Source organism: Rhinoraja longicauda, chromosome 18, assembly GCF_053455715.1.
Source record: "Rhinoraja longicauda isolate Sanriku21f chromosome 18, sRhiLon1.1, whole genome shotgun sequence".
In the NCBI taxonomy this organism is placed as follows: Eukaryota; Metazoa; Chordata; class Chondrichthyes; order Rajiformes; family Arhynchobatidae; genus Rhinoraja; species Rhinoraja longicauda.
Window position 1 is genome coordinate 28,983,458 of NC_135970.1, and position 60,948 is coordinate 29,044,405.

At 46.6% G+C, this 60,948-nt stretch overlaps 2 protein-coding genes across 2 annotated transcripts; both read left to right on the forward strand.

Annotated features, from left to right (window-relative positions):
- Positions 1-37,658: 37,658 nt before the first annotated feature.
- On the forward strand, positions 37,659-48,106 carry LOC144602363 (ferritin light chain). The gene is made up of 3 exons (XM_078415409.1): positions 37,659-37,862; positions 43,602-43,748; positions 45,073-48,106. Exons 1-3 carry the CDS (start codon positions 37,695-37,697, stop codon positions 45,367-45,369), a joined length of 612 nt encoding a protein of 203 aa, XP_078271535.1. The 5' UTR covers positions 37,659-37,694; the 3' UTR covers positions 45,370-48,106.
- A 5,161-nt stretch (positions 48,107-53,267) lies between these two features.
- myod1 (myogenic differentiation 1) lies at positions 53,268-57,042 on the forward strand. The gene is made up of 3 exons (XM_078414819.1): positions 53,268-53,777; positions 54,982-55,057; positions 56,801-57,042. The coding sequence occupies exons 1-3, from the start codon at positions 53,268-53,270 to the stop codon at positions 57,040-57,042; spliced, it is 828 nt and encodes a 275-aa protein (XP_078270945.1).
- The last annotated feature ends 3,906 nt before the right edge of the window (positions 57,043-60,948 follow it).

Sequence of the window (60,948 nt, forward strand, 5' to 3'; positions counted from 1 at the left end):
GGTTCGATCCTGACCACGGGCGCCATCTGTACGTTCTCCCCATGACCTGCGTGGGTTTTCCCCGAGATCTTCGGTTTCCTCCCACATTCCAAAGACGTACAGGTATGTAGGTTAATTGGCTGGGCAAATGTAAAAATTGTCCCTAGTGGGTGTAGGATAGTGTTAGTGTACGGGGATCGCCGGGTGGCGCGGACTCGGTGGGCCGAAGGGCCTGTTTCTGCGCTGTATCTCTAAATCTAAATCTAAAAATACCTTTGAAGTGTTATTTTTGGTAATAGTTTAAGCAAAACAGAAGACAATTTAGTTTAATTTAGAGATAAAGCATTGAAACAGGCCCTTTGGCCCATCAAAGCTAAGCCGACCATCGGTCACCCGTTCACACTGGTTCTATATGATCCCACTTTCCCATCCATTCCCTGCACTGTAGGGGCCATTTACAGAGGCCAATTGACCAGTGCAGGAAAGAACTGCAGATGCTGGTTTAAATTGAAGGTAGACACAAAATTCTGGAGTAACTCAGCGGGTCAGGCAGAATCTCTGTACCAGCAGAAACCCATTCCTTCTCTCCAGAGATGCTGCCTGTCCCTGCTGAGTTACTCCAGCGTTTTGTGTCAACCTACAAACCAGCACGTCTTTGGGAAGTGGGAAGAAAGCGGAGCACCCGGAGGCAACCTACAGGGAGAACGTGCAAGCTCCACACAGACAGCAGCCAAGGTCAGGGTTGAACCCGGGTTTCTGGGTGCTGTGAGATAGTGGCTCTACCAGGTGCACTGCCCAGCAAGTGAACTCCAAAAGCAGTGGAGGCATTCATCAAATAGTTGGTTTTAAAGTGATGTTGGCTGAGGATTATAGATTAACCAGGGCACCTGGGAAAACTTTGCTAACTCAGAAATAAGGCGAGAGGGGAAATCTTTAAAGGAGATATATGGAGCAAGTTTTTATTTGCACCGAGGGTGGAGGGTGCCTTGAAAACGCTGCAGGGATGGTATGTGCAGGAAAGAATTGCAGATGCTGGTTTAAATCAAAGGTAGACACAAAATGCTTCAGTGTGAAGAAGGGTCTCGACCCAAAACGTCACCCATTCCTTCTCTCCAGAGATGCTGCCTGACCCGCTGAGTTACTCCAGCATTTTGTGTCTACCTGCCAGGGATGGTGGCGGATGGAAATAACAATAGCGGCATTGAAGAGACTTGTGGATGGGCACATGGATATGCAGTTTTGAATGGATAATGTGCAGGCAGATAACAGTTGGTCTTGGCGTCATGTTCAACACTGACATTGTGGGCTGAGGGGCCTGTTGCTGTGCCGTACTGTTCTAAGTTCTATGTTCTATGTTCCAAAAGATGCAGCAAGTATGAAAGACGCTTACTCAAGTTGTCAGAGTTTCTGTTGTTAAATCTGGTCCAAAGCAGCTTTGAGTTCTTGCTTATTACTCTCTTTGCAAATTGCTGATAGTGTCGCTTCAGCAGAGTGCCGAGTAACTTAAGAAAAACAGCTTGGAACTTGGAAGTCCAAAGTGATTCTGCAATGTAATGCCAGCCCACTGATATCCGGTGTCAATGTGACACGTTAACCATCTGACAAATAAATCACCAAAACTGCTAAAACAACAGAGTGCAGACCACTCCTGCAAGCTGTAACCTTTCCACACCACAGCCAAATTAGCAGACTAATCACAGACTAATCTGCAATTTTCACTAAGGTACCTGCAGAGCAAGAATAGTCAATATATTTCATTTTATTGAATGAAAGACGCAGCGTGGAAACAAGCCCTTCGGCCCACCGAGTCCACACCGACCATCGATCTCCCGTTCACAATAGTTCTATGTCATCCAACTTTCGCATCCACTCCCTACACATTAGGGGCAATTTACAGAGGGTAATTAACCTACAAACCCGCACGTCTTTGGAATATGGGAAGAATATTGTTTTTGCATGACTGCTATGCTGCTACACTGTTCCGTGTTGGTACAAATGATAATTAAACATACTTTAAACCAGAGCACCCAGACATCAGGTGCTGTCTGTGTGGAGTTTGTACGTTCTCCCTGTGACCGCGTGGGTTTCCTCCAGGTGCTCCGGTTTCCTCTCACATTCCAAAGACGTGCAGGTTTGTCGGATTATAGTCCCACCGTGTCGCTGTAACGCACCTACCCACGTTCTCCAGGGATACTGCCTGACCTGCCATGGTTCTCCAGCACTTCTGTGGCTTTTTTTGTAAAAAGCTGGAATAAAACCCATCTGCCTCTGCGTTTGGGTGGCCTTGCCTCGTTCCCTGTGTTTGTGTTGTTTTAGGGCTCTTCTTTAAAGTAAGTGTTTACACGGGAGGTGTGGATGCAGAGCACAGCCCAGCGCTCAGTGGGTCACTTTGGGTTTCTGTCACGATGGAATGCGAGTCTCTGATGTACGAGCAGGGTTTAGTTATTCAGGTTCGCCTGGTAGTGGTGGGCTGGGTTACCCATGCCAAACACAGCTCCTGTACTGGGACACATGCTCCACTGCTGTGCCTCTGGTGATCAATAAGTGTTCAGTTTCTTCTGCCCGGCTCATAGAATTACACAAGATCTGCACTTTGACAGTATTTAAGATGACAAGTCTAATCTGGTCACTATTTTATTACTGCATTCTTGCAGCCTGACAATCCAATTTGTTCAGTTCAATAAAACATCCAGTGGTATAATTTACACTCCAGTTATTTTAGTCTAAAATATCAATTAGCAGGTTCCCCGTATCCACACAACTTCCACACTCTCTGTGGGTTTTTTTTTTTGCTTGCCCCTCTTGGTAAGGAATGTAGGCACCTCCTTGGTAAGGAATGTAGGCTGGGATGTGGCGCATCTTTGGAACATTGAAAAGGAAGGCCACAAAACCCGTGACCTGCGTGGGTTTTCTCCGAAATCTTCGGTTTCCTCCCATACTCCAAAGACGTACAGGTATGTAGGTTAATTGGCTGGGTAAATGTAAAAATTGTCCCTAGTGGGTGTAGGATATTGTTAATGTACTGGGATCACTGGGCGGCACGGACTTGGAGGGCTGAAAAGGCCTGTTTCCGGCTGTATATATATGATGATATGATATGAATTCAAATGTCGTAAATGTTCACACTAAATGGAGTGGGAATTTAAATCCAAATTTGCAGAAAAGTCCACACATTAAGCCGGTTTAAAGAACAGAACTGATTAGACAGGATATTAAGCATCGTCAACACTGTCTGATTCACCTCTACCCCATTGCGGACATTGGAACTGACACATCTACAATGCTGGGAACTGTAATGCTTGCACAGGTGGCACAGCGGTAGAGTTCCTGCCTTACAGCGCTTGCAGCACCGGAGACCCGGGTTCGATCCTGACTACGGATGCTGTCTGTACGGAGTTTGTACGTTCTCCCCGTGACCACGTGGGTTTTCTCCGAAATCTTTGGTTTCTCTGAGATCTTCGGTTTCCTCCCACACTCCAAAGACATACAGGTTTGGACGTTAATCGGCTTGGTGCATGTGCAAATTGTCCCTAGTGTGTGTAGGGTAGTGTTAATGTACGGGGATCGCTGAGCAGGGCGCGGACTCGTTGTGTCGAAGGGCTTGTTTCCGCTCTGTATCTCTGCACCTTTGCTCTACCGATTGTACTTGAATTTGACTTGATTGGGTTCATGTATAATACTATCTGATCTATTTGAATGGCATCCTTTGCACTGTACCTCAGTACACGTGACAATAATAAACCTAAATTTAGTTTTGAGATTTAGTTCAGTTTAGAGATACAGCGTGGAACAGGCCCTTCAGTCCAATGAGTTCATGCCTCGAAGTGGATAGCATGCAAAACAAAGCTTTTCACTGTATCTCAGTGACAATAATTAACCTAAACCGCAATATTTCTTTTCCTACCATAATCTATAAACAGGTTAGATAGATGATACTATAACCAACGCTGTAAATATGTAACATGAAATACAAATGCTGTGGTGGCCCACAGCTAGGTTGTACACCCATAAAGAACCTACAGTGGCATGGTGGTAGAGCAGCTGCCTCACAGCATCAGAGGTCCGGGTTCGATTATGACCTCGGGCGCTCTCTGTGTGAAGTTTGCACATTCTTCATATGACCAAGTGGGTTTCCTACGGGTGCTCCGGTTTCCTCCCACATCCCAAAGACATGCGGGTTTGTAGGTTAATTGGCCTTCTGTAAATTGCTCCTAGTGTGTTGGAAGTGGATTTTAGATTTAGATTTAGATTTAGAGATACAGCAGCAGAAACAGGCCCTTCGGCCCACCGGGTCCGCGCCGCCCAGCGATCCCCGCACACTAACACTATCCTACACCCACTAGGGACAATTTTTTTTTTTTTACATTTGCCCAGCTAATTAACCTACATACCTGTACGTCTTTGGAGTGTGGGAGGAAACCGAAGATCTCAGAGAAAACCCACGCAGGTCACGGGGAGAACGTACAAACTGCGTACAGACGGCGCCCGTAGTCAGGATCGAATCTGAGTCTCCGGCGCTGCATTCGCTGTAAGGCAGCAACTCTACCGCTGCGCCACCGTGCCGCACGGTGACCCAGCGGTAGAGTAAGCGGTAAACTTTCTGGATGAGAAAGTGAGATAACATAGAAGTAGTGTGAAAGTGATCGATGGTCGGCGTGGACTCGGTGGGCTGAAGGGCCTGCTTCCGTGCTATATCTCGAAACTAAACTTCTATTTCTTATTAACCTGGTCTTTGACATTTCTACCCTGGGTAACATTTTCTGACTGTCTACGTTATCTACCCTCTCATAATCTCACATATTTCCATCAGCTCTCTCCTCAATCTTTGGCATTCCAGAGAAAACAATCCAAGTTTGGAAGAAAGTGATTTTTGGTGAAGCCGACAGCATAGGCAAATCTCAGTGCTCGTTCTCCCTGTGACCCATGCGGTCTCAAGGAGAACGTGCAAACTCCACAAACAGACAGCAGCCAAGGTCAGGTTCGAACCTGGGTCTCTAGTGCTGTGAGGCAGCAACTCTGCCAGCTGGGTGAGAGGCAAGCATCTAGTAATGGTGGCTAAGCTGCCGTGTGCACATTGACACGCTCGTAAGTTCGTAAGTTCTAGGAACAGAATTTGTCCATTTGGCCCATCGAGTCTACTCCGCCATTCAATCATGGCCGATCAATCTTTCCCTCTCAACCCCATTTGTTTTAGTTCAGTTTAGAGACACAGCGTGGATACAGGTCCTTTGGCCCACCGAGTCCGCACCGACCAGCGATACCCACACATTAACACTATCCTACACGTACTAGGGACAATTTACACTTATACCAAGCCAATTAACATACAATTAACATACAAACCTGTACGTCTTTGGAGTGTGGGAGTAAACCGAAGATCTCGGAGAAAACTAGTGCGGACACGGGGAGAATGTACAAACTCCATACTGACAGCACCCGTAGTCGCGATTGGACTCAGGTCTCTGGCGCTGCAAGCACTGTAAGGCAGCAACTCTACCGCTGCGCCACCGTGCCACCCATTCTCCAGCCTTCTCCCCATAACCTCTGACACCCGGACTAATGAAGAACCTGTCAATCCACAACTTTAAAACATCCACTGACATGGCCTCCACAGCCATCTGTGGCAACGAACTTAATAGATTCACCACCCTCTGACTAAAGAAATTCCTCCTCATCTCCTTTCTAAAGGTACATCCTTTTATTATGAGGCTAAGGCCTCTGGTCCTCGTCTCTCCCACTTGTGGAAACATCCTCTCCACATCCACTCTATCCAGGCCTTTCACTATCCGGTAAGTTCAATGACGTCCCCCCTCATTTTTCATACTTTGCCACGAGAACAATACAAAACCAATCCTAACAAAATGGATAAATAATAAATAGCCAAGTGATCGAGAAACATCAACACATACTCAGGCATTTACTCATGGGCAGCTCAGGGGTATTGGCAGAAGCCAGAGGGATGGATGCCAATCTTTTGGTCCTAGGATCTGACTATCCTGCACGTCATGGGAAATGTGAGGAAAAACATTTTCAGTCAGAGAGTTGTGAATCTGTGGAATTCTCTGCCTCAGAAGGCAGTGGAGGCCAATTCTCTGAATGCATTCAAGAGAGAGCTAGATAGAGCTCTTAAGGATAGCGGAGTCAGGGGGTATGGGGAGAAGGCAGGAACGGGGTACTGATTGAGAATGATCAGCCATGATCACATTGAATGGCGGTGCTGGCTCGAAGGGCCGAATGGCCTCCTCCTGCACCTATTGTCCATTGTCTATTGTCTATTGTTGAGAAGAGGGAGAGAAAACGTAAACTTTTCAACAATTTGCCCCAGAGTTTGCCCCAGTGGTGTGGTGGGATGAACTGGGAGATTAAGTGTGCAGGAAGTTGAATCTGGTAACGTGTGGAACGAAGCATTCAATGTTCAAGCCACACCGTGAAGAACGGTTTCAATCTCACGTCGGTTCTGCTCAGGAGTTGGTTTTGAAATACTATAGCCAATATCACTTAAGTGCCCAAGACTGAAATGTGAGGAAACTGCTAAATTATACAATTAAGCAACGTGCAATGACAGCTATGTCACAGGCTGTTCAGTATTCACTATTGGTTGCTTTTAAATGATTAGTTATTTGGTGGATAACTTGTATAACTGGAGGTTTCAACCAACAGAGGATGCACAGCGACTGTTGCAACATTCCTGATCTGTCACTGGGCCTGGGCTAGATACAGGAATGAAATCCAAGTAGCCAACAGGCCTTTGATAAATGGTCTCCCCGCGATGAACTGGATGGATGGAAAATCGCAGAGAGCCTGCACGGTGTAAAATGGGGAAGAGAAAAATGTCACGCTTTGAGAGTTTTATCAAGGGGAGAGAGAAAAATAACCGAGATATAAAGGGCTGAAAATGGATTTTGCACAATGCTACAGAGACTTTCGAAAGTTTCCCACACTCGAACTGCTTTTCCCGTCCCTTCCCCCCCACCCACCCACCCCCAACCCAGCCAATGCCATTAGACTCTCCAGATTTTAGAGTGTTTTTGGTTTCTCAGCCATTAGTTATAAAACCAGCAGTATTTATCTGCAGCAGCATTCCAGTTGAAAGTAAAACACAAACTATAATAATTTCCAAAATGGGACAAAAAGTGCCAAAGTAACACAGCAGGTCAGGCAGCATCTTTAAACTTTCCCCCTCTCACCTTAAATCTGTGCCTTCCAGTGTTGGACATTTCCACCCTGCGGAAAAAGGATCTGACTGTCTACCTTATCAATCCCTCTCAAAATTTTATATACTTCTATTACGTCTCCCCTCAACCTCCGACGCTCCTGAGAAAACAATCCAAGTCGATCCAACCTCTCCCTGTGGCTAAAACCCTCCAATCTGGGCAGCATTCTGGTAAACCTCCTCTGAATGAAAAGACCAAAAGTGTGCCATGAGGATCGAAGAGGTGCAAATTGTGAAGCTGGAGGAAGGAATAGAGGTGGAAGGGAATAGAGGGAAAGGGGAGTGGAGAACTGAGTGTGAATTTAGTTGAACATTTGGGGTACAGGGAAGGGGAGTGGGGAAGGGAGCAGGATGATGGATGGGGAGAGGGGGTGGGGGGGGGGGATATTTGTAGGTTAGTCATCTAGAATCGGAGAATTCAATGCTCATATCATTGGGTTGTAAACTACCTAAGTGGAATTTGAGGTGCAGTTCCTCGAGTTTGCCTGTGGCCTCATTCTGGTAATGGAGGAGACTCCAGGACAGAAAGGACAGCACGGGAACGGGGAGAGGAGTTAAAATGGTTGGCGACCGGTATATCCAGCAGGCCTTTCACATTGGTGGACCAGCACACACACACAGTCCCAAATCAATTGCTTTCTTCTTGATTATCATTGAAAGGCCTTCAGTTGTTTAACAGTCTTCCCTCTCCACTTGCCAGGCTTTAGAGATACAGTGTGGAAACAGGGCCTTCAGCCCACTGAGTCACCAGCGATCACCCTGTGCACTAACACTATCCTCCACACCAAGGACAATTTTACAACTTACCAAATCCAATTAACCTACAAACCAGCTCAGCTTTGGGATGTGGGAGGAAACCGGAGGAAACCCACATGGTCACTGGGAGAACGTGCAAACTCCATACAGTGAGCACCCATAGCCAGGATCAAAATGAATAGTCAGGGTCTCTGGTGCTGTGAGGCAGCAACTCTACCGCTGCGCCACTGAACTGGCATGCAAGGAGCAGTCGCTACAAGTTGTTAGGAACCTGCAAGACATCCCAGCTCACAAAGAGCATCCTCTCACCTCCAGCAGAGGGAGCATCTACTGTTGAGAAAGGCAGGCATATTGTAGAACATCCACCAAAGCAAATGCTGGGATGATGAACACGGGAGACACACATTCACAGCGTCAGAGACCTAGATTCGATCCTGATTACGGAAGTTATTTTTACGGAGTTTGTATGTTCTCCCTGTGACCACGTGGGTTTCCTCAGGGTGCTCCGGTTTCCTGCCACATTCCAAAGAGGTGCAAGTCTGTAGGTTAATTGGTTTCTATAAATTGCCCCGAGTGTGTAGGATGCAAAAGTGGGATAACATACAACTAGTGTGAACAAGTGACCAATGGCCTGACTGGACACGATGGGCTGAAGGGCCTATTTACACGCTTTCTCTCTAAACTATCTAAAGGCATCGTGCTGAATTGATAAATAGCCCACTTTGAGTTGCATTCAAAGAACCATTACAAGGAAAATAACAGGGAACAAAAGATTGACCGGATTTCATTCTTGTTATCGCCGACCACTGTTCAGGAAGTAACTGGGTTGATAATCACATGGCTGCACTAGATGGTAAGTCCTTCGTTCCATTGTGCTTTTCTGGATTATACTCAAGACATGCTTACTAAGATTTCAAGGCGAATGAACAGCATGGCCTGCAGGTGAGCAGAATTCTACGGCAAGCTGGTCCTTGCATAACACTCACCACCAGGGGGCATGGGGAGAAGGCAGGAACAGGGTACTGATTGAGAATGATCAGCCATGATCACATTGAATGGCGGTACTGGCTCGAAGGGCCGAATGGCCTCCTCCTGCACCTATTGTCTATTATCTATTGTAATTCACAGCACCATCAACTCTTTATGTTAAATCCCCAAAAAAGGTACAGCGCGCACTTGAGCGTACACGGTGGCGCAGTGGTAGAGTTGCTGCCGTACAGCGCCAGAGACCCGGGTTTGATCCTGACCACGGGTGCTGTCTGTATGGAGTCTGTATGTTTTCCTTGTGACCACCTGGGTTTTCTCCGGGAGCTCCAGTTTCCTCCCACACTCCAAAGACGTACAGCGTTTGCAGGTTAAATGGCGTCGGTAAAATTGTAAATTCTCCCCAGTGTGTGGGCAAGTGTTAGTGTGCGGGGATCGCTGGACGGCACGGACTCAGTGGGCCAAAGGGCCCGTTTCCCCACAGTATGTATCGATAAATCGATCAACATAAATCGATGAACCGAGCTGAAATGTCAAAATAGCTTTCCAGCAGAGTAAATTTTCTGATATTGTGCAAAGCGGCCATCAAAACAGCTGCATGTTTTGGAAATGATATAGACACGCTGATCGCTATACCAGATGTGCTTGTCGACGTGTAGCCACTTCTCAACATTATAATTAAAAAGGGGTCCTTGATGAATGAAAAGATAGTTAATTTGGCTTACATCCAATAATCCTTTTTTCCCCTCGTTTCAATAAAAAATTTAAACAGTTTTAAAATAAAACACCGTGGGGTCCGGTTTCATTGTTTTGGGATTATGACATCAAATGCTTTTAATGCTTCTTGAAACTCAATTAACACACTTGCCCATTGAAATGGGGAAGGAGGCCCACATACTTTGTCAATTGGAAACAAGCTTCTAATTTCCTAACACAAATTGGACTGGCTGGGATTATTTAGGTTCTCCCAGCGTTGGAAAGATTCCCATTTGGTTGTTTCGTGCCAACAAAATGAAAAATGTACTTCAAAGCGCAACAGGACCGAATGTGCTTTTATCAGTCGTTCCAAAAAAAAAGTTAACTTATATATGATATGTAGAAGGCTTTACTGTACATAACGGATTCATTACAGACCATGACAAGCCACTGTGGTCTCACAGTATTACCTATTGCAAAAGAATGCACTAATATGCAGCTACAGTTTAGTTTTAGTTGAGTTTAGTTTAGAGATACAGCGCGGAAACAGGCCCTTCGGCCCACTGAGTCCGTGCTGACCAGCGATCACCCCGTACACTAGCAACTATACTACACACATAGAAACATAGAAACATAGAAAATAGGTGCAGGAGTAGGCCATTCGGCCCTTCGAGCCTGCACCGCCATTCAATATGTTCATGGCTGATCATCCAGCTCAGTAGCCTGTACCTGCCTTCTCTCCATACCCCCTGATCCCTTTAGCAAAAAGGGCCACATCTAACTCCCTCTTAAATATAGCCAATGAACTGGCCTCAACTACCTTCTGTGGCAGAGAATTCCACAGACTCACCACTCTCTGTGTGAAGAAATGTTTTCTCATCTCGGTCCTAAAAGACTTCCCCCTTATCCTTAAGCTGTGACCCCTGGTTCTGGACTCCCCCAACATCGGGAACAATCTTCCCGCATCTAGCCTCTCCAACCCCTTAAGAATTTTATATGTTTCTATAAGATCCCCCCTCAGTCTTCTAAATTCCAGCGAGTACAAGCCCAGTCTATCCAGTCTTTCCTCATATGAAAGTCCCGCCATCCCAAGGGATCAATCTGGTGACACTGGGGACAATTTTACAATTTTCGCCAAAGCCAATTAACCTACCAACCTGCATGTCTTTGGAGTGTGCGAGGAAACCGGAGCACCCAGAGAAAACCCACGCAATCACGGGGAGAACGTACAAACTCCGAACGAACAGCACCCAAGCGCAGCTTTGAACCCGGATCTCTGGTGCTGTAAGGTCGCCACTCTACCATCGCACCATCATGCCACCCTGAATATTATATTCAAGTTTTCAAAACTCAATGATTAAATAATTGAACTGAACGGGGAACATTTTAACTTCTGTGTGAAACATGCACAAAATTAGTGCAGCCATCTACCAAATATCTTCCTCGGATTTTCCTTCTCTTCACCTTCACACTGTTTCAAATGTGACTGTTCCCAATATTCCTAATTTAACATCATTGACAAAATTGGCCCGCTGTGATCTTAATAAACGGAAGCAGGTCTTTCGGCCCAACTCGTCTATGATGCCCTTCCTAAGCAAGTCCCATTTGTCTGTCTTTGGCCCATATATCCTTCTAAAGCTTTCCGATCCATGTACCCGTTCAAGTGCCTTTCACATGTTGTTAATGCTTCCCTTTTTCAACTCAACTCATTCATGCCAACCAAGATGCGCTATCTAAGCTTGTTATTCATGCGTTTACTCTGCCAATGGTATTGTTAGGATGCCGTGGGTTATCTTTTGAATTGCTTCTTTTGCGGGTGTCCATTTTGGGGGTCTGAGTTAAATTCCATATCTTCTCACTGCATTTGTATAATCACTTACAGATAATCACAGTTACGAGTGGCATGGTTACACAATTGGTAGAGCTTCTGCCTCACAGCGCCAGAGACACGGATCCAATCCTGACCTCTGGCACTGTCTGGGTGTGGAGTTTGCACGTTCTGCATGGGTTTCCTTAGGGTGCCCTGCTTTTCCTCCCACATTGCAGATACCTGCCGATTTGTAGGAAAATAACTGCAGATGCTGGTGCAAATCGGCAGGTATTTATTCACAAAATGCTGGAGTAACTCAGCAGGTCAGGCAGCATCTCAGGAGAGAAGGAATGGGTGATGTTTCGGGTCGAGACCCTTCTTCAGACTGATGTCAGGGGGGTGGGACAAAGGAAGGATATAGGTGGAGACAGGAAGATAGAGGGAGAACTGGGAAGGGGGAGGGGAAGAGAGGGACAGAGGAACTATCTAAAGTTGGAGAAGTCAATGTTCATACCGCTGAGCTGCAAGCTGCCCAAGCAAAATATGAGGTGCTGTTCCTCCAATTTCCGGTGGGCCTCACTATGGCACTGGAGGAGGCCAATGACAGAAAGGTCAGACTGGGAGTGGGAGGGGAGTTGAAATGCTCAGCCACCGGGAGATCAGATTGGTTAAGGTGGACTGAGCAAAGGTGTTGAGTGAAACGATCGCCGAGCCTACGTTTGGTTTCGCCGATGTAAACTAGTTGACATCTGGAGCAGCGGATACAATAGATGAGGTTGGAGGAGGTGCAGGTGAACTTCTGTCTCACCTGGAAAGACTGTTTGCGTCCTTGGATGGAGTTGAGAGGGGAGGTAAAGGGACAGGTGTTGCATCTCCTGCGGTTGCAGGGGAAAGTGCCCGGGGATGGGGTGAAAAAGACATTTCCCTACCGTTTCTGGACCTCACCATCTCCATCACAGGAGACAGACTAGTGACTGACATCTACTATAAACCCACTGACTCGCACAACTATCTGGACTACACTTCCCACCCTACTCCCAATTCCTCCGTTTACGCCGCATCTGCGCCCGGGATGAGGTGTTTCACACTAGGACATCAGAGATGTCCTCATTCTTCAGGAAATGGGACTTCCCCTCTTCCATTATAGATGAGTCTCTTCTATATCCCACAGCTCCGCTCTTGCTCCCCCTCCCCCCATTCGTAACAAGGACAGAATCCCCCTCATCCTCACCTTCCACCCCATCAGCCAGCATATCCAACAAATCATTCACCAACATTTCCGTCACCTACAACGGGACCCCACTACTGGCCACAGCTTCCCATCCCCTCCCCTTTCTGCGCTCCGCAGAGACCGTTCCCTCTGTAACTCCCTGGTCCACTCGTCCCTTCCTACCCAAACCATCCCATCCCCGGGCACTTTCCCCTGCAACCACAGGAGATGCAACACCTGTCCCTTTACCTCCCCCTTCAACTCCATCCGAGGACCCAAACAGTCTTTCCTTTGACCCGCCCCCCTGACATCAGTCTGAAGAAGAAACATCACCCATTCCTTCTCTCCTGAGATGCTGCCTGACCTGCTGAGTTACTCCTGCATTTTGTGGATAAATACCTGCCGATTTGTAGGTTAATAGCACTTTGTGTTTAGTTTATTTTAGAGGTACAGCATGGAAACAGGCCCGTTGGCCCACCGAATCCATGCTGATCATTGATAGGCCGTTCGCACTAGCTCTATGCTATCCCACTTTCTCATCCACTCCCTACGCACTCAAGGCAATTTCCAGAAGGTCATTTAACCGACAAACCCACAAGTCATTGGGATGTGAGAGGAAACTGGAGCACCTGGAGGCAACCCACATGGTCACAGGGAGAATGTGCAAACTCCACACACATGCACAGACGGGCACCCAAGGGCAGTTGAACCCGGGTCTGTGGTGCTGTGAGGCAGTGGCTATACCAGCTGCACCTGTGTGTCTTGCTATATATTTTTGACAGTCTGCAGAAGGGGAATGTTGCTGTATTTTAGCAGGGCGCCGTAGATTTGGATGCCATTAAGAATGAGCATCTTCTCGAGAGGAGGAAGGAACAGCCCGGTTATAAAACCCCCAGCACATAAATGTCATTCGGAGCAATTTAAACCATGAACAGGGTAAACGTATGACTGAGGCTGAGAGCTTAACATTGCATTCAAAAGCTTAGAGTATCCAATTGCTGCTTTAAGCATGAGGGGTGCAGACAGGAAATGCTTTGGGGTTTTGAATATCTATTCCGTTAACAGGTATTCACTGAAATGGAGTCAGCTGTAATCCCTGTAAAAAATTAAATACAATAAAACACTGCACATGTGGCATAAGTCGAATGGTCATGGTCTACCATGTAATTTGCATCAACTCGAGAGGCTAATCATAACTCACACACCACTGTCACAGCGAGCTGTTCCAGACTGCCCGACCCGCACAGTTATTAATCAGATTTCATCGCCAGCCATCATAGAGGAGATTACGGTGGAAAAATGTTACAGATAATAGCTATATCTTGAGTAAAATAAAGGAAATGGGGATAAGGTCACAAGGAATGGAATCACGCGTTTAGAATTTTCCGTTTTAGGGTGCTAAATGAGCACCAGATTTGCACTTTACAATATAATCCATTTGTGCATTGCAAGGCATGAGGGAAGTCTATTGTTCAATGTACCACAGCGGTGGAGTCGCTGCATTACAGCGCCAGAGACCCGGGTTCGATCCAGACGACGGGTGCTGTCAGTACGGAGTTTGTACCTTCTCCCCGTCACCCCAAGTGCTACAATTTCCTCCCACGCTCCAAAGACGTACAGGTTTGTAGGTTAATTGGCTTTGGTGAAAATAGTAAAATTGTCCCTGGTGTGTGGGATAGTGCACGTGTACGAGGATCGCTGGTCGGCGTGGACCCGGTGGGCCGAAGGGCCCATTTCCGTGCTGCATCTCTAAACTAAACTAAACCAAATGAAAACCCTCTCAGTTTCAGTGCTGTACCTTGTCATCCAGTTTCAGAAGACAACTCCTCCTACTACAAGAGGGTTGTCATTTTCCCATTTCAGGCACCATCCATTATGCGTCCTGCAATGAACAACACCACCTTTTAGTTGGTGACACACGGAACTGCAGATGCTGGTTTACAAAAAAAAAAGGCACAAGTGCTGGAGTAACTCAACAGGTCATGCAGCATATCAGGAGAACATCGATGGGTGATGTTTCGGGTCAGGATCCTTCTTCAGTCCAACCTGAATACCACCTTTTCACGTTTTCCAAAGGTGCTGACTGACCCACTGAGTTACTCCACCACTTTGTGACGGTCTTTTAGGTTTAGGTTTATTATTATTGTCACTTGTACTAAAGCACAGTGAACAGCTTTTTTTGCATGCTATCCAGTCAAATCAAGATAATACTATACTTGAATACAATCAAGCCAAATTCAAGTGCGACAGGTGAAGCAAAGAGAAAGATACAGACTGCAGAATATAATTCTCAGCATTGTAGCATAAGAGTTCCAGAGAAAAATCCAATGCCCGCAATGAGGTAGGTTGCAGAATCTGGACTGTACCCTAGCTTATGGGAGAACCATTCAGAAGCCTGATAACAGAGAGGTCGAAGCTGTTCCTGAATCTGGTGGTGTGCACGTTGAAGCTTCTGTATCTTCTGCCCGATGAGAGCGGGGAGAGGAAGGAATGACCGGGGTGGGACAAGTCTTTGATTATGCTGGCTGCTTTTCGAGGCAGTGTGAAGTGTGGATGAACTCAGTGGTGGGGAGTCGTGTCCGTGCGATGCACTGGACGACATCACTCTGCAACTTCATGTCGTCTCGAGCAGAGCTGTTCCCAAACCAAGCTGCCGTGCAACCCGACATTATGCTTCCCACAGTGGATGGAGAGAATCTGGTAAGAGTCGTTGTAGATGCGCCAAATAGTCTCCTGAGGAAGTGAAGGTGTTGGGATGCTTTTTTTGGTTGTAGCTTTCATGTGGTTGGTCTGGGACAGATTGTTGGTGACCTTGACGCGTGAAAACCTGAAGCTCTCGACCTTCAGCACCAATTATGCTGATTGGGGCAGGTACACTGTGCTTCCAAAAGTCAATAACTAGTTCCTTCGACTTGGTGACATTAACATAACAAGGCAGCGTTACGTGATAGCAGTTGTCTTAAACTAAATTTACATTCCTCAGGGTTATCAGATTTGCACCATATCACTGAGAGTAGGATGTGATCGTGAATGCGTTTGCTGTATTGGAGAATATCAACTTACGTTCCCCTCTTGTATTTCCAATGTCATAAGGAATAGTAGTATTAGGCCATTCGGCCCATCAAGTCTACTCTGCCATTCAATCATGGCTGATCTTTCTCTCCCAACTAACCCCATTCTCCTGCCTTCTCCCCATAACCTCTGACACCAGTACTAATCAATAATCTATCTATCTCTGCCATTAAAATATCCACTGATTTGGCCTCCATAGACTTCTATGGCAAAGAATTCCAGATTCACCACCCTCTGACTAAAGAAATTTCTCCTCATCTCCTTTCTAAAAGAACGTCCTTTAATTCTTGTCCAAGACTCTCCCACTAGTGGAAACATCCTCTGCACATCCACTCTATCCAAGCCCTTCACTATTCTGTATGTTTCAATGAGGTTCCCCGTCATTGTTGATGTGCTTATTCAATCCCCACACTGGGGAACATTCCCTGCACAATCCCACTTACCTGCTGAAATATATTTCACCTTGAAGGGAGAAGGGCACCTTGAAGAAAACGCAAAGGTGGAACTGGCTGAACATTTACCACGGGAGGGTCAGGATTCGTAAAGATAGGCCAGCAAACCCTTGTGGCTGGAGCGCATGGGCAGCACAGTGCTGCCTTACAGCACCAGAGACTCGGATTCAATCCTGACTACAAGGGCCGGCTGTACAGAGTTTATATATTCTCCCTGTGACTGCGTGGGTTTCCTCTGGTTTTCTCCCACTCTCCAAAGATGTACAGGTTTGTAGGCTAATTGCCTTTGGCGAAAATAGTAAAAATTGTCCCTGGTGTGTAAGATAGAGCTCGTGTATGAAGGGCCTGTTTCCCCACTAAAATCTCTAAACTAAACTAAAAAAAACTAAAGAATTGCAGTGGATGCAGCCCAGTCTTTCGTTTTTTTTCATTTTTGTTTTGATTATAATAATAATAATAATAATAAACATTTATTTTATATAGCGCTTTTCCAAGTGCTCAAAGACGCTTTACAAAACAGTCATGACATAAAAACAAACAGACGAACTGTCCTGACGGTTCATATATCATATATTTATGCCTATTTCATTTACAGAACTGTTACGCTGCTGCAAGTAAGGATTTAATTGTTCCGTTGTCGGTACATATGACAATTAAACGCTGCCTCGGCGAGGCCACCAGGATAATCAAGAGCCAGTCTCACCACTTCTCCCATCTCCCATCAGGCAAAAAGTACAGAACTGTGAAAACGCACACCTCCAGATTCAGGGACAGTTTCTTCCCAGCTGTTATCAGGCAACTGAACCGTCCTCTCACCAACTAGAGAGTGGTCCTGACCCCTCATTTAGCTCATTGGAGACCCTCGGACGATCTTTAATCGGACTTTCCTGGGCTTTATCTTGTACTAAACGTTATTCCCTTTATTGTGTATCTGTACAATGTGGACGACTCGATTGTAATCATGTACAGTCCATCCGCTGACTGGATAGCACGCAATGTGAAAGCTTTTCACTGTACCTCAGTACACATGACAATAATAAACTAAACTCTCTTGATTTATAGAACATAGAACAATACCATACCATACCATACCATACACATACAGCCGGAAACAGGCCTTTTCGGCCCACCAAGTCCGTGCCGCCCAGCGATCCCCGTACATTAACACTATCCTACACCCACTAGGGACAATTTTTACATTTACCCAGCCAATTAACCTACATACCTGCACGTCTTTGGAGTGTGGGAGCAAACCGAAGATCTCGGAGAAAACCCACGCAGGTCACGGGGAGAACGTACAAACTCCTTACAGTGCAGCACCCGTAGTCAGGATCGAACCTGAGTCTCCGGCGCTGCATTCGCTGTAAAGCAGCAACTCTACCGCTGCGCTACGTGTCGAGTATAAAGCTAAGATAAACTAATCTCACCTGCCACACGAGCCATAAACTCTCATTCCCTGCACATCCATGTGCCTACCTAAATGCCTATTAAATGCCATTACGGTATCTGTTTTCACCACCACCCCCAGCACTGTGTTCCAGGCACCCTCTCTCACCCTCTGTGTAAAAAACATACCCTGCACATCTCCTTGAAACTTTGTTCTTCTCCTCTTAAACCTATGCCCTCTAGTCATTGACATCTCCACCCTGGGCAGAAAGTTCTGACTGTCTACCCTATCTCTGCCTATAAACATTTTAGGTACCTCCATCAGGTCTCCCCTCAACCTCCGACACTCCAGAGAAAATAATACAAGTTTATCCAACCTTTCCTTGTAGCTGATACCCTCTAATCCGGGCATCATTCTGGTAAACCTCCTGCACCCTCTCCAAAACCTCCAGATACTTCCTGCAATGGGGAGAACGGAACTGCACACAAGACTCCAAACGTGGCCTGAGCAAGTCTGATAAGGCTGCATCATGACATTGTGATTCATATATTCAGTGCTCTGACCTATACGGTCTGCATACCATATGCCTTCTTTATCACTCTATCTCTTGATATTATAAAAGAGCTGGAAAGCATGAATGGATCAGTGGAAAGCATGTTGATGGATATGCATATGTAAAGTAATTGGTTATATTCAGAAAGTATAGGCCGAAAGAAGAATATTTATAACCCAAAAAGACACAAGGTGCTGGAGCAACTCAACAGGTCAGGCAGCATCTCTGAAGAACATGGATAGGTGACGTTTTGGGTTAAGACCCTTCTTCAGACCCGACCCGAAAAACATCACCAATCCATGTTCGCCGGAGATGCTGCCTGACCCGCTGAGTTACTCCAGCACTTGGCGTCTTTTATTTTATAAACCAGCATCTGCAGTTCCTTGCTTCCCTATATTTATACCTCGTGTCGTGATTTTGCTGATTTTTTAAAAAGCTGCAGTTCTCACACATTCCATTGCTCATTTATGTTTACAACAACTGTGCCTAATCAATTTTGGAGAATTTGACCCTTTTACAGAATGCAACTTAGTAAGACCAACATAAAATTAGGAGTAGGTGCTGGCTCTAATAGAAGATTGATTGTTTCATTCCCCTTTGGTGCTGGGAATTATTCTCACCTCTTCTTTATTACTGCCTGTAATAACGTGAAGAATTCTTTCCAATGATCCATGGGTTTTTGTTATCACATGTACAGACATACAGTGAAATTCTTTTATTGAATACAATTCAATAGAGTATTGCCGTACCTAAGCACAATCCCCGATGAGTACAAAGTCTGGAGAACTAGTCCACTGAGACCGCATGCAAGAGTGGCCAGGTTTTGGCACAACTTTCAAAGTCTTGTCCGGTCCACGCTCTTGTTCTCCTGGAGGGCTGCTCGATCCAGGCGAGCCCCAGGCTGCTGCAGGGCCTCCAGCCATTGCCTCCGTCCACATCGTCCAGCGAACTGTCGCCCCTCTCCTTGCCCGTCTACCTTCAGCTTTTGTGTGCTGGAGGGCACCTCCTGCAAGCTTGAGGGGGCAGAAGGCGAGACCCCAGTTCACTCTCTTACCCTCTTAGTGCTAGTTTTAGATACAGCACGGAAACAGGCCTGTCGGCCCACCGGGTCTGCGCCGACCAGCGATCCCCGCATATTAACACTATCCTACGCACACTAGGGACAATTTTTACATGTACCAACCAATTAACCTACAAAACCTGTACGTCTTTGGAGTGTGGGAGGAAACCGAGAATCTTGGAGAAAACCCACGCAGGTCACGGGGAAAAGGTACAAACTCCGTGCAGACAGCACCCGTAGTCAGGATCGAACCCGGGTCTCCAGCGCTGCAAGCGCTGTAAGGCAGCAGCTCTACCGCTGTGTCACGGTGCCGCCATTGTTCTTGAGTCCGTTGTCGGCGGCTCCCTCCATCCTCCTCTATGGTTCTCTGCTCTTGGGGGGACGAGCAGGGGCTGAGGACATGTCGAATGATAAAAGGAAGCAAATACGAGGTGTACCATTTGTAGGAAATGGCTCTTTCACACAATACGGACGCCCGGAGGAAACTCACATGGTCACAGCGAGAACGTGCAAACTCCACACAGAGACCACCCGTAGTCAGGATCGAACCCGGGTCTCTGGCGCTGTTTGGCAGCGCATCTACCAGCTGTGCCATTTTGCCACCCCCATGTGTTTCTGTTCACTTAAATTTTAAAAATAGAAGTTTAAACAATGTGCAAGCTCCATACAGACAGCACCCAAGGTCAGGATGGAGCCTGGGTCTCAGGCGCTGTGAGGCAGCAGCTCTCAATACTTCACAAATGCTTTATTTATCCAATATGCAACTGCACATTCAGTGACATTCATTTTGCATATATTACACATGCGGGCACCACCATTACTCAAAGTCCAAAGTCAGTTACCAGCGAAAGTAAGTTGTATTGTTCAATACAAAATGATTGTTTTTTTCAAAAAGGAAGCTAGTACTTGATATTATTATAAATGTACCGGTCACTGTGGTCTATCAAGCGATATCTGTTTCAGACGAATGACCCTTGTGGTCTTCTACCTCTGAGCCAAAAGGTATGGGATATGTGTCTGGTTGCCTGCAGTGCTGGTCTGGTGAGTGGAGACCAGAGCTGTGTGTCTTTGTTCTGGGATGCCATCCAGCCAGGGTGAAGGCCCAGACCATGTGGGTGAAACACGAGCTCCCTAATGAACTCATCACATTGCATTTACAATGGTGTCTACGTCAATGCCACACTAACCCTTCCGTTGGCAACACAAAGAGGTGCCCTCCTGGGGTACTTTGAGTCAATATTAAATTATTAATTGGGGACAGAAGATTCCACAGCTTGTTTTTTTTGGATAACTTAATTTGTTTCCCCAAATATGTTGTCAACTCAAAGGAATACATTGTGCCTCTGACATGAACAGTACATACAGTCATACATGCAGAAACAGGCCCCCTAGGCCCAACTTGCCCACACCGACCAACATATCCCATCTACACTGCTCCCAAGACCGCAAGAAATTGCAGAGAATTGTGGACGCAGCCCAGACCACCACACAAGCCAACCTCCCTCCCAGTGACTCAATCTATACATCACGCAGCCTCAGCAAGGCCACCAGTATAATCAAGGACCAGTTTCACCCCGGCCACTCCCTCTTCTCCACTCTTCCATCAGGCAAGAGGTACAGAAGTGTGAAAACGCACCCCTTGTGATTCAGGACAGTTTCTTGCCAGCTGTTATCAGGCAACTGAACCAACTAGAGAGCGGTGCTGAGCTACCATCTACCTCTGAATCCCAGTAGAATTTCAGCAGTGCATACTTTGGGTGGCGCAGCGGTAGAGTTGCTGCCTTACAGCACCAGAGACCCGGATTCGATCCTGACTATGGGTGCTGTCTGTATAGAGTTTGTACGTTCTCCCTGTGACCTGCGTGGGCTTTCCCCGGGTGCTCCAGTTTCCAAAGACGGATAGGTTTGTAGGTTAACCCCATTACCCACCCTTGGGCCCCACCTGGATTCAAACCTATTTCTCCCCTCCCCCACCTCCACTACTTTCCTTCCTCTGGCTTCACAATCTGCATCTCTTCAAACCTGTCTCACACCTAATGTCCTTGTTACTGTCTCCGACCTCTGTTCCAAACATCTGCCAGCAAAAGAAATCCCCTCACTTGTGTCGACCTCATTACCTGCCACACTTTGCCCTACCTCTCCCCTTTGGCAGCTTTCTTCTTCCCCCCCCCCCCCCCCCCCCCCCCAAATGATCAGGCCTATGAAGGGTCCCGACCCAAAACATCACCTATCCATGTTCTCCAGAGATGCTGCCTGACCTGCTGAGTTACACCTGCACTTTGTGTATCACTATCTCCCTTTGCCTATGTCCACCTATTACCTGTCACGCTTTGTCCTACCCCTCCTCTCTCCCAGATTTCTTTCCTCCACTCACAATCAGTCCAAAGAAGGGTCCCGACCCAAACATCACCTGTCCATGTTCTCCAGGGATGCCGCCTGACCCGCTGAGTGACTCCAGCACTTTGTGTGCCTCTTCTTTTGCTATCAAATCAAAGTGAGAAGGAACTTTTTCACCCAGAGAGTTGTGAAATTGTGGAATTCTCTGCCACAGAGGGCAGTGGAGGCCAAATCACTGGATGGATTTTAGAGAGAGATAGGTAGAGCTCTAGGGGCAAGTGGAAGCAAAGGATATGGGGAGAAGGCAGGCACGGGATACTGATTGTGGATGATCAGCCATGATCACAATGAATGGCGGTGCTGGCTCGAAGGGCCGAATGGCCTCCTCCTGCACCTATTTTCTATGTTTCTAAAATGTAGCCCAAGACTTACTCCGACCTTCAAGAAATCATAGCACGGAAACTGATGAGCATTTAACAGAGTTTGCTTGGTTTTCTTATCTCAGCTACTTTAATAAATAAACAGGCCAATGCCACGGTTAAAATAGCAGTGAGGAGAATTTGAGACCAGCAGCATTAAGTGATCATACACCAGCATTCCATGACGTAGGCTTTTGGGCCTGAGAGACTTTACATTGGAAAGCTAAACCCAGATGCCTCTGTGCTCTAAATACATGCTCCATCAATCTCGGATTAGGAGGAGATAGTTAAATCTGTGTTTAAAGTTTTGCGTTGAAGAAGGAAGCAGACAAAGCAACAACATTGCTTGGGAGAGGTTTCACCAGCATTCCATGTGACATTTGGATTGATTCAGAATGCTAAGATACAGCTGTAACAAATCTTTCATTCCAAGGATCTAGCTTCAGTTCAGGCAGCTCTCAGAAGCAGCTTCACCCCAAACGTAATTCTATTATGCTCAAAGTGTGCAGTCCTATTCAGGAAAATTAAAATTATATTATTCAGGTTTGTTTAGTTTGGAGATACAGCATGGAAATAGGCCCTTCGGCCCACCAAGTCCACGCCAACCATTGATCACCCAGCAACATCAGTTCCATGTTATCTCACTTTCTTATCCACTCCCTACACACCAGTGTAAGAAAATAACTGCAGATGCTGGTACAAATCGAAGGTATTTATTCACAAAATGCTGGAGTAACTCAGCAGGTCAGGCAGCATCTCAGGAGAGAAGGAATGGGCGACGTTTCAGGTCGAGACCCTTCTTCAGACCCTACACACCAGGGGCAATTCACAGAGGGCCAATTAACCTACAAACTCTCACATCTTTGGGACGTGGGAAGAAACCCGAGCAGCCGAAGGAAACCCGCACGGTCATAGGAAGAACGTGTAAACTCCACACAGGCAGTACCTGAGGTCTGGCAATGCGAGGGTTGGTTCCTGTGCATTTACCTAATCCTCCTGCGCTCCAAGGTGTAAAGTCCGAGCCTGCTCAACCTCTCTCTATCGATCAGGGCCTCGAGTCCTGGTAACATCCTCATCGTAAACTTGTTTCATTGTAGTTTGGAGATCCAGATTGGAAGCAGGCCCTTCAGTCCACGCCAAACATTGATCACCCGTTCACATTAGTTCCACATTATCCCACTTTCTCATCCACTCCCTACACACAAGGGGCAATTCACAGAGGGCCAATTAACCTACAAACCCACACACCTTTGGGATGTAGGAAGAAACCGGAGCACCTGGAGAAAACCCATGCGGTCAAAGAGAGAACGTGCAAACACCCCATAGACAGCACTCGAGGTCAGGATCAAACCCATGTCTCTGGCGCTGCAAGGCAGCAGCTCTACCAGCTGTGCCAATGCACTGCCTCTTTAAGGTCAACCCATATAGAAAGAAAGATGTGCATTAATATAGCCTCTTTAATAACTGCAAAATTCTTTTCAATAGTACTTCATTGTCACATGTATCTCGGTACAGAGAAAAAGCATTGATTTGCATGCTATCCAATCAGATCAGATAATACCATACATAAATACAATCAAGTCAAACTCAAGTACAATAGGTCGAGAAATGGGGAAGATACAGAGTATACAATGTAATTCTCAGCAATGTAGCGCATCAGTTCCATAGTCAAAGTCCGATGACTGTAATGGGGTAGAGGTGAATCAGACAGTACCCTAGCTTCTGGAATGAATCAGACAGTATACTGACTTATGGGACCTCCTTGGAGATCTTTAATCGAACTTTATCTCACTTTCATGTTATATCTTTGCACTAAATGTTGTACCCTTTATCCTTTATCCGTGCCCTGTGGACGGCTTGATTGTGTTCATGTACAGTCTTTCCGCTGACTGGTAGCAAGCTTTTCACAGTACCTTGGTACACGTGACAATAATAAACTAAACTCAACTCTGCTCGGATCCAAGGTCTGATCCAATGATTCTCTTCATTAGTTTGTGCCCCACATTCCCATGGGCTCCGGCTCTCTTACACCATGTGCCTAATCAGCCATTCTTCGTGCATGATGTCTGATGGTGTGTCAGCAGGCTGGTTAACTGTTGACCGTATAAAATCGGTGCCAGATCATGCCTTGGTATCAACATTCATACGTTTGCATTCTCCGGCTTGTGTCGCTGGCTATCCGGTGACAGAGGGCAGGAAACGAGGCTGAAGCGTTTGTCCATTTTCTCGTAATTCTGCCCTCAACAATTGCGAGACTCCAACTTTGACCCGGCCTGAATGAACTAACTCAGCTTCCACCGAGAGCCAAGCTTGGAATCGTCTCAGTTCTTGTGGCGCTGTGCCAGACCAGGAAGCTGGTTACATATAGTGCTATTAATGCACATGCGTCTCATGTGTCTCCACATATCTCGCTGGGGACGACCCAGAGGTGCAGCGGTAGAGTTTCAGCCAACAGCGCCAGAGTCCCGTGTTCGATCCTCACTACGGGTGCTGTCGGTATGGAGTTTGTACGCTCTCCCCGTGACCGCGAGGGTTTCCGCCAGTGCGCAGGTTTCCTCCCACCACTGCAGGTTTGCAGGTTAATTGGCTTCTGTAATCCGTACATTTTATGCAGAGTAGGGGAATCAAGCACAACAGAACATACCTTTAAAGTGAGGGGGGGAAAGATTTAATAGGAACCCGAGGGGCAATTTTTTTTTTAACATAAAGAGTGATGGGTGTATGGAACGAGCTGCCAGAGGAGTTAGTTGAGGCTGATATTATCGTAACGTTTAAGAGACATTTGAACAGGTACATGAATAGGACAGGTTTAGAGGGATATGGGCCAAGCACGAACAGATGGAACAAGCGCCGTTGTGTTTGGCTGCCTGCCACTGTATGTTTCTTTTTTTTCCTAGTCAGATGTGCAGCACTTTGGTCAACGTGGGTTGTTTTTAAATGTGCTATACAAATAAATTGACTTGACTTGACTTGACTTGACTTGACTTGACGTGGGCAAGTTGGGCCAAAGGGCCCGTTTCCACACTGTATCACTCTATATATGAGTCTCACCCAGTCACTCCCTCTTCTCCCCTCTCCCATCGGCAAAAGGTACAGAATTGTGAAAACGCACACCTCCAGATTCAGGGACAGTTTCTTCCCAGCTGTTATCGGGCAACTAAACCATCATATCAACAACCAGAGAGCGGTCCTGACTTCCCATCCATCTCATTGGAGACCCTCGGACTATCTTTAATCTGTTCATTGCCACATTATTTTTTCACACTTTTCACACTCCAAAGACATACAGGTATGTAGGTTATTTGACTGGGTAAATGTAAAAATTGTCCCTAGTGGGTGTAGGATAGTGTTAATGTGCGGGGATCGCTGGGCGGCGCAGACTCGGTGGGTCGAATGGCCTGTTTCCGGCTGTATATATATAATATGATGATATGATTTTGGCCATGACCCGAGTATACTCGGTGGTGGCGCTGAACAGGTTAATCGGACTTTATCTTGCACTAAATGTTACTCCCTTTATCCTGTAACTGTACACTGTGGACAGTCTGGTTGTAATCGTGTATAGTCCTCACGCTGACTGGTTAACAGGCAACACAAGCTTTCCACTGTACCTCGGTACACGTGACAATAAACTCAACTAAAATAAAATCTATGACTCTCTCGCACTGCAATAGGTAAGGAGGCCATAAAGGAAAAATGCTACCTCACAGGTCATAACTCCATGTAGACTACTGACCACAAGAGCTCAGGGTCTCATCTATCAAGGAAGGTCAGTGCGTCATTTGCACACACACCAGTCATGCTTCATCTTTTCCGATGGTAGATTTTATACCGTATTTCAATAATGCACCTAAATATAGTTGGACCGACTGTATCCGAAAGGTCACATTCCGCAGAGTGCGGCCAGAACATAAATCTCATTGCATGATATCAGCCCAAACAGATACATAACAGATCTGTGCCATTTTACATTTTCCGCTTTCTAAAAGTGATGTTTGAACAATGAACGTGTCTAATTAGACAAGCTAACTTCTCCACTTTACAGTCTCTTCTTTCTGCTGTAACACTTTCAACAGTTTCCTCCCCACAAACTACTTTGTGCCAAGAGGCAGGAGTTGAGGGTGCCCCAAGACGGAACAATGAAATGCTTACTTGCAGCCGCACAACAGATATGTGAATGTAGTACTCTGTAAAATCCATACTAAAGTTCAGTATGTATAAAAATAAATAAATAAACAAACAATATTAGTGCAAAGACAAAGATGATGCCCACAAGTCTATGTAGATTGGAGGTAGTAGTGTGTGGGAAGGAACTGCAGATGCTGGTTTACACCAAAGACAGACACAAAATGCTGGGGAAACTCAGCTGGGGTCAGGCAGCATCCCTGGAAAAAAAGTGACGTTTCGGGATCGAAACCCTTCTTCAAACCCCATTCAGAGGTTCAGTGTTTAATAGCTTGATGGGTGTAAGGAAGAAGTTGCTCCTGAACCTGAACGTTACAGTTTTCAGGCTCCTGTACCTTCTTCCCGATGGCAGGAGTACAAATGAGAGTGTGGCCAGGGTGGTGTGGATCACTGATGATGCTGGCTGCCCAGATAAGAGAGCCAACCACCTCCTTTTTCTTTTACTGTGCCTCAGGATCGAGGGTTGCATTCAGTTGGTGTTGGTTCTGAGGCTAATGCGGGGACTCATTATCATGGAGTCATATGACATGGAGACAGGCCCTTGGGCTCAGTTTGCCCACGCCGACCAAGAAGTCCATCGAAGCTAGTCTCACCGGCCTGCATTTGGCCCAAATCCCTCCAAAACTTTTCTATCCATGTACCTTTACATAAAAAGAGATTCAGCATGGAAACAGGCCCTTCGGCCAACCGAGGTGGGGCCAACCAGCGATCGCCCCATACACTAGCACTATCCTACACACTAGGGATAATTTACAACTTACAGAAGCCAATTGACCTACAAATCTGTACATCTTTGGAGTGTGGGAGGAAACTGCAGTGCCTGGAAAATGGCACGCGGTCACAGAGAGAACGGACAACTCTGTACAGACAGCAGCGTTAGTCAGGGTCGAACCCTGATCTCCTGCACTGCAAGGCAGCAACTCTACCGCTGTGCCACTGTGCTACTGTGCTGCCCGGTACACTGTGCCTGTCCAAGTGTTTTTTTTAAAAAAATTGTTATTGTACCTGCCTCAACCAGCTCCTCTGGGCAGCTCAAATACCAACCACCAATACACCAACAGGGCAGGAGTTAGCCGCCAGGAGAATGGGGTCAGTCAGTGATGTAGTGAGCTCCTTCAACCATTTACACAGGGCTTCTGTGTCCTCTCGTTGTATGGTTGACTTGTGATTCTCAATGAGAGTATCCTCCCAGTTGTTGGGGTCATGGTTCTCAATACAGTGTGCTACCAGTGTACGGACACATCGTCTCAGTAAGAGCTCATAGGTTCATAAGTTCCAGGAGCAGAATTAGGCCATTCGACCCATAAAATTGATTAGTAGGACTAGATGTTACAATCCCTAAGGTTTGCACTACAATTGACTGGTGTTGTTCTTGGGGGTGACCACTAGGTGATGTTGCTACCATTCAGACACATCTTCAGTTGTGTACCTCAACGTCACTGGGTGTTTCGGCCTTTTATCACAAGACACCCTCAGTCGAGGCAGGCCCACCACCAAAGTCTACTCTGCCGTACAATCATGGCTGATCTATCTTTCACTCTCAACCCAATTCTCCTGCCTTCTTCCCATAACTCCTGACACTCGTACTCGAAGCAAGAATCTGTCAATCTCAGCCTTAAAAATACCCATTGTCTTAACCTCCACAGCCGTCTGTGGCAATAAATTCCACAGATTCACCACCCCCTGGCCAAAGAAATTCCTCCTTAACTCCTTTCCAGAGGTACGTCCTTTTATTCTGAGGCTATGGCCTCTGGACCTAGACTCTCCCACTAGTGGAAACAGCATCTCCATATCCACTGTATCCAGGCCTTTCACTATTCAGTAAGTTTCAATGAGGCCCGCCCTCATCCTTCTACACTCCAGTGAGCACAGGCCCAGTGAGGGTGAGCATGAGTAGGAGGGCAGGCCCAGTGAGGGTGCTCCCAGTGTATGGTTTCATGGTTCTCAACAGTGGTCCAAATGGAGAAGATGTAGCGGTCATGATACAGAGTCAATTGCCCATTTTAAAGGCGGGTTTAAGCGCATTTGTAAATCTCCTTCTCTGGTCCACCCAATAATCTCTCCCCAAGACTGAGCTCAGAAGAGAGGAGTCTGCTTCAGGGGTCCATTATTGGATTTGCAAGCAAGCAGCTCTGTCCGATGGAGCCTATAGGATGGAGTCAGGACACAAATGGTGGCCAAAGCCTTCCGAGCACCAGTGCTACACCAACCTATCAAATTTCTGGTTTGTGAGTGTACCTCCAGGTCAAAATACTTGTGGGTCCACACTCCACTCCAGAGACTTGAGCTCATAAGCAGTTTTGTGTTCCACTGTAACGTGGAGAGAATGCTGCAATATCAGCTGATGCCATCTGCAGCCAAGATGATAAATTGCAGATCCATCTGTCCTCGCAGTTGGAAGCTCAACATAACCTGATCCTTCAAGCAATCTTAATAGAATTTTAACAGGCTTACCTTGGACTTTATTCCTTGGAGTTCAGGAGGGTGGGGAATACAAATATAGAGGTGTATAACATCACCAGAAGAATAGATCCAGTAAAAGCACAGAGTATTTTACCCACAGTAGGGGAATCAAGAACCAGGGGGCATAGGTTTAAGGTGATGGGGGAAAGATTCACTAGGAACCCGAGGGATAACGTTTATTAATTTTTTTAATTTTATTTTTTTACAAATGGTGGGGGGGGATGTTGGTAACGAGCTGCCAGAAGAGGTATTTGAGCCAGGTACTTTTGCAACATTTCAAAAAACGTTTGGACAGGTACATGGATAGGAAAGGTTTAGAGGGATATGGGACAAATGCAGGCAGGTGGGACTAGTGTAGTGTAGAAAGAACCTGCATATGCTGGTTTACACACAAAATGCTGGAGTAACTCAGCAGGTCAGGCAGCATCTCTGGAGAAAAGGAATAGCTGACATTTCAAGGTATTTCCCTGATCCGTGAACCTGGTCATCTAATCTTCATTCTTCCTCAAACCCTCGTCTACAGATTGTTCCGTTTAGGACTGGCTTTGTTATTGTCATGTCTACTGAGGTACAGTGAAAAGCGTGCAACCCAGTCAAATCAGATAATACCATACATAAATATAATCAAATCAAGCCCAAGTACAATGGGTAGAGCAAAGGGGAAGATACAGAGTGCAGAATATAGTTCTCAGCATTGTAGCGCATCAGTTCCAGAGACAAAGTCCAATGTCCGCAATGAGGTAGAGGTAAATTGGACAGCACCTCGGGTGATGGAGTTAATCGGACAATAGGACTTATTTTCTCACCATTTCCTCATCTTTAGTCCTGAAAGCCAGCCTATCTCTAAAACCTAGCAACAAAACACAAAGTTCTGGAGTAAAAATAAAAGACATTGTGCTGGAGTAACTCAACAGGTCAGACAACATCCCTGGAGAAAATGGATAGTCTGAATAGTCTGAAGAAGGGTCCTGCCCCGAAAGGTCACCTTTCCATGTTCTCCAGAAATGTTGCCTGGCCCGCCGAGTTACTCCAGCACCTTTGGTCTCTTTTTGTAAACCAGCATTTGCGGTTCCTTCTTAGTGCCAGAGTAACTCACCAGGTCAGGCAGCATCTGTGGAGGGAATGGAACTGACAAGTAAACCTCAGATTCAGATGCCACAACTGCATTGGAAAGGTCACAAGGGAAAGTCATTCAGTTGGGATTCTCAATGTTTGGAGAGGGGGAGTGAAGTGGACAACGGGATGTAAAAACTATCTGACCCTGCACAAACTCCTTCCTGCTAAATATCAGAGCTCAGAGGTCTGTCAGAAGCCTCAGGATGTAAAGAAAAAGGCAGAAGAAAATTGTCTTGGCCCTTTTTTCCTGTTGCTATTGTCCACGGTTGAAATCTGTTGCTGAAAATTTAATCCATGTGCAATCTGATCTGTGGTGAGATCGTGTCACAGTTTAATTTGGCTTACAACGCTCTGGGTTTGAGTCAGAATGCTGGCATCGTATTCCAAAGCAGATGCAAAGAATTTCTCGCACTGTTCCCATTTATTATAGTTATTCTTTCCAAGGATTAACATGCCTCCAATTGCAGAACAGAAGATGTGTTGAAATTTAATTTTGAGTCCTGCGTAAAATAAGGAGTTTTGCCATAAAGTAATTTGTTTTTTTGAAAAGCGGATCAATTTTCGTGCAGGCAATTGTCAGCCTTTGCAACGTGTTTCCTGGAATCAGTGACAATCATTTCCAGGTCATGGGGCAGCAAGGATAAATCTAGAGACGTTCCCTTTACTCAGCCTTGAGAACAGAAGGCATTTCACTCCCTACCCTTCCCATCATCACACCCCACAACTTCCACACCTCCCGATTCAGGGACAGCTTCTTCCCAGCTGTTATCAGGCAACTGAACTGTCCTCTCACTGACTACAGAGTGGTCCTAACCTCCCATCTGCCACCTTGGAGACCCGCGAATCATCTTTAATCGGACTTTATCTTGCACTAAACTTTATTCCCTTTATCCTGTATTTGTATGCTGTTATGTGCAGGCAGATAATAGTTGGTCTTAGCATCATCTTTGGCACAGACATTGTGAGCTGAAGAGCCTATTCCTATGCTGCACTGATCTATGTTCTATCTTTTTATCTTTTACTGGGCTTTATCTTGCACTAAACATCATTTGCTTTATCCTGTATCTGTACATCTTGATTGTAATCGATACAGGGGCGGCACGGTAGCGCAGCGGTAGAGTTGCTGCCTTACAGCGAATGCAGCGCCGGAGACTCAGGTTCGATCCTGACTACGGGTGCTGTCTGTATGGAATTTGTACGTTCTCCCCGTGACCTGCGTGGGTTTTCTCCGAGATCTTCGGTTTCCTCCCACACTCCAAAGACGTACAGGTTTGTAGGTTAATTGGCTGGGCAAATGTAAAAATTGTCCCTAGTGGGTGTAGGATAGTGTTAATGTGCGGGGATCGCTGGGCAGCGCGGAACCAGTGGGCCGAAGGGCCTGTTTCCGCGCTGTATCTCTAAATCTAAAATCGACAAAAAATCTATAGTCTTCCTGCTGACTGCGTACAAATAATCTTTTCACTGTGCTTCAGTGACATTCGACAATAATAAACTAAATAAAACCCTTCTCCCATTTCTGCCAACGTCTACTGAACAAATCAGAAAACTGTGGAGCAGTTGATACTTCAGTGGAGCAAAGTTGGAACACAAGATTTGTTACGCGAGGTCTTTTGTCAGAAACAGCTACAAGCCTACCAGCATAAATGCAATTGTGTTTAGAACATAGAACAGTACAGCAAAGGAACAAATCCTTCAGTTCACAATGTCCGTGCCGTAGATAATGATAAGTTAGACACAAAGTGTTGGAGTAACTTGGCAGGTCAGGCAACATCTCTGGAGAAAATGGATAGGTGACTTTTCGGGTCGGGACTCTTCTTCAGAGATGCTACCTGGCATATAATCCAGCATCTGCAGTTCAATCTTGTGTATAATCCCCCATCTGCAGTTCATTTTTGTTAAATGATGCTAAGCTAAGCCTTTTGTGCCATGGTCTTCCTGTCACTTTTGGTCACTCTTTTGGGCCCTTTACACCTCTAATCTTTGCCCACCCATCTGTCAATCGAAAACCTACCCCAGCTGTATCCACCTGTCACTTACCAGGAAGAAAGACACAGAGCTGGAGTTACTCAGCGGCTCAGGCAGCATCTATGATATGGTGACATTTCAGGTCCTGGATGGGTGATATTTCAGGTCAGGACAAAGATAAACAATTTGTGTCTATCATCACCTATCTGAAAGCTTCTATCTTAATCACCACTATCGTATCTGCCTCCATCACCAGCCCTGGCAGGGCAATCCAGGCATAAATTTCAAACCATTGGCAAAATTGTTTACATCACATTAGACTTTTTTCAATCCGTACAAATGTCAAATGAGTGCAGAAATATGAAGCCTGTGCTTGGAGTCACCTCATACTGCATGTCCTTTGGTTTCACAAACATCTATTTATAAAGCAGTGATTTCATTTTGTGAACCAGTTCAAATGTCTTTGATGAACTCGGTCTGTTTTTGAATATCAAGCAAGAATAGTTTCCATCAACCTACCGACACAGGTTCAGAACAAAAAACATTTAAACAATAAATCAGTTTCGGAATATTTCACCAAATTAATCTCAAACAAATGAATTCAAAGATTCAGAGTTTACTTTAACACGGAACATTGGCTTCCAGTTTTGGAACATAGAATGTGGAACAGTACTGCACAGGGGGTGGCATTGTGGTGCAGTGGAGGTGTTGCTGCTTTACAGTGCCAGAGACCAGGGTTCCATCCCGACTACAGGTGCTGCCTGCACAGAGTTTGTACATTCCCCCCGTGAGCGCATGGCTTTTCGCCGGATGCTCCGGTTTACTCCCACACTCCAAAGACATACAGGTTTGTAGGTTAATTGGTTTTGGGAAAAAATTGTAAATTGCCCCCAGCATGTGTGTAGGAGAGTGGTAGTGTTAGTGTACAGGTGATCGCTGGTCAGTGCAGACTCAATGGGCCGAATGGCCTGTTCCTGTGCTTAGGTTAGTTTAGAGACACAGCAAAGAAACAGGCCCTTCTGCCCACGATGTCTGTGCCGAACATGATGCCAAATTAAAGTAATTTCTGCCTGCATGTAATCCATATCGTTCCAGTCCTTGCATATCCATGTACCAATCTAAAAGCTGATCTGAAACGTTAGAACATTGTACAATAAACCCATAATTTTTCAAGAATGTGTCGTCAGAAAGAAAAAGTCTGCTTTTTCCAGAAATGCTGCAATCAAACAGGGGGAAAAAAGGCAGAAATAACACGAAAGCCCCAGGACAATAATTCAAATCATCCAAATCTCTAAAAAGATTTATCGTGCAATGTACTTCATCATTACAACGTTTCAGAAACACTTGGGCAAGTACATGGATAGGATAAGTCTCGAGGGATATGGGCCAAACGCAGGCAGGTGTGACTAGTGTAGGTGGGGCATGTTGGTCGCCATGGGTCAGATGGGCCAAACGGCCTGTTTCCTCACTGTATGACTCTATGAGAAGTGAGCTATCCAGAAATTGAGTTAGATGGTCTATTTATCTGGAATGGAATAGAATGATAGAACATGGAAAGAGAGTTTGAAGAAGGGTCTCAAACCAAAACCTCTCTTATTCCTTTTCTCCAGTGGCTACCTGACCCGCTGAGTTACACCAGCATTTTGTGTCTATCTTCGATGGAAACAGGCCCTTCGGCCCACTGAATCCACACCAACCATCGATCACCAGTTCACGAGTTCTATCTTATCCCACTTCCTCATTCACACCCTACATACTAGGGGCAATTTACAGCAGCCCGATTAACCTACAAACCCGCACGTCTTTGGGATGTGGGGGGAAACCAGAGCACCTGGAGGAAACTAACAAGGCCACAAGGAGGGATATGGATTATGTACAGGCAGATATGAGTTGGTATAAGAAAATAACTGCAGATGCTGGTACAAATGATTTATTCACAAAATGCTGGAGTAACTCAGCAGGTCAGGCAGCATCTCGGGAGAGAAGGAATGGGTGACGTTTCGGGTCGAGACCCTTCTTCAGGCTGATGTCGGGGGTGGGACAAAGGAAGGATATAGGTGGAGACAGCAAGATAGAGGGAGATCTGGGAAGGAGGAGGGGAAGGGAGGGACAGAGGAGCTATCTGAAGTTGGAGAAGTCGAAGTTCATACCACCGGGCCGCAAACTGCCCAGGCGAAATATGAGGTGCTGCTCCTCCAATTTCCGGCGGGCCTCACTATGGCACTGGAGGAGGCCCATGACAGAGAGGTCAGACTGGGAATGGGAGGGGGAGTTAAAGTGCTGGGCCACCGGGAGATCAGTTGCGTTAATGCGGACCGAGTGCAGGTGTTCAGCGAAGCGATCGCCGAGCCTGCGCTTGGTTTCGCCGATATAAATAAGTTGACATCTAGAGCAGCGGATGCAATAGATGAGGTTGGAGGAGGTGCAGGTGAACCTCTGTCTCACCTGGAAAGACTGTTTGGGTCCTTTGATGGAGTTGAGGGGGGAGGTAAAGGGACAGGTGTTGCATCTCGTGCGGTTGCAAGGGAAAGTGCCCGGGGTTAGGGTGGTTTGGGTAGGAAGGGACGAGTGGACCAGGGAGTTGCGGAGGGAACGGTCTCTGCGGAACGCAGAGAGGGGAGGGGATGGGAAGATATGGCCAGTGGTGGGGTCCTGTTGTAGGTGACGGAAATGTTGGTGGATGATATGTTGGATCCGCTGGCTGGTGGGGTGGAAGGTGAGAACGAGGGGGATCCTGTCCTTGTTGCGAGTGGGGGGAGGGGGAGCAAGAGCGGAGCTGCGGGATGTAGAAGAGACCCTAGTGAGAGCCTCATCTATAATGGAGGAGGGGAAGCCCCGTTTTCTGAAAAACGAGGACATCTCGGAAGCCCTAGTCTGAAACACCTCATCCCGGGCGCATATGCGGCGTAGACGGAGGAATTGGGAGTAGGGGATAGACTTTTTGCAGGGGACCGGGTGGGAAGAAGTGTAGTCCAGATAGCTGTGCGAGTCGGTGGGCTTGTAGAAAATGTCCGTCACTAGTTTTTCTCCTGTGATGGAGATGGTGAGGTCCAGAAACGGGAGGGAGATGTCAGAGATAGTCCAGGTATATTTACTTGCACAGATATGAGTTGGTATTGGTATCATGTTTATCACAGACATTGTGGGCCGAAGGGCCTGTTGCTGTGCTGTACTTTTCAATGCTCTGATTGGGGTAGAAAAAAAACATGTTAGAACTGTCATTAAAACCAAGAGGTTTTAGTTTTGCCAACCACAGGAGATGCAACACCTGTCCCTATAACTCCTCCCTTGACTCTGTCCAGGGACCCCGACAGTCCTTTCAGATTAGGCAGAGGTTCACTTGCACCTCCTCCAACCTCATCTACTGTATCGGCTGCTCCATGTGCGGACTCATTTCGGCGAGATCAAGTGTTGATTGGCCGATCGTTTCACTAAGTACCTTCACTCAGTCCGCCTTGGCCTACGTGATCCTCTCGTTGCCAAACACTTTAACTCCCCCTGCCCATTCCCATACTGACCTTTCTGTCCTGGTTGTCCTCCATTGTCAGAGTGAGTCTGCACACAAATTGGAGGAACAGCAACTCGTATTTTGCTTACAACCCAGGTGTGTAGGAAGGAACTGCAGATGCTGGTTTAAACCGAAGACAGACACAAAAAGCTGGAGTTACTCAGCGGGACAGGCAGCATCTCTGGAGAGAAGGAATGGGTGATGTTTTGGGTCGAGACCCTTCTTCAGACGAGTTAGAGATAAGGAAAATGAGAGATATAGACGATGTAGAGAGATAATGAGCAATGAATGAAAGTTATGCAAAAAGATATGCAGAAAGGTAACGATGATAAAGGAAACAAGCCATTGTGAGCTGTATGTTGGGTGAAAATGAGAAGCTAGTGTGACTTGGATGGGGGAGGGATAGAGAGAGAGAGGGGGAATGCCAGGGCTACCTGAAGTGAGAGAAATCAATATTCATACCACTGGGCTGTAAGCTGCCCAAGCGAAGTATGAGATGTTGTTCCTCCAATTTGCGTTTTTCCAATATTCTCACAATATTTTCCAATATTGATTTCTCTAACTTCAAGTAACCCTTGCATCCCCTCTCTCTCTCTCTCTGTCCCTCCCACACCGTAGTTGTCAGACAAGTTTCACTGTCTGCATAACTCATTATCACCTAGCCTACAGCCAACAATGGACCATTGTTTCCTTTTCCTTTGACTCTCATCCTGAAGAAGGATCTGGACCCAAAACATCACCTATTCCTTTTCTCCAGGGATGCTGCCTGACCTGCTAAGTTACTCCAGCTTTTTGCGTCTATCATCGGTTTAAACCAGCATCTGCAGTTCCTTCCTACACAATAGCTTTTCGGGGTTTTGCCCAAGTTCTGACATCCTTCTACCAACAATAGTAAACTGATGGCAACATTGGTGAGGCAGGTTAGATTTAGATCTACAGTTCAGAGGAGAATAGATCCAATCCCCAACTGCTGAGCACTGGTTAGAGAATGATCCTGTATCTGATCTTGAGAGGAACAGTTGGGCTGAAAGGCTTGAGGTGAATGCACAGAGTCTTTTACCCAAGGTAGGGGAAATCAAGAACCAAAGGATAGTCATACAGCATGGAAACAGGCCCTTCGGCCCAATTGCCCATGCTGACCAACACCTGCCTGTGTTTGGCTCATGTGACACTAAACATTTCCTACCCGCACATCTGTCCATTGGTTTAAGACAAGTTTTAATAGGAACCTGAAGGGGCATTTATTTCTCTCAGAGGGTGGTGGGTGTATGGGACGACCTGCCTGCAGAGGAGGTGTTGAGGCAGGTACTATAACAGCATTTAAAAGACACCGTGAAAGATTTAGAGGGTTATGGGTCAAATGTGGGCAGGTGAGACTAGCATAGATGGGGTATCTCGGATAACATGTACGAGTTGGGCTGAAGGGCCTGTTTCCACGCTGTATGACTATAATCGTCTGAGCACGATTGCCAAGAGACAGACAAAAAGTGCTGGAGTAACTCAGCAGGTCAGTCAACATCTTTGGAAAACATGGAGAGTCGGGTCGGGACCCTTCTTCAGACTTTTATTTTGGTTTAACTGGGTTTGCAGTTCACAAGGAAGGTGATGAAAAAACATCTGATATACTTCCACCAGGTCTCCCTGCCATCTCCGGAGTTCCAGAGAAAACAATCCAAATCTGTCCAACCTCTCCCTGCAGCTAATTCCCCCTAATCCAGGCATCATCTGATAAATCTCCTCTGCACTCTTTCCAAAGCCTCCACATCCTGGGGGATGATGGGATGACCAGAACTGCATGCAATACTCCAAATACTGAAAATACGGCCTAACCGAAGCACTATAAAGCTGCATTATGACTTCCTGACTTTTACTTGATGCTCCAACCTATGAAAGCAAGCGTACAAAATTCTTAAGGGGTTGGACAGGCTAGATGCAGGAAGATTGTTCCCGATGTTGGGGAAGTCCAGAACAAGGGGGTCACAGTTTAAGGATAAGGGGGAAGTCTTTTAGGACCGAGATGAGAACTTTTTTTTCCACACAGAGAGTGGTGAATCTGTGGAATTCTCTGCCACAGAAGGTAGTTGAGGCCAGTTCATTGGCTATATTTAAGAGGGAGTTAGATGTGGCCCTTGTGGCTAAAGGGATCAGGGGGTATGGAGAGAAGGCAGGTACGGGATACTGAGTTGGATGGTCAGCCATGATCATATTAAAGGGCGGTGCGTACAGGCTCGAAGGGCCGAATGGCCTACTCCTGCACCTATTTTCTATGTCTCTATGTTTCTAATGAGGGCGTTGTGGACAGATGACGACTCCACGCTGGTGAAGCGACAATCGCGTGATAACTTTAACGCGTAAATCCTCCCCTCCCAGTTCCCTGTCTGCAGGCGACCGCTCGCTTCTTTGTCGAAAGCCTTCTGACCCTCGAGAGACAGTCATCCGGATGAACCTCGCGTTGAACTGGAAGAGGAACTTCTCTAATTTGAGCAGAGCTCCTGCCAGCCGTGCTCGGGACGTTTGCCACAGGCACCCATGGCAGAGCCGAGGGGCAAGCGCCTAAAGACCTGTTTGCCCAGCTGCAACTCCCACCGGCCGCTGCCCAGCGCACAGGTGAAGCAGAACTACCCGCTGGAAGTGGAGGAGTCAGTGTGCGGACTCATCACCTTCTTCTACGAGGTGTCCTACAGGTTCCGGGCTCTGGTAAGGGGGCGGCGGGACCTCCAGCACGGGGAGATGTGGACCGAGAGTTGTGACACCCCGACTACCCCAGAGAGAGAGATATCTCAACTGTGTGGCAGGGGTGGTTGGGAACTGGGTGACCAACTGAGTGGCAGGGGTGGTTGGGAACTGGGTGACCAACTGAGTGGCAGGGGTGGTTGGGAACTGGGTGACCAACTGTGGCTGGGGTGGTTGGGAACTGGGTGACCAACTGTGGCTGGGGTGGTTGGGACTGAGTGACCAACTGTGGCTGGGGTGGTTGGGACTGAGTGATCAACTGAGTGGCAGGGGTGGTGGGGAACTGAGTGGCCAACTGTGGCTGGGGTGGTTGGGACTGAGTGACCAACTGTGGCCGGGGTGGTGGGGAACTGGGTGACCAACTGTGGCTGGGGTGGTGGGGAACTGAGTGGCCAACTGAGTAGCAGAGGTAGTTGGGAACTGGGTGAGCAACTGGGTGGTTGGGAACTGGGTGGCGAACTGAGTGGCAGGGCTAGTTAGGAACTGGATGACCAACTGAATGGCAGGGGTGGTTGGGAACTGAGTGGCAGAGGTGGTTGGGAAATGGGTGACCAACTGAGTGGCTGGGGTGGTGGGGAACTGGGTGGCCAACTGTGGCAGGGGTGGTGGGGAACTGAGTGGGGAGCTACAACAAAAAAAAATCGCCAATCCACGTTGTCCGGAGATCCAGAGTCGAGGCAAGAGTGTTGAGTATTTCCATATGGCCCGAAACGGAGCAATTAAATTCTTTCTTGCAGCAGCACAACAGATATGCAAACATAGCACTCTGTGAAACTCACAGTAAACAAACAAAAACTCATACACGCACATACACAAAAAAAATGGAGTAACTCAGCGGGTCAGGCAGCATCTCTGGAGAAAAGGAATAGGTGATGTTTTGGGTCGAGACCCTTCTTCAGTCCGAGAGTCAGGGGCAAAGGGAACAACAGATATCGACCCCCCCACCCTGACTCTCAGTCTGAAGAAGGGTCTCCACCAGAAACATCACCCACTCCTTTCCTCCGGTCATGCTGCCTGACCCACTGAGTTACTGCAGCTTTTTGTGTTCGACTTTTATTTAAACCAGCATTTGCAGTTCCTTTCTACACATTTTATATACAATTACATATACACCACACATTATATTCACATACATATATATACATACACACACACACATAAACAAAGACAAATAAATAGACAATAATGATACAAAGCTGGGTCGTAGTGTGATGATACAGAGCTGGGTGGTAGTGTGAATGTTACAAAGCTGGATGGTAGTGTGAATGTTACAAAGATGGATGGTAGTGTGAATGTTACAAAGCTGGATGGTAGTGTGAATGTTACAAAGCTGGGTGGCAGTGTGAACTGTGAGGAAGATGCTATGAGGTTGTAGGGTGACTTGGACAGGTTGTGTGAGTGGGCGGATGCATGGCAGATGCAGTTTAATGTGGATAAGTGTGAGGTTATCCACTTTGGTGGTAAGAATAGGAAGGCAGATTATTATCTGAAATGGTGTCAAGTTAGGAAAAGGGGACGTACAATGAGATCTGGGTGTCCTAGTGCCTCAGTCACTGAAAGGAAGCATGCAGGTTCAGCAGGCAGTGAAGAAAGCCAATGGAATGTTGGCCTTCATAACAAGAGGAGTTGAGTATACGAGCAGGGGTCCTTCTGCAGTTGTACAGGGCCCTAGTGAGACCGCACCTGGAGTACTGTGTGCAGTTTTGGTCTCCAAATTTGAGGAAGGATATTCTTGCTATTGAGGGCGTGCAGCGTAGGTTTACTAGGTTAATTGCCGGAATGGCGGGACTGTTGTATGTTGAAAGACTGGAGCGACTAGGCTTGTATACACTGGAATTTAGAAGGATGAGAGGGGATCTTATGGAAACATATAAGATTAAGGGGTTGGACACGTTAGAGGCAGGAAACATGTTCCCAATGTTGGGGGGTCCAGAACCAGGGGCCACAGTTTAAGAATAAGGGGTAGGCCATTTAGAACGGAGATGAGGAAAAACTTTTTCAGTCAGAGAGTTGTAAATCTGTGGAATTCTCTGCCTCAGAAGGCAGTGGAGGCCAATTAATGTATTCAAGAGAGAGCTAGATAGAGCTCTTAAGGATAGCGGAGTCAGGGGGTATGGGGAGAAGGCAGGAACGGGGTACTGATTGAGAATGATCAGCCATGATCACATTGAATGGTGGTGCTGGCTTGAAGGGCCGAATGGCCTACTCCTGCACCTATTGTCTATAATAGTCACGTAATGCCCCCAAGTCTTTGCAGTTTGGAGCCTATTTATAGGTTGTAGTGTTTAAAAGCCTGATAGTTATCGGGAAGAAGCTGATCCTGAACGTTACAGTTTTCAGGCTCCTGATGGCAGGAGTGAAATGAAAGTGTGGTCAGGGTGGTGTGGGTCTCTGATGATGCTGGCTGCCTTTGAGGCAGCAACCCTTGCAGTGGTGGGGAGATCAGCACTCGTGATGGACCGGGCAGTGTTCATCACCTTTTGCAATTGGTTCCTGGGCGTTTGAGTTGCCGAACCTTCCATGTACAGTGAGAATGGGAAGCAAGTGATCACTGCCGTCAGACTGTGTCTTATGTGCAATGAAGTGGCTTAATTGCTGCATTAGTCAGTTTAACTGGTATCACCACTCTGATGGAAAACAAAGACAAAATGAAAGGAAACACAGGACATAAAAGGAACTGCAGATGCTGTTTGACAAAAAGACACAAAGTGTTGGAGTAACTCAGCGGGTCAGGCAGCATCTCTGGGAACAAGGATAGGTGACATTTCAGGTCGGGACCCTTCTTCATAGAAAAGTACAGCACAGGAACAGGTTCTTCAGCCCACATTGTCTGTGCTGAACATAAAGCCAAGTTAAACTAACCTCCTCTGCCTGCTTGTGATCCATACCCCGTGCATTCCTTGCACATTCACGTGCCTGTCCAAAAGCCTCTTAAATGCCACTATTGTATCTGCCTTCACCACCACCCCTGGCAGCTCATTCCAGGCACCCACCACCCTCTGCGTGTGAAAAAAAAATTTGCCCCACTCATTTCTTTTAAACTTTGCCCCTCTCATCTTAAAGGTATACTCTAAACATTATATCCTTTATCCTGTATCTTGTACGCTGTGGATGGTTTTGATTGCAATCATGTCTAGTCTTTTTGCTGACTGGATAGCACACAGCAAAAAATGTTTCACTGTACCTCAGTACACATGACACAATACCAAACTCAACTTAAAGCTATGCCCTCCAGTCATTCACAGCTCAGGTGGAAGGTTATTTATCTCAGAATATTAAATGGCTTACCAACAGTTTAATGTTCCAAATACACTAAGGGAGGTATACCATACAGAGCAAGGTGTACATTTTGTATGTAATTAATTAGAAAGGGAGCAGAGAAGATTTACGAGGATGTTGCCAGGACGCGGGGGTCTGAGCTATAGGGAGAGGTTCAGCAGGCTGGGACTCTATTCCTTTGCGCACAGGAGGGTGAGGTGTGACCTTAGAGGTGACACAAAATCACGAGAGGAATAGATCAGGTAGGTGCACAAAGTCTCTAGCCCAGAGTAGGGGAAATTGAGAACCAGAAGGATGGGTTTAAGATGAGGAGGGAAAGATTTAATAGGAACCTGAAGGGTAACTTTTTCACATAAAGGGTGGTGGGTGCATGGAATGAGCTGCCAGTGGGAATTAGTTGAGACAGGTAGTATTGCAAAGTTTAAGAAACATTTAGACAGGTATATTGATAGGACAGGTTTAGAAGGATAAGGCCCAAAGGCAGGCAGGTAGGACCAATGTAGATGGGACATGTTGGCCGGTGTGGACAAGATGGGCCAAAGGGCCTGTTTCCCCGCTGTATGCTCTAATTACTTGATCATCTGCAGGCTTCTCTGATTTACCTTGCCAACAGTCTGAAGAAGGGTCTCGACCCGAAACGTCACCCATTCCTTCTCTCCTGAGATGCTGCCTGGCCTGCTGAGTTACTCCAGCATTTTGTGAATAAATACCTTCGATTTGTACCAGCATCTGCAGTTATTTTCTTACACTACCTTGCCAACTTATATCTGCAAATACCTGAACATAATTAAGATTTAATTGAAAAGTAGTCAAACAGCATTTCAATAATTTCTCTATGTTCTCCTCCTATTTCACAAAGCAAGTAGATAGTTAAATAACAAATCACACAAGCCATAACACCTGTGGGCTTATGGGTCTGTGCTGAATTAATTGATATAGACAAGACACTTTTTTTCAGAGGCTTATGCTAACCTGGGAGAAGTATAATTTAGAGACACAAGGAACAACAGAGCCTGGTTTACAAGAAAAGGTACAAGTGCTGGAGTAGCTCAGCAGGTCAGGCAGCACCTCTGGAGAACATGTATAGGTAACGTTTCGAGTTGGGACCCTTCTTAAAACAGGTACAGAGCAAACAAAAAAGTATAGAAGAAAGAAATAGGGCAGCATGGTAGCACAGTGGTAGAGTTGCTGCCTTACAGCGCCAGAAACCCGAGTATGATATTGACTGTGGGTGCTGTCTGTGTGGAGTTTGCACGCTCTCCTTGTGACTGTGTGGGTTTCCTCCGGGTGCTCCAGTTTCCTCCCACATTCCAGGTTTGTAGGTTAATTGGCTACTGTAAATTGTTCCAAGTGTGTAGGATAGAAGTAGAGTTAGGGTGATGGATGGTCGGCGTGGACTCTGTGGGCCAATAGGCCTGTTTCCATACTGCATCTCTAAACTCAACTAAGAATCCCATTACTAGAAACAGAATCAGATTTGTTGAAAAGTAGTAAAAAGACACTAACACTACCTCTCCAGTGACAATGAAGGTCACGACACTTGTGGTCCCGACCTGAAACGTCACCTATCCATGTTCTACAGAGATGTTGCCTGACCTGCTGAGCAACTCCAGCGGTGCTGTTTTTTAGATGAATAATTTGACCAGATTCTAATTATTATTATTATGGTAGTTGGACCAAAGTTCTCAATTACCTCAGCACCTGCAAAATAAGTGGAAATGGGAGAATTGATGGGCTGAATGGCCTAATTATGCTCCTCTGTCTTATGATCTTATGGTTTTACGAATTTATAATCTCAAACCCGTTTTCCTGCCGTTTCTCTGTAACCTTTGACGCCCTTACTAATCAAGAACCTGCCAGTATCTGTTTTAAACATACCCAATGACTTGAGATGACAGCACAGGAATGGACCCTTCTGCCCACCATGGTAATAACGGGAATACCATTACCCTTTAGAAAGAAGATAGACACAAATTGCTGGAGTAACTCAGTGGGTCAGGCAGCATCTCTGGAGAAAAAGGATGGGTGATGTTTCGGTTTAAGACCCTTTTTCAGACTGAAAGTAGAGGGGGGAGAATTGGAGGTAAAAAGATGCCAGAACAAAGCAGGCCAGCAACAGATGACCAAGGAAGGGTGGAGCCCACAATGGCCCATTGTTGGCTGGGGAAGAGGTGATAAGGAAGGAGTACAAAGATGCGAACGGTGGAACCAGGAGGACAACTAGGTTGTAAGCTGCACACGTGACAGTATGGCAATGGGAAGGGGAGTTAAAATGGAAGGCAACCAGGAGATCAGGTGGGCCAAGGTGATCTTACCTTTCAGAATTCTGTGCTGGGTGGCAAGAGGAGATTGAGCCTTTATTTGAGCAACCAGTTAATGTCACAGTCATGTTGTCTACTTACGTTGTTCCTGCTTTGTGTTTAGGCGGAGATTTTTGAACAGGATGATGTTGCGCTGCCCCGAGTTGCTGGCTATTTCCACAAGATAACTGAAGAGGAGGAGCAGAACGCGCAAACCTTACTCGACTATCAAGCGGATCGCGGGGGACACTACTGCCCCAAAAATATTCAGGTATTGCCGCATGTTGGCCCACCAACAAACATTGAGGTGATAAAGCAGACAAGGAGTACGATCATACAAGCGGTCTCAAGTAAATGTATCTATCAGCCAACATAATGGCTTGCTCAATCTAACGTGCAACTGCACAATTTCCATTGACCCTACCACGTTATGCACCATGAGTGAATAGAAAACATTTAAATCACTTTATGAACCATTAGTTGAGATTGAATCAACAAGAAGAATTAAGAAAAAGAGAATTTACGATGATGTTGCCAGGACTTATAGACAATAGACAATAGATGCAGGAGGAGGCCATTCGGCCCTTCGAGCCAGCACCGCCATTCAATGTGATCATGGCTGATCATTCTCAATCAGTACCCAGTTCCTGCCTTCTCCCCATACCCCCTGACTCCGCTATCCTTAAGAGCTCTATCCAGCTCTCTCTTGAATGAATTCAGAGAATTGGCCTCCACTGCCTTCTGAGGCAGAGAATTCCACAGATTCACAACTCTCTGACTGAAAAAGTTTTTCCTCATCTCAGTTCTAAATGGCCTACCCCTTATTCTTAAACTGTGGCCCCTTGTTCTGGACTCCCCCAACATTGGGAACATGTTTCCTGCCTCTAATGTGTCCAACCCCTTAATAATCTTATACGTTTCGATAAGATCTCCTCTCATCCTTCTAAATTCCAGTGTGTACAAGCCTAGTCGCTCCAGTCTTTCAACATATGATAGTCCCGCCATTCCGGGAATTAACCTAGTAAACCTACGCTGCATTGAGGGTGTGAGCTAGGGGAAGATGCTTGGCAGGCTAGGACTTTATTCCTTGGAGCCCAGGAGGCTGAGGGGTGATCTTATAGAGGTGTATAAAATCATGAGAGGAATGGACAGGGTGAATGCACAGAGTATTTTACCCAGATTAGAGGAATCAAGAACCAGGGGACATAAGTTTAAGGCGAGAGGGGAAAGATTTAATAGGAACCAGTAATGCAGCTTTTTCACTCAGAAGGTGGTGGATATAAAGAACGAGCTGCCAGAGGAGGTCGTTGAGGCAGACATAATAACAGCCATTTGGACATGGATAGGAAAGGGATAGGGGCCAAACATAGATGGGGCATTTTGATCGGCATGGGCAAGATGGGCCGGGGAGCATGTTTCCATGCTGTAAGACTTTACGATAGAGGCACCTTCTTGATGTTGAATTTCCATGGGGATTCGTCCGATCTTCCTGCCGTAAAAATCGGCGGAGATGCCGGGAAATCCAACAGTTGCGCGTCGGTGGAGGGAGAACTTCCAGGGGTAGCCCTAATTTGACGTCCACGTTGTCCTTGCAGAAACCCCACACCCTGACGGTGCGCAACCTTCTCCAGGCGCTGGAGATCACCATCGACCAGTGGAAAACTGCCGCCTCCTTCCTGGAGGAACTCTGCCAGCTGAGCAAAACCCAGGACGACCCTCACACTGCCAGCTTCATCAGGAAGCGCCTGCTCGTCCCCAAAGTCCAGCAGATCAAGGTGGCCGCTGACCTCCTCACCAACGCCAACCGCCTGGGCTGCACAGATGGCGGAGAGATCAGCTTCGGCGAGTACCTGATAGACCATCTCCAGGAGGAGCTGAGAACCGCAGTCTGAATTATCCCTCGGCCTTGCTCCACCTCCAAATACCAAAGATCGGGACACCTCCAGTATCAATGCGTCGAGTTTCACAAAACACATTTCCCTCCCTTTCCTAGATGAATGGATTTTGAGATGCAAATGATATTCTTAACCCTACGCTAGAAGGTTCACTTAAGAGCAATGAAATGGGTAAATCAGGATGGATGGCCACGTTTGTTCCACAGTAGACTTCATGGGAGATTTACTGTTGTTTAGAAGGGTCACCAAAATTGGAGCCACCCCCAATCTCCCCAAACATGGCATTTCTGGGAAATTGGACCATTTGACCAAGGCTACTTAGTACAGAGTCCCTTGGTTTCTTTATTATCAAGAGAATAGAATGGCGAGGGATATGAAGCATATATTAACGCAAAGTGCAGGAGGAATTCAGCATCTGAGTATAGACAGGCAACATTTCAGCTCAGGACTTTTCTTCATTGTGAAGACCCAAATGTCATCTGTCCATTGCCCCCACAGATGCTGCCTGACTTGCTGAGTTCCTCCAGCACTTTGTGTATTGCCAAAGATTCCCCCATCTTATAGTTCCTTGCACAGATGGAGTGCCTTGTTGCAATTTCTTAGACCATCCTGTTAATCTGGTCCCAGATAAAGCCAGAATGAAATTGATCATTTTTAAAATCTAAATAGTGAAAGGGTGGACAATCAGAACCTTCTTCCCAGGGTGGAAATGTTGAAGACTCGAGGACATAACTTTAAGGTGAGAGGGGCAAAGTTTAAAGGAGATGTGTGGGGCATTTTCACACGCACACGATTAGAACATACTGCCACGGAAAGAGGCAGAGGCAGATATGATAGTAGCATTTATGGGGCTTTTGGATAAGCACAGGGATATAGATCATGTGCAGGCGGATGGAGTTAGTTTATCTTGGCATCATGTTGTGGCATGGACCCAGTGGGCCCACGAGCCTGTTCCTGTATTGTATTGTTCTATTGCCTCCAGCCTTTGAGTCCATGTCCAGTGGATCCATTAAAACTCCCATAGAGGACCGCCCTTCACTCCCAAGCTGTAGTTCTCAAGTAGCAGAAAGTAACAGCAAGTAACAACAATGGGTGGCTCATGCAGCTGCTGCCTCACAGCGTCAGAGATCTAGGTTCAGTCCCAACCTCGGGTATTGTCCGTGTGGAGTTTGCACGTTCTCCCTGCGACCGCGTGGGTTTCCACTGACATCTCAAAGGCGTGGTTGTAGATTAATTGGCCCTCTGTAAAATTGCCCCTAAAAAATGTTATAATTAAGAAAACTGTGGGCCCTTTTTTGGTGGCAACTTCAAGCCCCTAGGTCAATGCATTTATGCCAGATCTTACTTCTCTGGTAGTTTTTAATTTTCCCATAGTTATTAGTGGAGCTAGTTGACCAGTGAATCTAATACTCCAGCAGCACCCTCTTTAATAAACCAACAACCTTCAATCAGTAGAAACAAAGGTGCTGGTTTATGCAAAAAGACACAAAGGGTTGGAGTAACTCAACGGGTCAGGCAGCATTTCTGGAGAGCATGGGGAGATGATTTTGGGTCGGGACCCTTCTTCCTTCCCTGGTTATGATGAAACCTTGCAATACTCAACACCAAATTGTCCTGGTGGATTGATTTATCTTATAGGGACTAATGTAGTGGGGAAGTGAAGTGACAAATCTAGCTGACAACTGGGTGGTAGACATGAAGTTAGGTTTATTATTGTCATGTATACCAAGGTCCAGTGAAAAGCTTTGCTTTGCATAGTATCCAAGCAATTCAGATGCCATACATAAACACAATCATGTACAGTAGGTAGAGCAAAGAGGAAGATACAGAGTGCAGAATATAGTTCTCAGCATTGTAGCGCATCAGTTCCAGAGACAAAGTCCAATGTCCACAATGTGCAGAGGTGAATCGGACAGTACCTTAGCTTATGGAAGGACCATTCAGAAGCCTGATAACTGAGAGGCCAAAGGTGTTCCTGAGATTGGTGGTGCAAGCTTTCAAACTTCTGTACCTTCTGCCAAATGTTCGCAGAGAGAAAAAACGAATACCAGGGGTGGGACATGCTATTGATTAGTTGGCTGCTTTTCAAAGGCAGCGTGAAGTGTAGATTGAGTCAGACTTCGAATCGGATAATACCATACATAAACGCAATCGTCAAACGCAAGTATAGTAGCTGGAGCAAAGGGGAAGCTAGAGTGCAGAATATATTTCTCAGCATTGTAGTACAACAGTTGCATTGTAGTGCATTATCCAGAGACAACGTCCAATGTCCACCATGGGGTAGAGGTGAATAGGACAGTATTAGTGCTTAATCAGTGTTTGCTATGTGGCTAGTCTGGTGCTATTTAAACGGGCACAAGACATGCACTTTTGTGCAAATTTACATTTAATTCTCCACTCCATTTAGTGTAAACATGCACATTTGAATTTTAACACTCCTATTTTTTTTCTCAATGGGAGGTGTTGGAACTGGGTGGGGCGGGGGGTAGTCGAACAGGGAGGATAGTGTGTGTTTAAGATCCTCCCACAGCCTCGCTGCCTTCTCTTCCGCGACCACCTGTGATCTTAACCCGCTCTCACTTGTTCAGGAGCCGGTGTGACAGAGTTATTCCATCCCGTTTGACTCCTCCGCAAACCATAATTAAAATGTACAGATTTGTAACATTTAGGGTCATTTTAAAATTTTATAGGGAAAGATTTTTATAAGAATCTGAAGGGGAACTATTTTTTTCACACAAAGGGTGGGTGGGTGGGTGGGTGTATGGAACGAGCTGCCACAGGAGGTAGTTGCGGCAGGAACTATCGCAACGTGCAAAGAGAATACACACAGGTACATGGATAGACTGGTTCAGAGGGATATGGGCCAAACGCAGGCAGGTGGGACTAGCGGAGATGGGACGTGTTGGTCGGTGTGGGCAAGTTGGGCTAAATACAAGACTCGATGACATTGAATTATTCGATTGAGAAATGAACGTATTCTTAAAACAGCTTTTGATATCTACTTTCTACGTATTTTCATACACTTTAAACCGTCTTTCTTAACACCCCATGGAGTGCTGGATATTAGATAGATGATTCTATTCACTGTGTAGTGGAATCTTTTTTCTGCAAGATTGAGATATGTTTATCTGGCGCGGGTTGGTAAGCTTTTATATTGTTTGGAAACGGTGTCGCTCATTTACAATAAAACGCCTGGGTACAGAATCCAATGAATAAAGTGTGGGAGATAATCAAACTGGGCGTAGAAAACAGTTCTTGTTTCATCTTTACGTGCACATCTCGAGTTTAGCATTCGTGTATTACATTCTGCACGGTTGGCCCGCTCGGCCTTTGATCAGCTAAATATAAATTTCACTAATGAGACTCTGGTCACATTACTAGCAGCGATTAGACCCTTCGGTCGGAATTCGGCGATTCATATCCTGTGTTTCAAATGGCCGTCCACGGTTTGTGAGACAGACACCGTAGTCAGAGAATCCAACCCTAACTTGCCAAATTCGTTGCGAAATTCGATTTAACAACAACCGCAAGTTTTAAACGGGAAGCGTTTTCAACGAGGAAAAGTCGTAGAAATTCCCTCCAGAATTTGAAATTCGTGTCTTGACTCAGACAGGAGTTTTTTTTAAATTGGAGATTTGCCACGGACACGATTTTGGATAATACCAGCGGAGAGAACATGGAATGTACACAATTAACTCGTTGGAGACAGATACTGGTAAAATCGCAAGTGTGCTAGGAATATTATGGTAATAAACACGATTTTGTATATATTTTTTAAATCGCAGAAACAAAGGCACTCTGAAAATGGAACATGCAGCAGGAATTAGAACAACCCACAATATTGGTAGAAACATAGAAAGGAACATAAAAAATAGGTGCAGGAGTAGACCATTCGGCCCTTCGAGCCAGCACCGCCATTCAATATGATCATGGCTGATCATTCAAAATCAGTATCCCGTTCCGGCTTCTTCCCCATATTTCCTTGATTCCCTTAGCCGCAAGAGCTAAATCTAACTCTCCCTTGAAAACATCCAGTGAATTGGCCTCCACTGCCTTCTGTGGCAGAGAATTCCACAGATTCACAACTCTTGTGTGAAAACGTTTTTCCTTATCTCAGTCCTAAATGACAACCCCTTATTCTTAAACGGCAACCCCTGGTTCTGGACTCCCCCAACATCGGGACCATTTTTCCTGCATCTACCTTGTCCAATCCTCTAAGAATTGTATATGTTTCTATAAGATCCCCTCTCATCCTTCTACATTCCAGCGAATACAAGCCCAGTTGACCCATTCTTTCATCATATGTCAGTCCCGCCATCCCGGGAATTAACCTGGTGAACCCACGCTCAATAGCAATAATGTCCTTCCTCAAATTAGGAGACCAAAATTGCACACAATTCGTTGGATTTTCAACAATAGCTTGAAGGAAAACAGGGTCACGTGTAGGAAGGAACTGCAGAGGCTGGTTTACACCGAAGGTAGACACTAAATGCTGGAGTAACTCAGCGGGTCAGGCAGCGTCTCTGGAGAAAACGAATAGGTGACGTTTCAGGTCGAGACCCTTCTTCAGACTGAGAGACTGAGTTCTGGTTGAACCGAATCTTAAGCGGGTTGGAGGGTTGTCAGCACGGGGGAACAGCTCGAGGCTTTTAACTGGCTTTTCCAAATTACCCCATTTTAACTATCGACTGCCACCTAATCCCAAATCAGATTCCCGTTGCTGCGATCTTGAGTAAAACACAAAGTGTTGGAGTAACTCAGAGGGTCAGGCAGCGTCTCTGGAGAACACGGATAGGCGACGTTTCGGGTCGGGACACTCCTTCAGAATCCCGTTCGTTCCCAGTCGTTGTCTGACATTTAGTTACCCAGACTCTGTTTACTCCAAAGTAGTTTGAAACCGAATAACAGGCGAGTAGAAGCAAAGAACTGCAGATGCTGGTTTAAACCAAAGATGATCACAAAGTGCTGGAGTAGCTCAGCGATTCAGGCAGCATCTCTGGAGAGAACAACAAAAAAGGATGGGCGACCGTTCTTCAGCCTGGGTCCCGACCCGATTACAGGTCTACAGATTATGGACAGGAGGAACTGCAAATGGTTGTTTACTAAAAAGGCATAAAGTGCTGGAGTACCTCAGGGGTCAATAGACAATAGGTGCAGGAGGAGGCCATTCGGCCCTTCGAGCCAGCACCGCCATTCAATGTGATCATGGCTGATCATTCTCATGGTCAGGCACCATCTCTGGAGAACATGGATATTCGAATAGGGATTTTCGAATTCGACGTTTCGAATGGGGACCTTTCTTAAAATGGGTTCAGAAGAAACAAATTAAAAAAATAGAAACAAGAAATAAAATCCCGGTGCTAGAAATATAATCGAATTTGTTGAAAAGTAGGGTTTAAATTTTTTTTAAATCAGTCTTTAGAGGGGATAAAGATTTGGACTAGCTGAGCGGTACAGAATCACGAGAAATGCCAACAAACTCATCTATTGGGTTTGAGGTGTGACCACACAAATCGATAACTCGGGAGAGAAGGAATGGGTGACGTTTCGGGTCGAGACCCTTCTTCAGACTGATCAGTCTGAAGAAGGGTCTCGACCCGAAACGTCACCCATTCCTTCTCTCCCGAGATGCTGCCTGACCTGCTGAGTTACTCCAGCATTTTGTGAATAAATACCTTCGATTTGTACCAGCATCTGCAGTTATTTTCTTACACAAATCGATACCATCAATGCATTGTCGAAACTGGCAACGAATTGACACAACATGTTGTAGTAACTCAGCGGGTCAGGCAGCATCTGGAGAAAAGGAATAGGTGACGTTTCGGGTCGGAACCTTTCTTCAGACGGCGAGAGGGCAATTCGTTCACCCACATAATTAACGAATGACAATCAGTTGCTGTTAAACAAAGCATTAAAACTGTACCCCTGGAACCCGTTGAGTTATTCTTCCAAATGATTGCGGTCAGTGTGCCATGGGGGACGTGAGGCTGCAAGTGAAGGAATATGTAGGAAGAAACTGTAAATACCCCGACGACAGACACGAAGTGCTGGAGTGTGAAGAAGGGTCTCGACCCGAAACGTCGCCTCTTCCTTTTTCTCCAGAGATGCTGCCTGTCCCGCTGAGTTACTCCAGCACTGAGTGTCTGTCTACAGTCTAAGCGAAGCCCCGGGTTATCAAGGACAACTGTACATCGCAGTGCGAGCAGACAGTTTGTCAACGGGCGGTTCGCTCAGTCCACCAGATTCTTCCGATTCCTCCCGGTCGCTGGCTGGTCACAAACCGTCTCACCATATCACGTATTGGGGGGGGGGGGGGGGGGGGGGGAGGGTGGTGGGGGAGAAGAGGTCGGGTAGAAGGCTTCTGCACTGCGTGCGTGCGTGTTCCGTGTCATGTCAACCCTCGGACCAGAGGCGGGTGGGGAAGTGTTATCTTACACCGTCCCAGGCAAGGGCGGAGAGCAGAGAACTCCCTTCGGCCTCCACACCAAAGCCCCCTTGTTCATTCGTATCGCTACGTGTTGGTGGAATTAGATTGTGCTTGCAGTACGTTGTGCTGCTGCAAGTGAGGATTTCACTGTTCTGTCTGGGACGTATAACAATAAAAGACTCTTGAACTAGAATTACTAGCCAACCATACAACTAGAAATATGGCTAGCAGTATCTCTGCCCAGCAGAAAATAGCCTGGGACAACATTATCAGCGATTTAAAACACGTTCGTTTTCTATATTCTCTGAGGAAAATAGTCGTTTCTGTTTGTCTGGTGTCACTGTTCCAATAATAATTTTGCAGAGTAACGCAAAGTAAAATCCTTCAATTTTCCAATCACACCTCGATAATCTTATTTTAAAAATCAATACTTAAATAGTTCACTGTAATTTTACAACGTCATTTGCTGTACCCCAAGATTATAACGTGGGGGGGGGGGCGTTTAACCCCCAAAATGATTCTGCTTATTGGAATTGAACTAACAACAATGATGGATTCCTGATCTATAGAAATCTTCACAGTATGAATTCGCCGCGCCAGTGTGGTTATAAAGTATCCACAACACAAACGCATCCTTAAATCTCTAAGATCAGTCTGAAGAAGGGTCTCGACCCGAAACGTCACCCATTCCTTTTCTCCTGAGATGCTGCCAGACCTGCTGAGTTACTCCAGCATTTTGTGAATAAACACCTTAAATCTCTAACGACCATTTTCAACCGCAAGAAACTCACTCCACTTTGCTCCGTGCGTTCGTTTAAATTTGGTTCCCGTTGAATTTTATTCCCCCGATGGTTTATTGCCTGAAAGTTGTGGCAGTTAATTTTCTGTAACGAAAATATTTTTTTACTCTTCTTTATTTTGAGACTGTATTGAGCAAAGTCAATCCAAGCGTGGTTTGGAAGTAGAGTATTGCGTTAGAAAAGGCGAGACCTTAGTATTTTAACAATCGTTTAAGATACCGGTGTAATTGGCAGAAGTCTTAACCATCGGGTCTGAGGAATATTGCACTTGTCATCCGTGCAAGTGAGAAGGGAAGAGGGGTGGGGGGGTGGGGGGTCTCTCGTTGAGACGTTTCCAGTGTAATAGCTGGACACAAAATGCGAGTGAAATGTGAAGGGTGAAAGAGAGCCCAGCCAGTCTTCCAATCAGCAGGGTGGCCCTGGTTAACGCAACCCCCTCGCACAACAGTGGGATTGGCTGCTGGGAGGACCTGGGGGCGTTGAATGAATCGCTCGCTGTCGCCCAGAGAATTTGGAATAAATAGAGGCAAACCCTCCAGCCACCCAGCACAGGTACCGGACGGTACGAGCATCGCAGTCAGAGGACGAGCGACAAGTCTACGAAAGAGGGGCGAGAGGGAAGCAGGGGTTTGTGCTGGAAGTTGGAGGAGGACCTGACCGCGGCCACCATGGAGCTAACGGATACCTCCCTCTGCTCCTTCTCCTCCGCCGACGACTTCTACGACGACTCTTGCTTTTCCACTTCAGACATCCACTTCTTCGAGGACCTGGACCCCAGGCTGGTGCACGTCGGGCTGCTCAAAGGCGACCAGGTGGCGACCGAAGACGAGCACATCCGAGCGCCCAGTGGCCACCACCAGGCCGGCCGCTGCCTGCTCTGGGCTTGCAAGGCGTGCAAGAGGAAAACGACCAACGCCGACCGACGGAAAGCGGCCACCATGCGAGAGAGGCGGCGCCTGAGCAAAGTGAACGAGGCGTTCGAGACGCTGAAGAGGTGCACGTCCACCAACCCGAACCAGAGGCTGCCCAAGGTGGAGATTCTCAGGAACGCCATCAGGTACATCGAGAGCTTGCAGGCTCTCCTGAGAGACCAGGACGACAGCTACCTGGCGGTCATGGATCAATACAGTGTAGACTCGGATGCCTCCAGCCCACGGTCCACCTGCTCGGATGGGATGGTAAGAGAATTGCGACATTACATCTATACACACACATATATAATATACACGCCCATATCCACATATACTGTGAGTGCGAATGTTGGTGTGGGTGGGTGCGGGTATGTGTGTGTAAGTGTGAGAGAGTATGTGGGTGTATATGTGTGTGTGTGTGTGTGTGTATATTTGTGTAGGTATGTGTGAGTATACAGTATGTGAGTGTAGATTTGTGAATATTTGTATGCGAGTGTACAGTATATGAGGCTATTTGTGAATGTTTGTGTATACACATACACACTTGCACAAATAGCCACAAATATACCCCCATACACTGTACTCACACACAAACACTCACAAATAGCCTCATATACTGTACACTCACATACAAATCTACACTCATACTGTATACTCACACACACCTACACAAATATACTCACACACATATACACCTACATACTCTCTCTCACACACACACACACACACACACACACACACACACACACACACACACACACACACACACACACACACACACACACATACCCACAGACACTGTACACCCGCACACATTGTCCACCCACGCCAACATTCGCACTCACAAATACACACCTAATGGATAGAGAGAATGACCCAGATGTAAATTGTCTGGTAAATGTTAGGCTTATACTATTCTAAAGAATTTCCAGCATCACATTTAAAATGATGTACCATGACAGTAAAGTTGAGGTGATGACCAAACTCCTTCGAGCTCAGGTGTCAGAGTTGGAAGGCATATCCCTAACGTGTTTGGTTTTCTATTCAATCCAAATGTAAGAATTGTTACTCGAAGTTTGAGGTCTCATCCGATACAAACTGGGACAATTTAAAGCCGTATTCGATGTAGATTCTGATAGCACAACGCTTTATCTGATATGAACTTTGATAGTTTACAGCCTTATCCGATATAGACAGATAGTTTGGAGCTTAATTCGATACAAACTCTTGACAGTTTAAAGTCGTATCCGATACAAACTGACATTTTGAAGCCTCATCGGACAGTTCAAAGCTTTATCTGATTATAAACTCTGATCGTCTAAATCCTTGCAAACTTGGTCAGGTTAGTTTGAAGCTTGATCCGATGCAGACTCCGGCAGTTCAAAGCTTTATCTGATGCAGACGTGGATAGATCTTCCAAGTAGCGGCCCTGTATCTCAGCCTGACCGTTTCCCCGTGTTTGATTTTGCAGTTGGATTGTAGCGGGCCCGCCTGCGATAGGAGACGAGCCGCCTACGACAACAGCTACTTCTCCGAGGCGACAAACGGTGAGTGAGTGAATGAACGACTCCTCGCACCAGCGACACGCACAGCGGGACTCCATCATGGGAAAGCGTGGACCCACCGTTCACAGTGATCACACCCGGCCAAATGTTCCCCCCCTTCACCAACAACTCCTATTTCAGTGTAGCAATACCGAGAAAATATCCCTTCTCTCCTGAGATGCTGCCTGACCTGCTGAGTTACTCCAGCACTTTGTGAATAAATACCTTCGATTTGTACCAGCATCTGCAGTTATTTTCTTATAATGCCGAGAAAATATAAGGAAGGCATCACAAAATGCTGGAGTAACTCAGCAGGTCAGGCAGCATCTCAGGAGAGAAGGAATGGGTGACGTTTCGGGTCGAGACCCTTCTTCAGTCTGAACTCTTGCCCCCTCAAATGACTTTATATTTTCTCGGTATAGGAAAATAACTGCAGATGCTGGTACAAATCGAAGGTATCACAAAATGCTGGAGTAACTCAGTCTGAAGAAGGGTCTCGACCCGAAACGTCACCCATTCCTTTTCTCCTGAGATGCTGCCTGCCCCGCTGAGTTACTCCAGCATTTTGTGATACCTTCGATTTGTACCAGCATCTGCAGTTATTTTCCTATACCGAGAAAATATAATGTCATTTGAGGGGGCAAGAGTTTAGTGAAGATGTCACAATGTGAAATATCTAGTTTGTACTATGGAAAGACAAGGAGCAAGAATTACTTGCTTGCCTCCATTAGGAATTGCTGATCTTCGAAAACCTCTCTTTAGTTTTAGAGACGTAGCGTGGAAACGGGCCCTTCGACCCGCCAACTCAGCGCCGACCAGCGCCATTAGCTCTATCTTACAAACGAAAGGCAATTTACGAAAGCCAATTACTCTAGAAACCGGCACGCCGTAGAGACGTGGGAGGAAACCCGATACACCCGATGAAACCCCACGCGGTCACGGGGAGAAATGTACTAACTCCATCCAGACAACCCCGTAGTCAGGATCGAACCCGGATCTCTGGCGCTGGAAGGTAGCAATTCTACCGCTGCGCCACTGGTTTAACCATCTGTGGTTAAACTTTCCCAACTGAAGACCATAAGACATCGGAGTAGAATTAGGCCAGTTGGCCCATCGAGTCTGCTGCGCAGTCCATTATTGCTGATTTATTTTTTCCCCAAAGGGTCAGAGGCCATTGGGAATAGTTTGGATACATCCCGGTCTCTCTTTTCATCTGTCAGTAATTAATTCAATTAGCTATTTTCTAACTCTTTGGATATTTCTAGATGTAAGGAATTGCAGATGCTGGAATATTGTGTAGAGGATGCTGGGATAACTCAGCGGGTCAGGCAGCATCTCTGGGGGGCATGGGTAGGTGCCGTTTCTGGTCGAGACCCTTCTTCAGTCTGAGGAAGGGTTAGTAAGACACAGCAGCAGAATTAGGCATTTCGCCCATTGAGTCTCCTCCACCATTCGATCGTGGTTGATCCATTTCCCCCCCCCCCCTCAATCCCATTCTCCAGCCTTCTCCCTGTAATCTTTGACACCCTTCCTAATGAAGAACCCATCAATCTACCCTTCAAAAAATACACAAATGTCCCGACCCGAAACGTTGCCTGTCCGTGTTCTCCAGAGATGCTGCCTGTCCACTTGAGTTCCTCCAGCGCTCTGTGTTCTATCCCTCAATATTTCTGACGAGTAGAAGACGTGACTTTTCTCCAAGTGCGGCGCCGTTCATGGTCTCATTGCAATGTGCGTTGTGTTTAGATGCGAAAACTGGCAAGAGTTCCGTGATCTCGAGTCTGGATTGCCTTTCCAACATAGTCGAGCGGATCTCCACCGACCGGCCGACTTGTCCGGTGATGATGGTGCCAGACGCGACCATGGTTAGTCCCTCGTCTCCCCGGGAAGGGGCCACTTTGAGCGACCCTTCGGCCATTATCTCATCGCCGGACAACTGTACCGTCACCGAGCTACCGCCCGACAACCCAATCTACCAGGTTTTATAACCGCCGAACACAACTCCCGAGGGTGCACTGGTGAAACGTTTGAACCCAAAACCGACCGCAGGAGACGGCGCCGGTCTCTGGATTCGGTTCCTGACTAACGGAGGAACTTACCAATAAACAGACCATTGCCGAGATCGCCAACCCCCAACTACATGGAATTCAATACAGTCACCACCTCCAAAACCTGTCTAAATCAGACATTTTTATTTCCCTCTTTAAATGCATCCCAAGTTTTAAAATAAGTAACCGAACACCTAATGTGGACCACTTCTTTTGTACAACTTTGTGTATAATTGTATATAAGAGTTGCTTTTTTTTGTTGCCAATCCATTGAAATATTTAATGTCGCTTGTTTATAGAAATACCTGGTTTGATGTGTCAAACTAAATTTATATATTTATATTATATATTATCAGTGTGAATGCCAAGACTGTTCCAAGAAATACGAAATAAAACGTATTTATATAATAATGTTTTCCAATTTTTGCACCAATTCCACTCGCTGCTTAAGTTGGCTACCTGTTGGATTGAAACGGCCAGCTCCATCTCTGGAGGCGGAGAATAGGCGCCGGACCTCCTCCAACCTCATCTACTGTCTCCGCTGTTCCAGGTGTCAACTCCTGAATATCGGCGAGACCAAGCGCAGGCTCGTTTCGCTGAACACCTCCGCTCAGTCCACCTTAACCTACCTGATCTCCTGGTTGCTCAGCACTTTAACTCCCCCTCCCATTCCCAATCTGACCTTTCTGTCCTGAGCCTCCTCCATTGTCAGAGTGAGGCCCAGCGCATATTGGAGGAACAACACCTCATATTTTGCTTGGGCAGCTTACAGCCCAGCGGTATGAATATTGATTTTCTCTAACTTCAAGTAGCCCTTGCTTTCCCTCACTCACCCCCCCCCCCCCCCCACCCCTTCCCAGTTCTCCCACCTGTCTTACTGTCTCCGACTCCATTCTCCAGAACAAGGGGCCACAGTTTAAGAATAAGGGGTAGGCCATTTAGAACTGAGATGAGGAAAAACTTTTTCAGTCAGAGTTGTGAATCTGTGGAATTCTCTGCCTCAGAAGGCAGTGGAGGCCAATTTTCTGAATGTATTCAAGAGAGAGCTAGATAGAGCTCTTAAGGATAGCGGAGTCAGGGGGTATAGGGAGAAGGCAGGAACGGGGTGCTGATTGAGAATGATCAGCCATGATCACATTGAATGGCGGTGCTGGCTCGAAGGGCCGAATGGCCTCCTCCTGCACCTATTGTCTATTATCTCTGTACCGCCCACTCCCCTGACATCAGTCTGAAGAAGGGTCTTGACCCGAAACGTCACCCATTCCTTCTCTCCAGAGATGCTGCCTGTCCCGCTGAGTTACTCCAGCACTTTGTCTTTTTTTTTGGAAAAACAAAATAAAGACACGCAGAACTGCAGATGATGGAATCTTGCGGCGAACGCAAAGTGCTGGAGTAACTCAATGGGCAGCATCTCCGGAGAACACTTCCAAGTCTAAAGTCGAGACATCTCTCAAGAAGGGTCCCGATCTGCAAGGTCGCCTAACCCTGTCCTCCGGGGATGCAGCCCGACCTGCCGAGTTACTCCAACAATTTGTGTTCCAAGAAAGAACCCCCAGCGTGGCGTTGGGAGGGGGTTGCCCTGGAGGGACTTTCACCCCACTGCCCGTTTTAAGTGGATATCCTATCCTTTGGGATTTTTTCCATGATGCTTTGGCCAACGCGTAACCTTTAAATCAACAGATCTCAAAAACAGATCATTGCTTCCATCGTGGCATTTGAAACAATCTTTTGGCAGCACCCATTGCCAAATGCCTGCACTTTTTGTCAGCGCCAACGGTCCCGGGAGACCTCGTCGGGCAGTAGGAGCTCATCAAGTCCAAGGCCGCTCCAAGTGCACTTTGTAGGGAATGGGCGTGTGGTGGAATATGATCCCGAGCTAGTCAGGCTCCAAAAATAATCGGATTTGATTATTGCCAGCGTACGACACGGCCCTCCAACAAAGTTCATTTCACCCCTTCCCAACTGCACTGTACAAACCACACCAGACACACAAAAAAAGTATATGTGCGCGATTTCCGATCAGCAGAACCATTAATTCAACAGAAAATGTCCATCATTTCCTTGAAAGAATTGCGTGCAGATCCACTTCCAAAAGGCGATCTTAAATACAAGGTCAAAATAATGGCAATGGAGGAAACCCAAGACTGAAACGTCAGTGTGGAGACGGGAAGGGGAGTTAAAATGGCTAACAAGTGGGAGTCATATAGCATGGAAATAGACCCCGAACGACCAACAGGCCCCAACTGCACTAGTCCCACCTGCCTAGGTTTGGTCCATATCCCTCTAAACCTATCCTATCCATGTTCCTGTCCAAATGTTTTTGTTTTAACTTTGTGATAGTGCCTGCCTCAACTACCTGATTGAGAATGATCAGCCATGATCACATTGAATGGTGGTGCTGGCTTGAAGGGCCGAGTGACCTACTCCTGCACCTATTGTCTGTCTATTGTCTACCTCCATAGGCAGCTCCTCCATGCATTCATGTAAAAAAAAACATGCCCCTCAAGCTCCTATTAAATTTCTCCTCTTCGCCTTAAACCTATATCGTCTGGTCTTTGATTCCTCTACTCTTGGCAGGAGACTATGATATTTACCCTATCTATTCCTCTCATGAACTTATGCACTTCTATAAGATCGGCCCTCATCCTCCTGCGCTCTAAGGAATAAAGGAAGAAATACCTGGCATGAGACCATCTCTCCCATCCCCTACAGCATAAACATCCCAGCCTCAGCCCAAGTGAAGGGCTGAAATCAAACCTAGGACATGGTAAGCAAAACACAACAGTCTCTCCAATCACAAGAGCAAGGGAAGCCCAGAAGACATTCCTGCCTGTGCCTTTCACACAAAGTGCTGGAAGAACTCAATGGGTCAGGCAGCATCTGTGGAAGGAATGAGGAACCATACACTCACTGGTTTAGAAGGATAGAGGAGAGGGGGGAATAATTTAAAACTACAGAATAATGAAAGACCTATAGATAGAGTGGATGTGGGAATGGTTTCCCGTAGTGGGAGAACGTGGGGCCAGAGGCCACAGTCCCAAATGAGATGATGAGGAATTTCTTTAGCTAGAGGGTGGTGAATCTGTGGAATTCATTGCCGCAGATGGTTGTGTGGGCTGAATGGCCTAATACTGCTCCCATGTCTGGTGGTATGGATGGATAGGCGAGGTTTCAAGTCAGGACCCTTCTTCAGACTGATCATCTCAATGAGGGTCCTGACCCTGCAACTGGGAGCTCAGCAAGGTCATTGTGCACAGAGCACAGGTGCACATGCCAGTTCCAATGTCCAGGAACAAAGGAGACTAGAAAGTGGTGGTCACTGCGCAGTCCATCACGGGTACAGACCCCCCCCCCCACTCCCACCACCACCACCACACACTGCCCGGTCCATCATAGGCACCGACCCCACCATCAAAGGGATCTTCAGGTGTCGCTGCCTCAAAAAGGCAGCCATCATTGTCAGAGACCCACACACTCTCATTTCACTCCAGTCACCATGAAGGCGTTGCAGGAGTCTGAAAATAGCGACCACCAGGTTCAAGAACATCTTCTTCCCAACGACCATCAGACTATTGAACACTACGATGTCCAACTAAACTCAGAACTGCTTGGGTTTCACTCAGGCTGTGTTTTCGTTTTGTCACTATATTGGGTTTTTTTAGATTTGGTTTGGTTTCGAGATACAGCGGAGACACGGGCTCTTCGGCCCATCAAATCTGCACCGACTAGCAATCCCCATACACTAACTAACACACTAGGGACAATTTACAATATTCACCAAAGCCAATCAACCTACAAACCTGCACGTCTTGAAATGTGGGAGGAAACCGGAGCACCCGGAGAAAA

Excerpts from the sequence above, each read along its gene's own strand:
- LOC144602363 (XM_078415409.1), top strand. The coding sequence starts at position 37,695 with ATGGCAGAGCCGAGGGGCAAGCGCCTAAAGACCTGTTTGCCCAGCTGC. Across the intron at positions 37,863-43,601 it reads CCTACAGGTTCCGGGCTCTG|GCGGAGATTTTTGAACAGGA; the intron begins GTAAGGGGGCGG and ends CTTTGTGTTTAG. Across the intron at positions 43,749-45,072 it reads ACTGCCCCAAAAATATTCAG|AAACCCCACACCCTGACGGT; the intron begins GTATTGCCGCAT and ends TTGTCCTTGCAG.
- myod1 (XM_078414819.1), top strand. The coding sequence starts at position 53,268 with ATGGAGCTAACGGATACCTCCCTCTGCTCCTTCTCCTCCGCCGACGAC. Across the intron at positions 53,778-54,981 it reads CCACCTGCTCGGATGGGATG|TTGGATTGTAGCGGGCCCGC; the intron begins GTAAGAGAATTG and ends TTGATTTTGCAG. Across the intron at positions 55,058-56,800 it reads CTTCTCCGAGGCGACAAACG|ATGCGAAAACTGGCAAGAGT; the intron begins GTGAGTGAGTGA and ends CGTTGTGTTTAG.